This window comes from Corvus moneduloides, chromosome 15 (genome assembly GCF_009650955.1).
Source record: "Corvus moneduloides isolate bCorMon1 chromosome 15, bCorMon1.pri, whole genome shotgun sequence".
In the NCBI taxonomy this organism is placed as follows: domain Eukaryota; kingdom Metazoa; phylum Chordata; class Aves; order Passeriformes; family Corvidae; genus Corvus; species Corvus moneduloides.
The window spans coordinates 16,012,935-16,081,900 of NC_045490.1; the positions used below are offsets into that span (position 1 = coordinate 16,012,935).

Here is a 68,966-nt window from a genome sequence, read left to right on the forward strand (position 1 = left end):
CCGGAACCCTCCCACTGCTGCCTCAACCGCTTCGCAACCGGCAACACACCGAGTGGAAAACAAGGCTGGCCAGAGCCTGGGTGAAATCTGCTGCTAAGGAAGGACCTGCTGGAGGAGCCACGCTCTGGCTGGCTGTTAAGGCAGTACTGATGATGTGGGGTTTTGAGGCATTTGGGAAAAACCCCGGGAAAGGGAATTTTTAGGTGTCTAATGCTGTGGCATTGGGAACTTCAGAGCGTGGTTTTATAGAGCAGCGAGATACCACTCTCAGGCACATGGTGGGATTGCTGCAGTGTTCTGTACAGGGCCAGGAGCTGGACTCGTGGATATTCCATGATTCTATGAGTAGTTGGAAGGACCAGGGGAAGGAGAAGTGTTGGGAGCAGCAGGAAATGTGGAGGGCTGGGTGCTCCAGGATGGGTTAAGAGCTATGGAGTGTCTGTCCCCACCAGCACAGCCCTGGGCTGGCATCACTCATCTCATGGATGCCCTGTGCCACTCCTCAGGGCCAGCAGTGCCCCTCCAGTCCTGGGACAGGCTGCGGGGGCTGGCATACACTCACTGTCCATGCGGACCATGCCAGCACCCTGGCAGCGTCAGGGGTCCTATGGATGATATTTTGGGTAATGCTGTGTGTGACCAGTCTGCTCAGCGAGGAGGCGTTGGGTGACAGCCAGAGCAGGCAGTGAGTGGGAGGGTCCCAAGGGCGGGTGGAAACACCCCAGACATGCCACTATCACACACACTGGGGCTGGGCAAGGTGAAGCCAGGAGCTCAGGGTGGCTTCAGGAGGTGACTCAGTTTCCCCACACGCACACGGGCGGTGAGGCCGATGGCAGTGGTGGCAGTGGTGCCAATGGTGGTGTGGTGGCCGTTGGGCTGGCAGCGGGCGGTTGCAGAGGCTTCCTGTTTCTGCAGGATCTGGCTGGCATTGTGCCGCACAGCGAGGGGGGCAGAGCCTCTTCTTGCACCTGCCCAGAGCATCTGCTAGGGAGAAAATCTCCATGGCAACTCTGCCGGCTCCTCCATCCCTGTTCCACGGGGGACAGGGCGCTCTGCCTCTGCCTGCCCCCACACAGCTGGGGTGTCCCCATGGTGGGGACGGGCCACTGGTGCCCTGGGCGATGGGCTCTGGGAAAGGATGGCTTTGCTGCAGGTCAGTCCCTTGCCGAGGGAGCCTGCTGATCCCTCCCCGTGGGGCTCCAGGCCTCAGACCACCAGTGATGGGCAGTGAGATCTGGGACTCACCAAATTTAGGAGACGGTTTCCCACTTTGCTCCCAGTTTCAGAGAAGGAAGGTGATTTCCCATCTTCCCTGACACATCCCTTCAGGACACACTGAACCTCCCAGTGCCTCAGCGGGGGTTGAGACCTCTGCCCTTTCCAAAGTGGGGAGGGGGGAATTTTGGGGGAGGTGAAATGAGGTCCAGTGGGATGAGGGCTCCTGAGCCTGGAGCCAGCGGTGAGCCTGGGCATGGAGTGCAAACTCCACGCTGCTCATTTGGGCACCCTTCCCTGGACGGGGGCTGCTGACTGCCATCCTGAGCCCCAGCATCTCCCCTCGCCTCGTGCAGGTGCAGGCAAAGGGATGGAGCTGCTTTCTGAAGCACTGCCTGTCTGGTGTCCCTCGGGAAGCTGAGCAGTGGCAGTCCCTCAGCCCACGAACCCTGCTCACCCATCACCTTGCTCTGCCCTTGCTGCAGGGCTCTCGTGGAGACCCTGGCTCTGGACTCCTTGTGGGCTCTGGAAAGAGCCAAGAAGGAGGTGGAGAAGATTTTCAGTGAGACTGGAAAAGGGAGGGAAACGCAATGGGAAGCAGCACTTGTGAGGGCTATGGAGGCTCCTCACATCCTCTGGCCCTGCCATTTATACGGGCACTGAGGGAAATACTGTTGGGTTTCTTAAGGGCTGGAGTGACTCAGTCCCTGCAAACCTCTCCTGCTTCCAGGAGTGTCTGGGATGCTGGGAGACAACCCCACCTCTCCAAAGGCCACCAGTCCCACCAGTCCCTCCAGGCAGCTGCCACCCCTGCAGCCCCAGCCTGGCTGGTGGTGCCTTCTCTCCTCCTTCCCCCTGAGCTCCAGAGGGCACCTGCTCCATTCCTGGCCTCACTGAGCTCCTTCTGAAATCAGGGCATTCAGGCAACCCCTCAGCTGCTGGAAACCCACAGTCTGCACTTTTAAAAGGGGAAAGGAAACTGCTGTGCCAAGGAATTGAATGAGGGGAGCCCAGCCCTTGTTCTCTGTGAGCGTAGGAGCATCCCAACTGCAGACAGATCCCTCAGCTGCAGCGGGATACCCTAAAATTTCATTTCTGCAGCCAGGATGCAGCCAGTTCCCACACCAAGAGGCAGCCTCTGACCCAGAGGGTTTCCAGAGGGAGGATAAAGAGCAGGACAACCCAAGGAATGGCCTCTCTGCTATATAAAGGTGGGAAACTGAGGCACGGGATGATTTAGGGACTCAGTCAAGCCATGTGTGACAGGATGCAGATGGCCCGAATCCCAGGCTCTTCTCTGAATTGCTGCTGAATTCTCCCAGAGGCAAAAAATAGCAATTTTTGATTGCCTCTGAAGCACCCGTTGAGGATGCTGAGCCCTCAGGAAGGAGGGAGCCGTTGGTGGAAAGGATCCCAGGGCACCAACTGGAGCGTAGGGAGATGGTCCAGGCTGGGGGAGCAGGGGACAGAGGTGATGAAAGGACAAGGGGGAACAGTTTCTAACTAAAAGACGAGAGCTTTAGAACGAATATTAGGAAGAAGTTCCTCCCTGTGAGGGTGGGGAGGCCCTGGCACAGGGTGCCCAGAGAAGCTGTGGCTGCCCCATCCTGGAAGTGGCCAAAGCCAGGTTGGATGGGAGCAAAACGAACACAAACTGGTTCTAGTGGAAGGTGTCCTTGTCTGTGGAACTGGATGACCTTTAAAGTCTCTCCCTTCCCAAACCATTCTGTAGTTCCATAGTGTCCTCCTCAGGACCATGTTGGAGATGGATATTTGGGATGGTCCATGAGCTGGAGTGAGTGTCTCCAGTGAGATCTCTGTGAATCATCTGCCAGTCCCTGTGCCCCTCCCCAGACTGGCCCAGGAGCGTGCAGTGGCCAAAGCAGCACCAAAGTGCCGCTCCTGGGATGAGGACCTGGCTGCCCTGGGAGCCATAAATCAGACCCACAGCCAAGGCATTGCTTGAAGGAAGCTGGCTTCCACCTCTGGTCAGTGATTGTCCCTCCTTGCTGGTGGGCTCAAGCTGGTTCCTGGAGACCAGGTGTGACTTCTCCTGGGTGCCTGTGGGACACATGCACTCTCAGCATGGCTTTGTCCCTACCCCAGCTTATGTGCCAGGTGGTGAAAGAGTTTGGCCTTTGCTGCTTGTTGAGAACTGCCCATGTGTGAAGATAAAACAGAGGGAATGTCACGTCCTGGCACTGCCGTCTCCAGGAGCGGCCGAGGGGGCTGGGACATGCTGGAGGTCAGCACGAGGAGCTCTGATGGGCTGAGCTTATCAACTTCACCCCTCTCAGATATCATCTGTGTGGTTTGTGTAGAGCAAAAGGATCCCAGAGGTGTCTGAACCCCAAACTGCCTTTTGGAGGATTGTGTCCTCCTGTCCCGCTGTGCCTGGACACCAGTGGATGTCCCCAGTAGGCTGTGGAGGGTCTCCTCCTTGCCAGGTACTGGACTTTTCAGGTGGGTCTGAACTGGGGTAGAAGAGCTCTTGAAAGCGAGAGGTTCCATGAGCTGCCCCACGGCCGTGTGGCACTGGCACCTATGGGGTGCTCCCACTTGAGCTGTGCAGGGCTCTGGGCTGGGAGAAGCTTGGATGCTTGGGACCTGGGCAGAGGCTGGACAAAATGTGCTCATCACCCTGATTTGGACCGGAATCTGCTATTTCAGTCTCTGTGACCTAATGCTCTGTAGGTGCCTTTGAAAATAGCCGGAGGGCGGCTGCAGGGGCTGGGTTTCAGCAGCGATCCCGAACTTGAGCCGCGATGGAGCAGCACCACAGCCTCACAAAGCAGGGCAGTTCAGCAGAGACACCCCGAGGAACCGAATCTGCTGGATGTGGAGCGAGGCAAAACGTTTGATCTGGAGAATGCCAGAGCTCCAGGTCATTGCGGAACATGAGAACAGGAAAAGGTGGCAGAGTCCGAGGGGACGATGCTGAAGTCATCAGCGTTAAAAATGGCACCGAAATCAGCCTTTTCCTGTGAAATAATTTGGCTGGAATGAAATTGTTTTTCCTGATGGCAGCCAGCCCCTTTAGGGGTTAACTGCAGCCCTGCTGAGAGAACTGTAAAAGGTGTTTCCGAAATATTTCCACTGCCCCGTTGGTTTTATGGCCAGGAAAGGCAGGGCAGGCCTGCCTGGGCAGCGGGGCGCTGCCGAAACCCAGCTGCAGGATGGCCATGCAGATGGAAACCAGGCTTGGAAAAGCAAGCAGGGATTCCAGGCTGGACATCGGGAAAGTCACCCAAGGGTGAGGATGGATGCAGGAAGGGACCCCCCATTGATACACCCCAAAACCACGGGGATGATGAAAGTCCTCCCTGGCTTGGGGGACAGAGTTGATGGGGTCACTTCCACATTGGGTTATGGAGGGTCTGGAGAGCCTGTGGAAGGGATTGGGTTTTGGGGATTGGGCAGTCACATTCAGTCAGCCTAATCCCCCACTCTTGCCCAGTGCTGATGGCTGGGACCTTTGCAGGTCAGGACACAGGAGAGGATGGAGAGGCACCTCACCCTGCTGATGGTGGACCTCAGGGGCACAGCGGGTAGGGACACAGAGGTTTGCAGGTCTGAAGGCCACAGGAGACGCCATGATGCTGCCTGGCTCCATGTGCCCTGGGATATTTGACTTCATCCATGTGCCCTCAGATCAGGCTTGGACACAGGGAATCACGGAATCATTAAGGTTGGAAAAGCCCTCTAAGATCACTGAGTCCAACCATTAACCCAGCACTGCCAAGAGCACCACTAACCCGTGTCCCCAGCTGCCACATCCACTTGGCTTTTGAACATTTCCAGGGACAGTGATTCTACCACATCCCTAGGCAGCCTGTTCCAAGGCCTGACCACCCCTTCTGGGAAGAATTTTTCCCTAATATCCAATCTAAACCGCTCTGACGCAACTTGAGGTCATTTCCTCTTGTCCTATTGCCAGCTGCCAGGGAGCAGAGCCTGACCCCCACCTGGCTGCACCCTCCTGTCAGGGAGTTGTGGAGAGGGAGACAGTCCCCCCTGAGCCTCCTTTTCTCCAGGCTGAACCCCCAGTTCCCTCAGCTGCTCTTCATCTTGTGCTCCAGACCTTTCCCCAGCTCCGTTCCCTTCTCTGGACATGCCCCAGCCCCTCAATGTCTTTCTTGTCATGAGTGGCCCAGAACTGAACAAGAACCTGAGGGACACAGAGGGTGCTGGTCATTGGTGTGCTGGACACCCCAAAACTCATCTCAGAAAGCCCATTGCATGGAGTGTGGCCAGCAGCAAGCTTTGCTTTGGCCCATGGTGAGCATCTCAGAGGTTCCCTCCTGCCTGATCCCTCCTTTCAGACACTCCCAGCACCGGTGCTCACACCAGCTCCCTCTGGCTCGTCTGTGCAAGTCTTGGCTCCCCTCTTCCCTCTGCTTCCAGGCCAGGTTTCCAAGTACTTTATGCTTAAGCTCAGGCCCAGATATTTGTGTCCAGGCTGCAGTAAAATAGCAGCAGCCAAGTCTGATTTGGGCAAAAAGTAGATTGAATTTCCTGACCTGTGCAGACAGGACATGAAACAGGAAAGTGGCCACCAAGTCACCTCTCCAAAGCATCCCTGTATTGGTGGGGGGCTCCTGGGCAGCCCAGCTGGGTTGGTGGCTGAGTGGGTTCTGATCACCTCTGTACCTGGGAAGGGGCAGCCCATGGTTAAGGATAAGTGAAGGAAAGGTGGTTTTTGCTGGGGTTTCTGTGGCCGTGTGTCACAGCTGGGCCCGGCTCGCAGCTGTGTGCAAGGGCAGCTGGCAGGAACCAACACTCGGTGGCCAAGCTGGCCTGGCCAAATTGAGGGGAATTTCTATTTTCACTCTGTGCCTTTTCTCACTCTCAGAAGTAATGAAATGCAGGAGCCAGCATTAATGCACCATTAAAACTGCAAATTTCAGCACGCAGCCATCAGGAAATGCAAATACTCGGCTCTACTGTCAGCGCTACCTCTGCCGTGACAGCGGAGGAAGGGGCTGGCACGTGGCTGACCTTTGCTACCAGGAAAAATCTCCAGTGATGCTCAGCTTCTGGCTCTTGTCTCCCTCCCCAACCCTTCGTCCTCTCCCACCTACGTCTGGGCTCACGCCCCAGCCAGCACTGAGGGGCACAGGGGGGAAGGGGTGGCACAAGGAAGTATTTGAGCTCGGCTGTGCCTGTCCATAGAGGGTTTCATGCTCCTACCTGAGGTTTGGGGTGCTCCCAGGGAGCTTGGGTTGGGGAGTGCGATGGGGAGCAGGCAAACTGTGCTGGGGCTGCTTTGTCTGTGCAGGGATGTGCCTGTCCCCAGGCCACCGAGGGTGACAGCAGGAGGAAGAGGAAGAGAAAGGCTGCAAGAGCCCTTGCTGCAGCTGGCGAGCACTGCCTGTTCCACCTCGCAATTGTGCTGTGTGTCGCTGGCAGGGACCTGCTTTTCCATAAATTTGGGTGGAAGGGAGAGTTTGGCAGAGCCCTGGGCTGCAGGGAAGGATTTACAGCTGCTCTGGCTGCTCTGTGTTCTCCTTGCAGGGCTGGGGCTCCTGCAGAAATGCCCAGGAGGAGGAGGAGGAGATGGAGGAGGGAACCCGTGCTGGCATCCATCCAGGGAACAGGGTCCCAGCCAGCGCTGGATCAGGGGAGCTGGAGGAGGCGGGATGAACAGGGACATCCTTGGTTCACCCATGGATATACGGCAATCACGGGGCTGGGAAAGCTGGGGTAGGGGCAATGGGGGGACGCCCATGCTGGGCTGGAGGGGGGTGATTCTGTCCAGTATGGGCACAGCTAGGCACCGAGATTCCCAGCGGTGGGGAATTGGTGGGGAGACACCTTGTCCACCTCTGGAAAGGTGGTGGCATCTCCCAGTTCCAGCCTGGCCAAGTGCTGTGGGCCCCTGAGCATCTTGGGGCACATGGAGCATCTCAGCCTCTGGGGCACTTAGAGGCACTTGGAGCACCTCATCCTGTGGAGCATCTCAGGGCACCTGGAGCACCTTATCCCTTGGGGTTACCTAGGGCACCTCATCTCCTGGAGCATCTCAGGGCTCCTGGGGCACCTTCTTCCATGGAGTCCCTCAGGCAAGGCCACTGGCCACTGCCAGTCCCAGTGTTGAGCACCGTCCTCCTCGAGCAGGTTTGCTGACAAGTAACATCTTCCCACCACAGGTCATTGTCTCCTGCCTGGCTGGCAGCCTGGCAGGGGCCTCTGGGCAGTTCCTGCAGCTAGGGCAGTGCACATCCATGTATCCCTCCTGGAAGACATCAAGCCCAGGAAGCATCTGGGCTGGGTCACGAGGATGAAAACATGCTCTGATAGCTCCAGTTTGCTCTGGGTTATCTGAGGTCATGAGCTGTGCTGCCCCAGAGTGCTGGGAAAAGACCATTTTCCTTCTTTCCACTGAAGTTCGAGTTTTCCAGGCAGCCTTAAGCAGCGCTGGAGCTTTCCCAGAGATGCCTCGTGGCTCTTCATTCTTCCTGTCTCTCCTGCCTGCTCTCCTTAACTCAAAACAAGAGCCGCTTGAGGAGGGAGATGCATCCCAAGCGTCCCTCCTCTCTCCTTTGCGACGAGCACAAAATAGGTATCGGCCCCGTTTCCAGATGGAAACGTGAGGCCTGAGGATGGATAAAGAGTTTTCTAAGGCTTCGGAGCAAGGTGTGGACAGCGCTGAGAATAGCATCGCGAAATCTCAACTGCCAAGCCCTTAGCCTAACCAGAAGGTTATTCTTCTTCCCTTATGCTCATACATATCCATTAGGATGAGACCATATGTGTGAGATGTAGATGAATTTCTTTCCTCTTGACAAGTCCAGTTGGTCTTCCTAGGTAAGGAGATGGTGGTCTGTTCCCATCCAACTCCAGGCTGGCTCTTTGCCGCAATTTCTTGGGTTGTGTTTGCCCCGGAAGAAATGGAGCTACACGTCGGAGCTTCAGGCCTAGCTCTTCTCCACACGCCAGTTCTTTTGATGCCAGACGTCCCTGGGGGGCTGTGGAAGTATCCCCAGAGCGTGGGGAGTGTGGGGAAGCTTTCAGTGAAGGAGAGCAACCAGGTGGGATAGGGCAGGGGGAAGGGCTGCTGGCCCATCCCCAGCCAGGTCCCAGAGGGCTTCCTGGGGAGGAGGTGGCTTCTCTGATGGCAGGAGCAGCGGGTGAGTGCAGCCCTGTGCTCCTGCTCTTCAGCTGGCTGCACAGGGTGTCTCCCAGAAGACCTCGATGCGACCCTTGCACACCTCAGCTCACCCAAGAACTGGGTGCTGCCCTCGTAGCTGAACTCCGGCGTTGAACGGTCCCTTGAAGATAAAGTGAGGAGAGAGATCTTGGAGGTTTTAGGTGGTTACAGATGTGATGTGAGACACATCCAGTTGTTGCTCAGCCCCAAAGGTTCCTATCAGAACGAAGAGTGGCCTGGACATAACTGGTCCTTTTGACACATCACAAACCATTGGAGGCTGCAGATCAGGGCAGGGCTGACGCAGTGGATGGTGTTTAGGTGACCAAGGGGGGACAGCTCCTTACACCCACAGAGCCAGGTCTGTCAGCCCCTTCCATAGCATCGATCACGTGTTGCTGCTGACATCTGGTACAGGCAGAGGGGAAGGGGGTGGGCTCTGGGCGCCGCTCGAGCGTGTGAGAGCCAGGGGGTGACTTCTTCTCAGGATGGTGGAGCTGGGCAAAGGAGACCAGTCTGAACAGAGAAGGCAGCCTTTGAGAGTCACAGAATCACAGAATCAGAGGGCTGGAAAAGCCCTCTAGGAGCATCGAGTCCTGCCATTAACCCAACACCACTGTGTTCACCATGTCCCCAAGTGCCACATCCACATGTCTTGTGAGACGTCCAGGGATGGCGACTCCACCACTGCCCTGGGCAGCCTGTTCCAATGCCAAATTCCTTCCTGCAAGAAAGGATGGTTCACCTCCACAGTGTCTTGGTCAAGGCTCAGCTGCAGCGGCATTGATGGGAAGAGGGGATGTGGAATGAAGGGAAATATGTCCAGGTGGGATCTCACAGGGGAGGGACCAACCACGTGCTTGTTCTCAGAGGCCTCATGACCATGGGAGGTGACAGGACATCACCTCCTCCTCCTGTGCCCACAGGCACTGCTGGCTGCTGGCCCATGTACAGCCGTGAGCCAGATTTTTGCTACACATTCCAGGCTTCTCCGTGGCCCTCCACAAAACACAGACACGCTCAGGTGACACTCACCATCACCCTCAGGATCCCGAATCCCTGCTGCCTGCTGAGGCTGTGTGTGCAACACCTGGGTGCAGGACCATGGGGGTGGAGTGCTGGGCAGGAGGCAATGACCTGGCTGCCACAGTGGCCAGGAGGAGGCCAGCAGTTTTCACCACCATTTCTCCACGGCTTCTGACTCAAGTGTGCCCAAATTAGCTCTTGCCATAAGTAACTTTGATATTTCCAGTGGAAATCATGTAACTGGCACGTCTGTTTTTAAAATCAGGGTTGCTCTGACCTTTCTGTCTCCTTGTTTGTGTGGACAGGCAGGAGAGGTTTGGAAAGCCCCATCTGGCTCTGCTGTTCTGGTGGCGAGGGCTCACGAGGAGGGACCACATGGGGCAGGGTGTCCTCCCATCCCAGGTGCTGGGGCTGAGGGATCCTGTCCCACCAGGGGTTGGGGGTGGATTTGAGATGACACCACAGGGCTGGCCAGGGGATGAAATGTGGGAGGACATGGGTGGAGCAGGAATAAATCCCCTCTGGAGCCTGGCTTGCTCTGCATTTCAGCTCCCATCTGAAGGGCAACATTCTCTGGTCTGAGAATGGCTGTTTTCATGTCACTGGTGTCTTCCCAGAGCCGGCTGCTGAGCAGCAGCTTGGGGTGAGCCAAAAATCTGCAGGCACTGGGAAAACCCCGGTGTTAATGTGACCCAGGACCAGTGTCCCCCGCCTGGCCATGCACCACAGCACTTGCCTGTCCCTCTGTCCTCGCTGCGGCTTGGGCAACGCTTCGGTCACCCCCAGCACCAGCCGTAGGTAGCAGGAGCCACGAGAAGGGAAGGGATGGGATGGGAGTGTGCCGACGGGCCCCAGCCCCGCGGCTGCCCGCCCTGCCTGCGCAGGCAGATGGCTTTTGCAGGGCGCTCCGGATGTTGGAGCCAGGCTATTTTGGACCACGTGGGCGTCTGAATTCCAGGCGAATCCCCGGCTCAAAAAAAAAAAAAAAAAAAAAAAAAAAAATAAAATAAAAAAAATTCCCAACGCCTGCCAGGGTCCCCGGAGGTGGAAATGCTGCAGCTCGAGTGTCCTCGTGGTTCTCCTGCTGCCTGGCACGTAGGCGGGACTCGGGCTACAGCCCACCCGCCCCTGCGGCACAGACCCCCTGTGCCCGCTCTCCCTCCTCCTGGCCAAGGCTGGGACACCCGGATGGCCGTGGTGTCCCTTGGCACGATGTGAGCAGCTCCTCAGCCCCCAGAAGGGCCCGTTTGGGTGGGGGTCTGGCCGCGCTTCCTTCCTGCAGCCTGCGGGGTGCCTGCCAGTTCCCGGGGCTCTCCACAGCCCGCTCCCCCCTTGCTCCACTGTGCCTGGATGGGAGAGGGCAGAGCGAAACCGGCTTCCTGCCCTTCTCCCAGCCGCCGGCGCGGCGTCTGTTTGCTTTGAGGCCCGGGTCCCTCCTGCCAGGACATTCCCGGGCAGCGGCCGCTGCCGTTTGCACAGCAGCCAGGGGGACATCCCGGACCCCCCCGGCCACAAAGGCCGGTGCCTCACGCCTGCCCCGCACCCGCGTCCCCCTCCTCGGGCACCCCAGGAACCCACGCCGGGCTCCCACGAGGCACAGGAACCATGCGGTGACCCGTGGGCAGCGGGGGCTCGCGTCGTCCCCCCGCCCCAGCCCGCTCAGGAAGGGGTGGCCGGTCCCTGCGTGGCTGTGGCATGTCCCCGGCAAGCGAGGCCAGCGCGCCCAGCGTCCGCCATGTGGGAGACAGCTGGGGTTAAAAATTAACACAGCAGAGCTCAGCTCAGGGGCAGCGGGGGCCGGCCGAGGGGTACGTGCTGCCCGGGGGACCCCCGTGCTGGGACTCGGGGTTGTGTAACTGGGAAGGTGGGGACTCCCACGGCCCTCCAGCGGGGGGGGGGGGGGGGGGGCGAGGGGCTGCGGTGTCCCCTGGGCTTGGCTGGACACAGACAGAGCCCTGTGCCACTGCAGCAGCCAGCTGAGCATGATGGCAGGTCACTCCGATCCCCGCTCTAGGAGGTCGGCACCCAAAAAAACACCAGCTGCCCCAGCTCTGCTTTCCAGCACCAGCAGGGCCAAGGGTTTTGTACCAGTCTGACCCCAGCATGCCAGGATGGGGGGTGTCTCCCAGCACAGCACCTGGAGGAGCTGGGGTCCCCCATCCAGCCCCCTTCCCAAAATCAGGGCTGTCACCAAGGTCTGGGGCTCCTGACACAGCATCTGGCTGGATTTGGGTCCCCTCCACCAGGAGACACCCAGCACCCCGCACGGAGGAGGTGACAAGACAGTGCCAGCTCTGTAACCCACTTGGATGGCAAGGGCTGGCCTGGGGGAATTTGGGGTTGGGAATTTTGGAGGTGTGTTTGTGCTGTGGAGACTGTTGGGACACGTCTCCCACTCAGGCAGCCTTGGCAGCCCTCCAGCCACTCATGGAGTCCCACTGCCACCCGGGGGAGGGGGTCATGGACCTGCATGACCCCCCCTCACTGCTGCAGGGTCAGGCTGCTCTGTAATACCTCCATGTCCCACCCCCAGTTATTCCTGGCTCTTCTCCTGAAGCTGGACTGAGGTCCTGGATTCGTTCCCCAGCTGGGGAGAGGGCAGTGCAGACCCCACAGCCAGAGCCCAATGCCCAGCATTGGCAGGGGAGATTTTGGCCTTGGCTCCAGCAGGCAGCGAGCAGGGGCAGTGCTGCTGTTTGCTGACAGGTTTCTGCCCTGTCCCCTTGCCATCTGTCCCCATCCCCTGCCCCCTCTGTCCCTGTGCCCTGTGTCCTCCATCCCTGGCACCATCATTCTCCTGTCTCTCTGTCCCTTCATCCCTGTCCCATTTGCCCTTCATCCCTGTCCCTCTTCCGCTCACCCTTCAACCTTGTCCCACTCGCCTCCCAACCATGGCCCTGTCATTCTCCATCCCTGTCCTCTCACCCTTTCTTCCTGTCCCATTTGCTCTTCATCCTCATCCTCATCATCCTCCACCTCTGGCCCACTCACTCTCCCCCAGTGTCCCCCTTGCCCTCCATCTCTGTCCCCTCTGCTCTCCATCCTCATCCTCCTGTCCCTCACAGCCCCCAGCATGCCATGGGAAAAGGCTCCAGTAGCAGATTGGAGGCTCAGGGACTGCCCTTGTCACATCCCTGTGTTCTGGAGATCTGCCTGCCTGGGAGCACTGGGGGACCCAAATCCTCTGGATTTGGGGGACTCCCTGTGACTGGAGTGCTGGGCAGTGGGAATGCTGGGGAGCCTGGAGGTTTGCTGGGGGACACTGGGCTGAAGCCGCAGCTTTGCTGCTGTCACTGTCAGCAAGTCCCAACTTGGCTTTGGGCCTCAGTTTCCCTTCTCTTTGAGGATTCCAGACCTCAGAAAAGGTGACTTGCCCACACCTAAGTTTTCCAAACACACTGAGAAGTGAAATGTTGCTGCATTTGGGGACCTTCAGTGGGTGGCAAACTCCAGGTGCTACTGCCACAGGCCCTGCCTTGGCAAAGGGGACATCAACACCCCGTGGTTCGTGGTGGCAGCAGGGGGTTGTGTCAGGTCCTTAAAAATAGCCAAAAAGGGGCAAAGAAAACTCTCTTGGTGAAGCCCACGTGGGTGAGATGGTGCTGTATGCTGGGGAGTGTCACCTGGAGTGGTGCTGGTGGGATGCTGTCCCTTCTATGCCACTGGTGCCACCCGCATCCCGTGTGCCTGGCACGAGGCTCCTCTGCTCCTTTTTTGGGGGAGCTGAGAGGCTGAATTGTGGAAGGAGGCAGGTGGGGAACACATTAAGAGGGCCAGCAGAGGAGCTGAAAGGGTGCCCAGGAGGATGGGACCATGCTCCCCCATCACTGCCACCCGGGAGGGAGATTTTTTGGGAAGCCGGAGCATCATCGCAGCACCCGCGGTTGCAAATCCCAGTGGCTAAATCTGCGAGAGGCGCATAATTAACGAGACGTGGATCAAATACAAACAGCGCATCCGCGCCGCTCCCCCCCCCCCCGCCCCATCGCAGATTTTTTTGTTTCATTTCAAGGCGGGAGCGGGGTGGGAAGAGATTTCGCATTCCTGTGAAAAAAAAAAAAAAAATCAACGGCAACACAAACCCAGTTTCATTTTTGTCAGGGTTTCTGCTTTTGAGAGGGTTTGGGTATTTTGCTGGCAACCGAAAAGGCTGCGGGAATTGGGGGTGGTGGGTTTTTTTTGGGCTGTTTGTCCCTGGAAAGCTGCTCTCGGCTGAGGAGTGGGGATTTAAGGATTTTTTTTTTTTTTTAAACTTCCAATATTTCAGTGCCCACAACTCAGAGGGGAGAAAAAAAAAAAAAAAAACACCAAACCCAACAACAACTCTCCCCCTCAGCAGCAAAAAATTCTGGCAAAAAGTTAAGCAGGAAACTTCTGGGCCAAGCGTGTTATTCCCACCCCCCCACCCCCCCCCGCGGGGCCAAACCTCGGGATTTGTCCCCTCCCTCCGGCTGACTTATCGGACCATCGATTATTTGCTGTTTATTCAGGGGGATTTCAGCGATGTCCCGCTGTGGGACCGTGAGGTCCCTCCCGGTGGAGGCAGCAAGCGCGGGGCTCCGGGATTCTGGGATTGGGGCGATCCTTCCTGTGCGCCCGGGCGTGCTGCTGGGATAGGGGAACTCTGCACCCCTCAGTCCCCCCCGCTGCACCTCGGCTACCTGGGGGTGGCTCTTTCTTCTGGGACCTGCTGGCAGCTGCACCCCACGGGGGGGGGCAGAGAGATGGGAACACTCTGTGGACACCCCATGGAGGGGAGAACAGAGGGACTGGCACCCCACAGGGGGTGCAGAGGGATGGGGTACCTGCAGGGGGACACCCCACACTGGGGACAAGGGATGGAGCGCATGCAGGGGAGCATCCCATGGGGGGAATGGACAGAGGGATGTGCACCCCATAGAGGGACAGGCCGGTGAGGAACATTCCGGGGTATGAGGATGCATGTGAGGGTGTCGCCCCTCGGGGAGCAGGGGGGCGGGAGGAGGCACAGTTGGGTGACACCCCAGAGAGAGGATGGTGACGTCTCATTGGGGGTCGGTGGGGATTAGGGGGGGCACAGTAAGGTGGATGGGACATGGTGGGGGGACATCATGGTGACACCCATGGGTGCGGCTAGGACACGGGGTGCACAGTGAGGGGAAACCTGTGGGGGACAGGTGGGACGTGGAGGGGGTACAAACAGGCTGGCATCCGTGGAGGTGGATGGGACACGGGGGACACCAATCTCCTCCGTGTGGGACATGGAGGGTTGGGACACCACAGCGACACTCGGGGAGGGGCGGGGGGGGGCAGTTGGGACACGGAGGGCGACGCAGCACAGCAACACCCGTGTCGGGTGTACAGCCCACGGGCGGCACAGCACAGTGACACCCACGAAGGCATCTGGGACACGAGGGGACACAGCGCGGTGACAACCGTGGGGGTGGCTGGGACACCATGGAGAGGGGTGGGCACACCACGGCGACACCCGTGACGGGGGGGGGGTAGGTAAGACATGGGGGTCGCAGCGGGATAAATCCCGTGGGGGGTGGCTGGGACACGAGGGTCACACTCTGTCGCCACCCGCGGGGTCGGCTGGCCCGCGGCGCAGCGGGGTGACACCCGTGGGGGCGGCTGGGACACTGGCGATGGGTGTAGCCACACGGCGATGGGGGTCGGGCGAGCCGGGGCGGGGGAGGCTGGCTGTGCGGGCGGCGCGCGCGCGGGGCGGCGGGGGGCGCGCGCGGCGTGTCGTGTCGCGGCGTGTCGCGGTGTCCGGCGGCGCGGGGCGCTCGGCCCGGTCCGGTCCGGGTTTTGCCGGCAGCCGCGGGCAGCGGCGGCGGCGGCGGCAGCGCCGTGCAGCGCGGAGCGGGGGCTGCGCACTCCCAGAGCGAGCGGCGATGTGGAGGTGGGTGTGCGGCGGCGGCGAGGCACCGAGCCCGCCTCGGCTCCCCGGCCCCGGCCCCGGCCCCGGGCAGGTGCTGACCTTCCCCTCCCTACCCCGCTCGCTTCCCCTCCTGCCCCCTCGCCGGCGCCCGGGCAGCCCCCCGCCGCTCCCGGCAGCGCTGCCCGCAGCGCGGCGGCTCCCGGACCGCCGGTCGGTGCCGGCCCCCGGGGCGCTCCGGCGGCGGAGTTGGGGTGGGGGGTGTCGGGGGGCTGTCGGAGAAAGGGGAGGTGGCGGAGAAGAAAAAGTTTGGCGGGGGGGATCCGCGGCTCGCCCCGCTGCCCGGCGCCGTGCCCGGGCTGCCCGCGGCGGCGGCGGGGCCGGAGCTGGCCGCCTGCCCGCCTGCCCGCGTCGGGCCCGGCCAGTGCTGCCTGCGCGGCGCCCGAGCGGCCCCGCCGCTTCCCGGGGATGGGAGGGGACGGGGGGGGGGGGGGGGACGTCGGGGTAACGAGCAAAGTTTTTCTCGGTGCGACTGAACCCCGCTGCCGGTACCCGCAGCCCGGCTGGGATGCGCTGGGAGCCGTGGGGAGGGATGGAGTGAACCCCCCACGTCTCCCCCCGCCGCCCCGGACCGCCGCGGCAGCGCCCGGTGGTTTCCCGGGTGACAATGGTGGCGGCGGGGCCGGGGGGCGGCGGGGGCGGCGGCGCCGGGGGGAGGCGGTGGGCAGCGGGGCCGGCGCTGCCACCCGCGGTGGGGCTCGCGTGGGGGGCGCGGGGGGACCCCCACCCCGTGCTGGTGTCCGCGCGTGGGTCGCTCCCGCCTCCCCGGGGTGCGCCGGGCTCCCGCGGCAGTTTGGCTCCGCCACCGGTGCCCGGGCGCGGGGTGGCCGTGGGAGCGGCGCCGCTCGCCATCGCCCAGCCATGTGCGACAACTCACCCAACTTTATCATCTCCCCCGTTCCCAACGAACCCCCCCGCCCCGCTTTGCCGTCAGACAGGATTCCCAAACCCCCTGCTCCCCCCACCCGCGGCGGGGAGGGTACCCCACGTACCCCACGCACCCCGACACCCATCGAGCCACCGCGATCGCGCCGTGGAACATCCCTCGTTCGCACCGGCGTGGGTGCCACCAGCCCCAGAACCACCGTGGGGGCTGTGGATTGTACCCGAATTTGGGAATTACGGCCTCAAACTCCGCCGAACCGCGGCCCCATGCGCCCCACGGAGGTGTGGGGTATTGGTTTTTGGTTTGGTTTTTTTTCTCTTTTATCTTAATTTTATTATTCCTATTTTTTTTTTCCACCGCATCCCGCAGCCGGCAGCGTCCTTCCTGCGGGGCCGGGGCTGCTTCGGGTCGGGTTATTCTTTGCTGGGATGATTGATTGGGGAGAGGAGGATGGGGGGGTGGCATGGGGGGTTAGGGGGTGGGATGGGGATGGGGGTGTGGGCATCCCACGCACAAACAAAGCTGCGCACACATCCTGCGGTAACGGCCCCGCGTGTGCGCTGACCCGGCCGGGCAACCTTCACCCCCCGCCGCTCCGTGCCGGGGGGGCTGGGGGAGTGATGGGGGATGCCGTGCTGTGGGAGGGCGGGTGAGGCCGCGTTTGGGGGGGCGCGGGGGGATGCCCATCCCGGCTACCTGGGGCGCGGAGCCGGGGCCGGCGGAAGTTTTGTTTCTCTGGAAACGGGCCCTGCTGTGTCAGCGGCCCCTTTGTGCCGCTTTGTCCGCGCCCCCCGGCCCCCAGCCCGGCGGCGGGGCCGCACCTGGGGCTGCGGGGGGACGGGGACCCCTCCGGCCCCCCCCCCTCCTCCGCCCCCGCCCCCAGTGCTCCCCGGTCTCCGCTGCTGCCCGCGGGCTGCGCTGCATCCCCCGGCGGGGCCGAGGCGAGGGGGATCGGACGGGAAAGGGGGGGGTGACTCTCCCCGAGGTCCCGCTCAGCGGGAGCGCTGGTAGGCATGGAAACCCTGCTCCGTCCCTCTGTCTGTCCGTCCGTCCTTCGCATTCCCAACGGGAAAAGCTTTGGAGAAACGGCTCCTCCAGCGGCACCCGCGGGGCCGCCGCAGCGCATCCCCATCGGTGGCGGTGTCACCCCAAGTGTCCCCGCGCGGGGTACCCCCGGAGATGCCCCCGGCGCTGCGCCCCCCTCCCCGGTGCCGGTACCGGCGTCGCCCCGTCGCGCTGGCAGATGTCGCGCCCTGACCTCGGGGACGCCGCTTGGGGGGGGGGGGCTGTGGGAGGGACGGGGGGGGGACACGGTGACGGGACGATGGGGACGGGGACGCGCCGGCGTGTGACAACAAAAGCAAAGTAACAAAGGACCCGCCGGTGCCGCTCAGAAGTTGGTCCCGGCGCCGTTCGGGGCTCGGTGGCCCCGGGGGCAGGGTCGGGGGGGCTGTTTGCCTGGCGGGATGTGCAGGCAGGGGGTGAGGGGGTTGTGCCGGGCGTCACGAACGTCCCCGCGTCCTCCCCCCTGCTTCGGTGGGAAGAGGCAGGAGCCGGCCGGGGCGTCCTTGACATGGATTTTGTGGTGGGGATGCGGGCAGCCGGCGCCGCGCTGCCAGGCATCTGCCCGCACCTCCCCGCGCTCCTGCCCGTGCCTCCTGCCCGTGACACGAGGTGGGTGGGCAGAGGAGAGGAGCTCTGGGTGCTGCACCTCAAAATCCAGCCTGTCCCTCCTCTTTCTCCTCTGTGGCAGAGGTGGATGTCAGGGGAGACGCTGTGGAGGTGTGGGGAGTGTTTTGGGGATCCCCCACCCTGGCGGTCGCTCACCCACCGGCATCCCCTGGTGTCACCAGGGCCGTTCCAGGCAGGTGGCAGCAGTGCAGGTGCTGCTTGTCTGCGACCTGGGGATGCTGCAGGGTTTGGGGGTGACATCCTCTCCCCAAAACTGTCCCCTCTGACAAATCTCCTGTGTGGGGCACTGGAGGGAGGGCAGGGTGCTTGGCCCTCACAGCCAGCACCTGGCACCTCCTGGTGTGTCCATGCAAGGCTTGGCCGAGGCTGGATCCGGCCCCAGCTGGTCCTGGACCCTCCACCTCCCCCAGCAGGGACATTCCCCGGGGTGGCCACAGCGGGTGGCACCGTTCCCCTGCCTCCCTGTTTTGTTTTCCCAAATCCCGGCTGTAGGAACAACCTCTTGATTAAGTGTATTAATAGTTAAACTTTCAGCTCATAGCTTAAACTCACCAGACCACGAAAAGCTCCCTCCTTTACTCATGCTCTGGTGCTCAACTAAAATATTACACTCAAAAGGCTTGGTTTTTTTTTTTTCTCCTTTCCCCTTCCTTTTCCCCTGACTCGACTTTGACTCCTGGGAGCATGGGGGGTCTTGTGGGACTCCCAGTTGTCACTGCTGCCCGTTGCAGCCACCTCTCTGCACAGAGCCCAGGCATGGAGCCAAGGGGGGCCAGGTGTCCCCAAAGTGATTGGTGCTCTTGAAACTCATCCAGGCTGGGGAGGAGGATGGGAGCCACTATCCCAGGAAAAGGCTGGCCCTCCACCCAGCTGGGGACATGAGAATGGATGGGCTGTGGTGGCTCGGGAAAGGATGGAGATGCTGGCAGTAGCTGGTGTGTGGCAATAGCTGTTTTCCTGCCAGGCAGGTGATGGGGAAGGAGGAAGGTGGGAGGTTCAACCATGCCAAGTGCAAGGTCTTGCACCTGTGTGGGGACAGCCAGGGGGTGGATGGGCTGGGAGTAGCCCTGCGGAAAATGTCTGGGGGTGCTGGTGGGTGACAGATGGGACGTCAGCCGGCACTGTGTGCTCAGAGCCCAGAAAGCCGAGTGTATCCTGGGCTGCACCACGGGCAGCAGGGTGAGGAGGGGGTGCTCCCTCTGTTCTGCTTTGTGTGACACCCCCCTGGGGCACCACATCCAGCTCTGGGGTCTCCAGCACAGACAGATGTGGGGCCTGTTGGAGCAGGTCCAGAGGATGCCACGGAGATGGTCCAAGGGCTGGAACCCCTCTGCTCTGGACACAGGCTGGGGATGTTCAGCCTGGAGCAGAGAATGCTCCAGGGAGACTACAGCTCCTTCCAGTGCCTAAAGGGGTTTCAAGAGAGCTGGAGAGGGACTTTGGACAAGAGCCTGGAGTGACAGGACAAGGGGTGAGTGTTTTAAACCGTAACAGGTCAGGGTTAACTTGTACATAGGAAAGAAATGTTTTACACTGAGGGTGGGGAGGCCCTGGCACAGGGTGCCCAGAGAAGCTGTGACTGCCCCATCCCTGGAAGTGTCCGAGGGCAGGTTGGACAGGGCTTGGAGCAACCTGAGACAGTGGAAGATGTCCCTGCCCTTGGTAGGGGGTGGAATGAGGTGGGCTTTAAGGTCGCTTCCAACCCAAACCAGTCTGGGATTTGGTGCAGGGAGCAGGGGTGTAGGAGGGGCATGAGGGAAGAGGCAGGTGGGCAAAGGGGTGGCCGGAGGAGGAACCACCTCCAGATGTGGCCAGTGAGAAATGCCAGGCCAGAGTGGAGGAAATGTGAGTTTGCTGCTGCTCAGCAGTGGCTCTGCCGTGGGGATCAGCTCTGCAGCTGCCTTTGCCTTCAGCAGAGGGACATGTCCTGGTGGGGAGGCTGTGGCTCCCTGTCCTGGGGGGCCTGTTGGGGGAGCATCAGTGCATGTGGGTGAGGAGCAGCCTGCATCCCTATCCATGTCCTGTGGCCTTTGGGACACCCATGGGGCTGGAACCCCAGGAGAGCTCCAGGGACAGCAGGCAGCAGAACGGTGTGACCCCAGTGAGTGGCTGAGGGCGACCTGTGGGTCCCTTTGCCTTTGGGAAAGTCCAAAGGGCACGTTTACCCTGGCCACGGGCCCTTGGGTGCCTGATATATACAGTTGAAAAGCTTTGGGGTCTGTCAACAGCTCAATGCTGGTGGTGTGCCTGCCCTATAGTCTCTCCTTTTGGGGTGCTGAGGGGTGCATCCTTTATATCTTTAGAGTGATTTCATCCCTGCTTGTCTTTTCCCATGGCTTGCAAGCAGGTGGAGTGTGTTGATGGTCCGAGATGACAGCCTGTGCTGCACATGGGTGGCAGCCTGTGATTATGTGGATAAAAGGATTTTTGAGGTCAGGTTTTCCAGTGGCTGCCTTGGTGTCCCTGGTTTCCACCATCCATGGTTATGGCATGGAAACGAGACTGGAATAATGGCTCCCAGGCTGTGGGATCACCTTGGGATGTGTGGGTCTGGCTCGATGTCCTTGTCCTGGAACAGTGTCATTTGTATCAAAGCATTTTCCATCGCCTGAGCTGGGGCATCCTTTGTGCTGGGAGGATGAGGATGCATCACCTCCCCACAGTGATGCTGACAGTGTGGTGGCCTGGGCACGGGAGGACGCGTGACCCTGGAAGTGGTGGCAAAGAATGAAAAAAGAAAAGCTGTTCTCTGATTTTCCAAGCAGGATGTGCTTTTCCATCTCCACCCTCCCAGCTCAGAGAGGTGGGAGCTGGAAAAGGGCTCGGGTTACTGGCCCTGCCCTGTGACAGCCCTGGGATATATTCGGTGGGTGAAGGGTGGGACCTGCCCACGGGGTGAGATGTACCCTGTCATTTCTGGGTCACTTCTGAGATGGGCTTCATCCCCAGGGGCTGATTGTCACCTGGGTGGTGGCAGGGCTGGCAACAGGGCTGGCAGTCCTGGCCTTGTGAGTGACTCCAGTGGGTTCTGGTGGCTGCTGCCACCCGTGAAACCCGCAGCTGGCCCTGGCACGTGCTGAGCTCCCTGAGGATGGCCCCTGCTGGAATGAGGATTGGGTTTGTGCTCAGGTGTGATGAGATTGGGCACGTTCCCCTCTGGCCTCCTCTGGTGCTGCTGTCCCTGGTCATTCTTGGTTTGTGGGTGCCTGACTGTCGTTGATGGATGTTTCGGTTTTGCCTTTGCAAACCTACCTTGAGTCCATGCCTCTGAAGGGATATCTGGGCAATATCTGTCTCCCACAGTCTTCCTTGTGGAGTCATTGTCTATGCCCAACCAAACAATGCAGCTCCATCCACTCAGCCCCCGGGTTGTCTCTTGGTGTCCCCAAGGGTCTTGGTGTCATTGGTTCTCACTTCTTTTTGCCCCTGTGGGCTTTGTGCCTCTTTCTCTCCCTCAGAGATGGGATTTTGGGGTCCAGACCCAAGCTGAGTCTCTCATTTGAACATCCTGAAGGCTGAGACATTCTCACTTGAACATCTCAACCCTGAAGGGTCCCAAGTGTTTGCAGATCCAGGTGCTCTCACCCTGTAAGAGCTCTTACTCCTCTGCACCCACTTGCTGCTCAGAGGCAGCTTCCTGCTCCCCTGCCACTCCTGGATCTGGAGCAGGGCCAGCAAGGACCATTCATGCCCAAGGAGTGATGCCTTGGGAAGGGCAAGTGAGCTGTGCCCACAGATGATGCTTGGAGGCTCTGTGGGATCTTGCTCCGTCTATAGGCTCCTAGAACAGTTTGGGCAGGGCAGGAACCTTAAAGATCATCCAGTTACAACCCCTGCTATGGGCAGGGACACCTTCCACTATCCCAGGGTGCTCCAAGCCCTGTCCAACCTGGCCTTGGACACTACCAGGGATGGGGCAGCCACAGCTTCTCTGGGCACCCTGCACCAGGGCCTCACCACCCTCACAGGGAAGAATTTCTTCCTAATATCCAATCCCAAACTTTCCTCTTTCAGTTTAAAACCCTCACCCCTTGTCCTATCATGACAGACCCTGGTGAAAAGTCTCTCTCTGACTTTCCCGTAAGCCCCTGTAAAATGTTGGAATGTTTTTCAGCAGGGCCAGGCCTTGCCTGGGCCATGGGGATGTGGCAGTGACTGGTGGCCAGGCCATGGCAGCACGTTGGGTTATCCTTCCCCACCTTTCCCTTGTGCCTGTGCTGGGATCACAGCAGGGAGGCAGATCCCAGCACCCATCACTCCTGGGGTGCCCTGTGCCCCGCTGCCAGCCGGGGACTTTTCCCCCAGTTCCCGCAGCGGGCTGGAGCGGCGGCCGGCCGAGGATCGCTGCCTGGGAGCGCTCCTCTTGCCCTCTGCTTTACCTTCTGCATCTCACTAATCTGATGACCGGAGGTATGCGAAGCATTTCAAATATGGCCTCGTTAGCTGGCTCCGGACAGAGCACGCAAGAGCCGTTTCTTCACACTCTTATTCCAGCCGGCTGTTGCCGTTCCCTCCTCCCACGGGCATCCCGCTGCTGTTTGCCCCGTTCTGGCTGGGATCGGCACAGCCGGCTGAGCCCATCCTGCCTGTCTGGGGAATGAATGTGTCCCGCTGGCCACAGGGTGGGTGTTGGGTTCTTGAACAATTTGGGAGCATCACTGGTGCGTGGGCAAGCGTGTGCCAAGGATTGGGGTGTCCCCTCTGCCCACAGCCTTGGCAGGTGCCCAATGTTCTCACAGTGGACCCAGTGCCCTCCAGGACCTGGAGGGGATCCCATGGCACACGTGACAGTGGTCGTGGGGAGTCTCAGGGAATCTGAAAGGCATCAGGGTGGGAGATGTGGGATGGTGGGTGCTGGCTGGACACTGAACTGTGAGTGCCAGGCTGGGCTGTCCCTCCCCACCTTTCCCTCCTGCATCTGTGGGAAGTACCCGGTGTAGGGAGTGGACTTGGAGGGGTGCAGTGTGAGTATGGGCGCAGGGGAGGGGGGACCCTGGTATCCCCAGGGGATGGGTGCTGTCCAAGGGGACTGCAGCCCATCTCTGTCTGGCTCTCCAGGGTGGTCCTTGCAGGGGTGCCATGGCACCCATCTCGGGGTCCCATACCTTTGTCCCTGGGATGGCAAGCGGAGCACCCCATCCCTCTCTGTCCATCCGTGTCTGTCTGTGTGTCCCCATTCCCTCCGTGCTCTAGATTGCCACAACGTGCTGCCCGCTGGAAGGGGCTCCATTGCCGCCCGTGCTGCTGGGCTTCTGCCTGCTCCCAGTGCCAGCACTGCTGGGGACCCTCCACTCTTGATGTCCCTAGTGTCCCCTGCCTCACCACAGTGACAGCGTGAGCCTGGCACCCTCTCCCCGTTCCGCTATTTAAAGCTGGAGCTGGGGGGAGAAAAATAAACGCGGAGCATGAAGATGGTGATGGTGGCTCTGGCCGCCCTCGGGGACAGCTGGCCCCGTGTCGGCGTCCCCGGGGAGGGGATGCCATGGCCTGGCACAGCCGGGCACAGGGCTGCGAGCTGGGCGCCAGGCGTTTGCGCTTTAATGCATCAGGACAGCTTGCAAATTCCAGGCTGGCGCGGCGAGGTGCCGGCCGCGGCGGAGCGTGCGCGGTGTCGCGGCGAGGGCCGCGCTGCCATTCCCGGTTAGCCCGCTCGCCCAGCGCCGCCGGGGTGCGAGGCCCTCGGGGGCCCGGGCAGGGCAGGGCTGCGGGCAGCCCCCGCCTCCCACCGAGCCGGGGGGGTCTGCGCAGCCCCCGCCGCAGCAGAGCTGGGGGGCAGCCCCGGTGTGAGGGGGACACAGCGGGAGGTTGGCGTGGAAAGGGCGGATTTGTAGGGAGCTCTGTCTCCCTTATCTGCAGGGACCCTGTCTCGCCATCTGCAGGGATCTCTGTTGCTCCTGTGCCCTACTTCTGCAGGGACCTCTGTCCCCTCCGTCCCTCTGCCGTCTGCAAGACCCTTGTGCCCCCCTCCTTTCTGCAAGGATCTCTGACCTCTCCTCCTGCAGGGACCCCTCTCCTCTGTCCCCCTGAATCTGCCAGGGCCCCTGTCCCCTCCTTCTGTCACCCTTGCCCCCTGTCCCCTTCCACAGAGCCCCCTGTTACCTCATCAATAGGGACCCCTGTCCCCACTTCTTTAGGGACTCCTGTGCCCCCATCTTCGAAGCCCCATGCTCCCTCCCACTTTCAGGCTTCCCTGTCCCCCTGTTCTGCTGAGAACCCTGTCCCTTCATCTTCAAAGCTCTGTGTCCCCTCATCGTCAGGGACTCCTGTCCCCCCATATGCAGATCCCCTGTCGCCCTTCTCTGTAGAGCCTCCCACGCACAAAGCCCCCTGCTCCCCCTGCCCCCCTTCTGCAGAGCCCTGTGTCCCCCCGTCCACAGGGATGCCAGCACCCCCACATCCACGGGAACTCTTGTCCCCACATCTGCAGCCCCCTAATTCTCCCATCTGCAGGTCCGGGGTGATTCCCAGTCCTGCCCCACCAGGGATGACCTGGAGGTTGTTCAGGGGCAGCTGGTGCCATCTGAGTCCCCGGGAGAGGGGGTGACCTTTCATCTCTACACACGGGGAAACTGAGGCAGGGAATGGCACTGAATCCTCTCTATGAAGTGGTTTCTCATCCTTTCCCCGAATATTTTCCCCAAATCCGAGCCTGTCAATGGAGCCGAGATCCCCAGGCTTTCCCCCTATCTCCCCACTGCCTTGTGATCTCCCTCCCCCCACCAGATTCAGATTCCTTAAATAAAAAGAGCCTTTAAAAACATGCCTTGCCACCTCGTTGGGAAAAACTGCAGTCACCTGGAGTGCTAATCCCGAGGCACCCTGGGGCTATGGGTGCTCCCTGGACTCGCTCCCTCGAGGCTGGCAGAGGAGGGGGCCCTTTGCTTTGAGAAGGCGTTGGGGGATTAGTGGGAGGATTGGTAAATCTGACCCCAGGTAAAGATTAAGACCCCAAAAAAAAAAAAAAAGGAAAATCGTTGTGTTTTTTTCCGTGCCTGATGCACCATGAAGATTAAACTGGGATGAGTCTGTGTGGCAGCCAGTTCGATTAGGGGTGAGGGACAGCAGGGACGGATGTGAGGATGGAGCAGGGATGGGGGCTGTGTCTGGGGGTCTGGAGATGCCAAAGCTGGGGGGGAAATGCGAACCTGGAAGAATGGGGGAACTGGGGGGCCTGTGGCCATTCCCTGGGGGTCCCCAGGCTGCCTGTGGTTGGTGCTTTGGGGGACAACCGTATCCATAACTACTGCCAGCCTAATCCTGGGAATAGCTGGCACTGGGCTGTGTGGGGGCAGCTTCAGGAGCTCATCCCAAAGGCCGATAACTCGATGGATAGGGCTGGAAAGCACCCTGGCAGTGGGGAATAAGTCCCCCACAGTCAGCAGCTGCCTGCATTAGAGGTTGGATGTGCTCTCATCCGAGCCAATGTCCCTGGTCTGCATCCCACAAACCATCCCACCATACAGCCACCTCCAAGGATAACCAGGGACCTCGTGCCTAATATTCCTTACCTTTGTCCAGGCCCCTCACCCTCCATGGCTCAGGGGCCAGGGACACTCCCAGCAGAGCCCCGGGAATCTTGTCTATCCCGCTCCCATGGGAAATGATGGGAAAGGGGACAAGGAGCTCCCTGCAGGACGCAGAGTGGGGGACATGTCCCTTCCCACAGCCAGGGTGTTGAGAAGGGACTGGCTTCCCTGCCGTGGTGCTCCTGTGTCCTTTTGGTGATGGAGGGGTGGAAGGAATTGGGGAAACCCCCTCAGGGCTGTCTGGCCATTCTGAAGGACCATGTGACCAGTATGTGTACTGGGAGGAAACTGGAGTGGCTGTCCTTGGGGTGGACCATGGAATGGCTGACCCCTCCATTGGGGTAAGGCTTTTTGGGGGGCTGAGCACTGGCTTGGGCGTCAAGCACTGGTTTGAGGGTTTGCTGTTTTGGCGGGTTGAGCACCAGCATGAGAGTCAAACAGCATTTTAGGAGACTGAACCAGCTTGGGGCTCAACCACAGTTTTGGGGGCCTGAACCTCAATTTGGGGTCTGGGCAGCAGCTCAGTGGCTGAACACTGGTTCAGGGGGCTAAGCACTGTCTTGAGGGTCAGGCACTGTTTTGGGGGGCTGAGCATCCTCTCAGGGGTGAAGCAACTGTCTGGGGTGTTCAGCACCCACTCGGGTTCAGCGCTGGCTTGGGGGGATGAGCACTGTTTTGGGAAGCTGAGAGCCAGTTTGGCCACCAAGCACCAGTTTGGGTGGCCGAGCACTATTTCAGGGGGCTGAGTACCGGCTCAGAGTTTGAGCAGTGGTTTGGGGGTGGTTTAAGCACTGTTCTGGGGCTGAGCCCCAGTTTGAGGGGCTGGATCCTTCCTGGGAGGGCTGGGGGAGCACCTCACTGAGGGTGTGCTCCTGTCTCACGTCCCATACTGGGGTCTGGCAGTGCCAGGGCGGGGGGTTCTTCCTGCTCTGTCTTTGCTCCCTGTCCTCAGCACGGAGTGGCCTCTGGATGGGAAGTATCAGGAAAAGCTGGCTCTAGGTCCCCTTGCTGCACCAAGGGTGTGGGCCCATCCCAGCCCTTCCCTGCCTCAGTTTCCCTCCTGAAGTGGAAGCAGAGCATCCCCCTTCCTCTGCAGGGCTCTCCCTGCTGCCTCCTGCCCACAGCGTTCCAGCTGCTCTCCCACTGGGCTGCCATGGGCATCCCTGCCCAGACAGGTAGGGATGGGAAGGGTCATCTCATCCCCACGTCCAGGGGCTGGGTGCTGGTACCCTGGGCAATGCTGGGGTACCAGGAGCATCCCTGAGTGTTCCTCTGGGAACTCAGGTGTGGTGGGTCTCCTGGCAAACCCTCACCCAGCCAACTCTGTACTGGAGCCTCAGCCTGCTCTCCCAAAGGTCCTGGCAAACAGAAACTGAATCTTGCCTGGGGCAGGGTGGCCCTCAAACTGGTGCCAGTGTGTGTGAGGAAGGGTGTGGGTGGGTGCAGGGGTGCCATCCCCTGCCAGCTGAGCTGCTGCCATCGGAGTGGGGAGAAACACGGTCCCCTTTCCAAGGGTCTGCAGCTCTGGGGAGCTGAACAGGAGCCCAAGATATCTCCATCCATGGGGCAAGGAGGGCATATGCCCACTCTGTGCTTTGCAGGTCACCTTGAACCCTGCTGGCCCTGGCTGGCCTGGGGACCCATCTGACACCCTGCCCATGCCTGGGCCAGCAGCAGCTGCACCATCCCCTCTACTCCAGGTGAGGCCAGAGGATGGGACAGGGCTTTTTCCTGGATTCAGGGCCGTGCTGTGTTCCAGGGCTTGTTCCTTGTGCCAGCACTTCCTCTGGAAGCACCTTTGGGCTCCTTTCTTCCAGGGGTGTGCAGCCCTCCCCCTCCTTGGATGCTCCTCTCCTCCCGATGGGTGGGGGACAGATCCAGATCAGGAGGAAGATGTCTGTGGCTCCATGCCCAGGGTCTGCATCACCCCAATAGGGTCATGCCAGTGCCGTGGCCCCCCCAGCCTTCCCAGGATGTGTTGATACTGGGAGCTGGTCGGGGTGTGACAACGGCAGAAGGTCTCCTCATAGGAGAGGGACACCCCTGGGGACACTGGTCTCTCCCAGGTCCCATCCTGGGGGACAAAGTCATGCTCCTCCATCCCCTGGCTGGCTTTACCCTGGGATGCTATTCTTGGTTGCACCCCCAGCTGCTTCCCAAAGCTCTCCTGGGGGATGACCATGGGGTGAGGGGTGAAGGGTCTCCCTGTGTCCATCCCAGATCTGCCCAGGAACCCCATCCCAGAGCTGGAGTCAGTGCCCTGTAGTGGGGAGTAACTCCTGAGTCCCTCGGGAGCAGATGCACCACACCCAGCCTTACTGCCCCTGAGCACCCGCCATCATTTATTGGGTGGAAATGCGGAGGAACTTGGAAATTCAGGGCTGGAGAAAGGCCTGGGGGTGCTGGGGGCTGGGAAGGGACACAGTGCCCTAGGCCAGGATGACGTATCCTGGGTGATGCCAGGATGCTGAGAGCATCCCTCTGAGTATTTGCCCGGGAATGCGGCCATAGGTGTGCGGGGGGGGGGGGGGGGAGGCTGGGTGCTCCAAAACACACAAACCCCCTGTGCCCTCAAGGCTGAGACTGCCACAAACTCAACTCAAGGGTGAAAATAGCTGTGGGGCGAGAAGGGTGCTTGGCCACATCCCTGCGCAGCTTTGCTTCAGCCACATCCTGTCAGGGGCGGGGGGATGCCTCGCTCTGGAGGGACCCTCCGGTGGGCTTTGTGCCGGAGGGGGCCGCGTCGTGTCGGAAATCACGTGGCTCTGGGGCTTGGGGCTTTACGGGAAGCGAGGGTTGAGGCGAGGGGCAGCTCCCATCCCCCCGGGATGCCTTGGCCGGGGTTCAGCTCCGATCGGGCCCCCAAAGCAGCTGCCCCGTGGCGGCGGCTGCCGCTTCCCGGCAGGCGAGGGGTGACGGGGGGGGGGGGGACGAGGAGCCGCCATCGCTCCCCGGAGCAGATGGTCCCTCGGCAGCAAAGCTGCCCCTTCCGCATCGATTACCCGGGCCGGCCGTTTAACGATCGCTTTCCGGGGTTAATTAAACTCTCCTCGCCGAGGGCGGCTGTGCGGCGGGGCCCTACCTGCCTGCAGCCCTGATGCACCCCCGAATCGGGGGGGACGAGCCTGTGGCTGGAGCTGGGGTTTGCTTCCAAGCCAAACCTTGATATCCATCCTGGAGCGCAGCGGCTGTGCCAGGGGCACCGCCACCAGCGCGGCTGCGCCTCTCCCCGCGGCACCCGGAGCAAGGTCAGCTGCCGAGTGTGGTTCTATCGCACTTTCCAGGCAGCATGGGATGCTGGAGCAGAGGCTGCCCGGTGTTTTCCCCTGACCGCTGTTTTTTTTGGGAGCGATCCCCACTACCTCGCTCCGTGGGGCTTGGTCTGCGCCCACCCATGTCTCTATTCACAATGATTTTGGAGGAAGGCGTCGAGAGCTCGGGGCAGACGGTGGCTCCGGAGCAGCACGGGTTGCAGAGCGGGTCGCAGCCTTGGGATTGTCAGGAGTTGCTGCTTTTTGCATATCTAAATGTGCCCTGTCAGCCGGCGCTCTCGGTCGAAACTGCCATCTTTTGCCTCATTGTCAGCCTCGCCGAGGTTACGCATCGTTTGCTGACTCACAGCCTCCTGCTCTAATTACTCGTTCAACTCCCTCCCTGGAGCCACCCGGCCAGTCCCGGCACATCCCTTCCCGCTGCTGTACCGCCGGCCGGAGGGCTGGAGCCGGAGCATCCACGCAGACCGCCCCCCCGCACCCGTCCCTGCCCGCGGGCATCGCTCCGGGGGCAGCTGAAAGCTGCTGCACTCGTCCTTTGCTCCAGCATCCCACTGCTCGCACCCCTGGCATGGTTTTGGGGTGCAGTCGGGGACTGCAGCTGGGCCATCCATGCAACCCCCACTCCCTGCACCCATCCCTGCCCGTGGGCATCGCTGCGAGTCTCCAAGAGCTTTTCTCCTGGTTGCCTGCTCCAGCTTCCCATGCCCACCCCCCCAAAACCCCCCCCCATGATGGTTTTGGGGTGCAGCCGGAGGTTGGTGGGGGCTGTCAGGGCAAACACACGGCGCAGCCGGCCCATTATGCAGGAGCCATGCCTGGGGGGCTCCGGGCTGGCGGCCCCACCGGGCATCCCCCAGGCATCGCCCCGCTGAGGGATGCTCGCTCCCACGCACCCTCCGAGCTTCCCAGGAGCATCCCGGGTGCGCGGCCCCCCCTGGGTGGCAGCGCCGGCTGGGACGAGCGGCGCACTAAAGCCGTAAGCTGAGCCTCTTTGATCCCCGTCCGATATGATCAGCCGCCGGCAAGCTCTGAGCCGGGCCCAGCGTGAATTCCAGCGTCGCGGAGATTCGAACAGACGCCACAATTACCGACGGGATCGGGCTGATCCCGCTCTTGGCCTGCTGCTCCACACTGGCTCGGGTCCTGTCTGCCAGGAACAGGGAAAGCACCAGCTCTGACCTTTCTAACATAATTATTATTTTTGTTATCACCATCATCATCATCATCAACACCAAGCTATGCCCCATCCCAGGCTTGCCATCACTGTCATGCCAGTGCGAAGAGCCTGCTTTCCCCTCCAGCATCTCCCTTCTCAGATCCTTACACCTTCCAAGGAGAGGGGACCCAAACTCACCCATCCCATCAAGCCAGATGGATGCAGGGGCTCAATTTAGTTTTAATTAACTCCATTTTTTATCTCCCCCTGGTTTTGATCGGTAATATCGAGGCAGAAACAACATCCCTGCAAATCCATCTTGCTAAGGGAGGTGAAACCAAGCCGGGTAATCCGGTGGTAAGGACAGCGCTCCGACGGGTAATGCAGTCTCGCTTGCCTTGGAAGAGGAGATATTTTATATATTTATATATCAAGGAAAAAAAGAGCCGTGTGTGTGTTTGCACAGGCTTCTGCCTGTCACAGAATGGTCCAACCACGCATCTTATCTCGTAAAGCCATATTTTGGCCCTTTTTTCCCCCCCCAAGGAAGTGAATTTTAAGTGCCAGGAGACAGTGATGGTTTCTTTGGAGCTGTTAGGATCTGCCATGTACAATAAATCTGTCTTAGTTTGTGGATTATTGGCCCAATAGACCGTAACAGCTCTGTCAGCCTCTCCTGGCGCGCTGTGTCCGGCAAGCTCAGCCTTTGGTGGGTTTTCCTGGTTTTTTTATTATTTTTCAGCAGGAATTTGCTAAGGATTTTTCTGTGCCATGTGCGTGTACAGCAGCTGATAGGGAATTCACAGGAGCTCGGTAACGTTCTTAGGTTTTGGGTTTGGTTTTTTTTTTTTTTTGCTTTTTTAAAATACTTCCCCTCTGGAAAAACCCAAAGGCACAAAGTCCAAACCCCCAAAACAGGATGAAGAGCAGGGCAGAGCCTTCCCTGCCAGAGTGCATCCAGCCAGGGCTGCCTCCCCAAAACTTGTGCTGGTTGAGAATGGGGTTTTACTGAATAGGGTTTTACTGCTTTCCAGTAGGATTTTCCCTGGATGGCCCCGCTCCTGCTGGCCGTTGTTTCCAGTCCACTGTGCTTGATCCAAGCCCGGAAAAACAGGATTTCCCAGGGATGGCGTGGGATGGTGTGCTGGCCCCTCCAGCCTTACTGGGCTGAGTAGTACATGCTCCTCTCACCCTCAGCCTGAATTTGAGGGGGTCTGAACTCCCAGAGTGGGGGGGATCTGCAGCTGCTCCTGCCCCAGTGACAGGCCCCCCCTGCTCCTGCTGCTCAGCACGGCCCTGGGTGATGATGTGGGGTGAGATGTGGGGTGCGGGTGTAGGGTGAGATGTGGGGGTGCACAGTGATGATGGGGTGAGCACCGAAGGAGGGACCAGAGTGGGGTGCAGCTGTGGGGCACAGGTTGCAGGTGCAGGCAGGGAGGTGTGGGTGCCAGGCTGGTGGCATGGCCTGGGGGGATTGGATGTGCTGTAGGGTTGGGGGACACACACGTCCACCTTTGTCCTCGAGGCGAGCAGGAGGAGGCGTGTGGGATTTGGGGTGGGGAGAGAGCAGGCTGAGCACTTGGCGCCGTCTGGGACGGGGCTGGTGGGCGGCCCCCGCTGTGCCAGGGACGGCGGGCGGTGCCGCGGGGGGCTGCCAGCCGGGGATGCCTGTAAGTCCCCCCGGGCGCTGTGCTGGGGGAGCTGCTCTGGTCCCAGCAGCTCCATAAGCCCATTAAGAGCTCAGGGAGCCTTACACCTCGGGGGGCTGCAGCAGGGACTTGCACTGCTTCAGCTTAAACCCCTTGAGCTGAAGCGGGAGTGCTGCTGTGGGGACACGAGGATGCCCGTGGCCATCGTCTGGAGACACCCATCCTGAATCCCCAGCGTGGGTGCCGGCGGCTTCCCTTGGGATACGGAGGGCTGCAGCCCTGGCACCAGGATTTGGCTTTGTTGCATTGTTCAAATGCATCATCAGGGTGAAAAAGTACATTTTTTGTCTGAAAAATCCTCAGAGGAGGATGTTCCCCCTCTGGGTGCTGTCGTTCAGCATCATGGTGTGCAGGAGAAAAGTACAGGTAGGTCCATCTGGGATGAGGATGGGGAAGCCACACTGGTTGAGGGGAACCTGGTCAGGAATTGCTTGGGAATTTTTCTACCCTTAACCTAGATGTACCGTATGTCAAAAGTGCCAGGAGCTATGATAGTAGGAAACCCCCTTCCCCCCCTCAGAGAGGTCTTTGTGAAGCTCATGGGATGAAAACAGCTTTGTCAGAACACTGAGGGAGATGTTGTGGACAGTCCCTAAAATTCCAGCGGCTCATTCCAGACCCAAGGATGGGTTTCTTTTTGTTGAATCCACTACCTACAAGTCCATACCCACTGGTGCTCCAGCTTGTTGAGGGATGGATCCTGTGGGCACTCCCTGACCCAGCTCATCCCACAGCCCCTGCTCATCCCCCAGCCTTGCTCGGGCTTATCCTCCATGGATCACGCCACTGAGGGCAAGGTGTAGGACCCTCTGGCATGGGGAAGAGGGAGGAGGGATGGGACAGAGGAGGCTGGGGAAGCAGCAAGTGGAGGAGGATGTCTGTCATGGAAGCTGAGAGCAGGCAGTAGGAACCCATTGGGTTGGGAGCTCTGTGCTCTGGAACTTCCCTCCCCTGCCTGGAGCTTGCCAGGCCTGTGGGAAGACCCATCCAGAAATGGGGATATGGATATTGGCTTTCAGAAGAGATGAAAACCCTGATGGGGTCAAACCCTTCCCTGGTGAGGGAAGATGGTTCTCTTGCAAGGGGGTCACCAGTCTGGCAGGCAGGTCCTGAGGGCAGGCTGGGACTCCTGAACCCACCCCGGGCTTGCTGGAGAATGGATGGGCCACCACATGTCAGGCATCAACTACATCCAACTTGCTCCTTGTCATTCCAGCTTGCCACCTGGGAAGTGAGGGAAGGAAGCATTGACATCTAGCTCCAGTTTGAGTGTAGCCCCTCAGAGCTTGGGGCCAGGAAGGAGCAGTGAGCCCAGACAGATGCTCAAACCCTGCTATCAGTGCCCTCAGAGCACATCTCCAGTGCGATAAGTTCTTTCCAGCTCCCACCAAGCAGTGTTTCCTTCATGCTTCAGCTTCCCCAGGCTCAGTCTTGTGGCCCTTCCCTATCTTCCTCAGTGTTGTGACAGCTTGTACATGGGTTTTTCCGTGGTTGCTCTCCTTACAATCATAGAGTGAACCTCTCTGTTTCTTACTGTGAGTCCTGCAGCTCTTTCAGCTGAGGGTCCCTCCCATCCTGACCCATGCTGTGGCTGGTGGTGGTGATGGTGAGCCCTTCCTCCTTCCCAGGACTTCAGCTCTGCTTTCCAGCTGTCCTGGGGTTGGTTCTTTAAGATCTGCCAGCTTCCCCCACCTCACTTGTGCTTTTTAAAAATTGCCATAGAATCAGAAAATACTTTGAGTTGGAAAAGACTAATTAAAGACTATCTTGTTCCACCCCTTGCCATGGGTAGGGACACCTTCCACCAGACCAGGATGCTCCAAGCCCTGTCCAACCTGGCCTTGAGCACTTCCAAGGATGGGGCAGCCACAGCTTCTCTGGACACCCTGTGCCACCCTCACAGGGAATTTCCCCCTCATACCTTATCTACCCCTGCCCTCTGTCAGTTTAAAACCCTCGTGCCATGTCCTGTTACAGCAGACCATGGTGAGAAGTCTCTATCCACCGTTCTTCTACGCCCCCTTCATGTACGGAAAGTCCACAGTGGGGTCTCATGGCTGTGCAGGACCCCCAGGGACAATCTGAGTGTTCCACGGCAGTCCCAGTGCTTTCTGCAGCCAGACTGGTATCCAGTCATCAAAGAAGCTGGGCCGTGGTACAACACCTCCCTGCCCTGCCACCCCATCACAGGCCCGACAGGTTTCTGGGAACAGTTTTCCAGGAACAGTTTTCCTAATAACTCCTGCCATCAGGTTGCCCAGGAGCGCTGTTTTTCTATCCTCTACTGCCATGAAAGGGAAGGAAGATGCCTTCCATTTCAGGCTGATTCTTGAAGAAGCGTTAAGAACCAAGAAAGATACCCAAGAGGAATCTCTGAAGGAGAGCTTGGCTTGGGTCAGTCCCTATGTGCCCTCCGGCCTCACCCGAGAGCACGCTGTGTGTTGGGTGCAGGACACCCCAGCCGTGGTCCTTGTTGAAGGCAGACCTTGTGTCTGAGGACATTTGGTCACTGCTGATGCCAGTGTTGCAGTGTCCCCACCATCAGCCAGGACGGGGCACCCCTGGGGTTCCCTGGTCCCCAGGATGTGGTACAAACCCTCCCTGTGGCTCTGCTCTCCTGGAGGATGAGATGCTGGTTGCTCCCTGGGATCCAGCAGGTGCAGAAGGGAGGAGTATCATCTTCTTCTTGATGCCAGGATGCTCCAATTTGCCCGCTTGTTTGGGTGTTGGATTAATGTGGTTTCCTTGACTGCCCTTGCCCTTGAGTGTGCGGATGGCTTGGGAGATCTGGGTCTAGTGATATGACCATCCAACGTGGAAAAGCCCAAGGAGGGGGAAAAGACAGTGAGGGGTGCAGGTGACCCGAGGACCAGTGAAACCAGCGCCTGAGGTGTCCCCTAGGGCGAACCAAAATGGTGGAGGCACCTGCCAAGCATCCCGGTCCTGGAGGTGTTGGCAGCAAGTGTCCCCATCCTCTGGCTCCCAATGGCCTGGGCAGCACCCTCCCCTCTGCCAGGGCTCCAGCACTGTCCTCTTGCTCAGCACCTTCTGGCCTGCTCGCCTGTGCTGCCTGGAGTTGTCCTGGGCTCTCTGGTTCCGTCCCCAGTGCCTCCAGCAGGACCTGGCTTGCAGCAGGGCTCAGCCACCGGTGATGTCTCAGGGAGTGGGAAGCTTGCAGGGTGCACAGGAGCGAGCTCAGGCAAGTGTTTGTGTCTGAGCTAGAGAGCACCAGGGTTTGCTCTGTGTTATTCTGGATCTAAAAGGAAAAAAAAAAGGGATTGCTCTTTCCCAGTTCCTGCATTTCCTGAGAGCAGCCTAGCTCCTAGCTTATCTTCAGACAGCCTCAGGGGTATTCCCTTGGAGTTTGGGAGTTTAATCAGGCATTGCTGGGGCATGTGAACTCTGCGGCGAGTCGCCGTTCCCAGGGAGGGGAGCGCCTCTCGCAGATATTTGGGTTGGCGTGCCTGGGCTGGGGGCTGGGCTGGCTGGGAACGAGCTGCTGCTTTTCCTGGGGGTGCAACCGGGAATGGCTGGGGGTGATGACCTCCCTCCCTGCCTGGGAGGATTGCGGGCAGGATGCTGTGGGCAGGGTGGGTTCCCCTGGACATCCCCGCAGCGGGGCTGCCTGGGCTTCGCTGTGCTCCTTTGGACCTTTCATCCCCTCCAGCCCTGCCTCTGCCACCTGCCTCTTCCCCTTCCAAACCCATGGATTTTCCTTGTAGCATCCTAGGTGAGAACTTCTGGTCCCCACCAGCCATCCTGATTATGACCTGGTGCCCTTCTTCTGGCCCCTCTGGCCATAACCCGACCCTGCTGCTCGTTTTATTTTGGGTGATTTTGAATTGGGCAGAGAATCAGGATTCCAGTGGAAATGCCCAATGCCGGGCTCTGCTTCACCGGTGGAATCGAGGGCTTTGTTGCTGGCTCTTTTGCAGGCAGTATTTCTTTTTTTGGGGGCTGGATATATTTCTGGCAAGTAAAATGACGGATGCTCTGTTTCGTTTCCAGTGGCAGCATTTCAGATTCCTTGCTCCAGGGCAGGAGCCGAGCGAACTCCAATTCCAGAGCAGCTCTGGTACCTTGGCAGCTTAAAGGCCACGGGGTTTGCTTGAATGACAAGCGGTGCTGAGCGTGGGGAAAACTAGGGAGAGGCAGTTTTGTGCTCATGCCTTCCATCTCTTGTAGGAGCAAGATCCCACGGAGCGGGGAGGCATCTTTGTACCGTCTTCCTGCTCTGCAGGCAACTGGGAGATGGTGGAAAGACATGGAGAAGGATGGCAAGCCCTGCCTTGGGGGGATACTCCCTGCATCACTGCTGGGGAGATGGGGAGAAGCAAAGTCTTGGGGCATTTCTGTGTGTCTTCTCCCTAGGAACATCCTCTTGGGTGCTCTTAGCCAGCTCTGCCCGTGCCTCCCCTTGTACCTGGCTCAGAAGGATAGAATCAAAGAACCAGGGGATGGTTGGGTTGGAAGGGACCTTAAAGATCAGCCAGTCCAACCCCCTGCCATGGGCAGGGGCACCTTCCACTACCCCAGGTTGCTCCAAGCCCCGTCCAACCTGGCCTTGGACACTTCCAGGGATGGGGCAGCCACAGCTTCTCTGGGCACCCTGTGCCAGGGCCTCTGTAGTGATCCAGGTGCGGATCCCAGGGGCTGGCTGAGCTGCACCCTGTGGTGCTGGTGGGCCCAAGCCACGAGGGGGGACAGGATCTGCCAGCAGGGCTGGCCGGCTGTTGGGATGCTGCAGTGCTGGGGATGAGGTGTGAGGGATGGGTGTCCATAGCCTGGGGGATCCGGGCAGGTTGGGGATCTATCTTCCTGAAGCTCCCTAGCTTTTTTGGGCTCATCTGCATGGACCTGAGACACATGTGGGTCTGCAGGCAGGGTTTGCCCATCCCTCACAGAGCTCCCCTGCACTTGGTTTTGGTGTCAGAGAGAACCCTGACTGCTTCCTGCCCCCCAAAACCTGTACCCCAAAACCTCTCAAGCCTCTCTGGCCCACTGGGATTACTGGAAGCAACTCCCCTGGGCACCAGTGGGGATGGGATGGTGCCAGCCCCATCACTGTGGTGAGTTTTGGCTGTGCTCAGCAAGGCTGTGAGGCTGGGAGGAGACCAACTCGGACTCCCTGAGGGCTGTGGGGTGCCTCACTGTCCCCTCCCAAAGCTGAGCTGGTCTTCCCCCCCACCGAGCCCTGGCCAAGCAGCCTTCCTCCCCGTTCTCCTCTTCCTCCTATTTCCCTCCTGCCAGCGAGGCCAAGCAAAACGCGGTGCTGACCAAAAATAACAACCGCCGGCAGATCCAGACAATGGATAAACCCCCGGTGAGGGCGAGGGCGACCCGAATCCTCCCAGAGGAAGACGGGATTATTCGCCGTCCTCTTAGACATCTGTCAATAGCTGCCGTCTGCGGACCCGCTTTCCGACAAGGCCGGCGGCTTTCCGACAGGGCCGTCCCCTTCCTGCTGGGAAAAGTGGTTCTTCCAAAGTGGTTGCCTTCAGGAGCAGGGATTGTGGGCACTTGGGATCTCATCACTGAGCACCATAAGGTCCCCACCACCCATTAATGGCCAAACTCAAATGCACTGAGCTGGCCCTGGCGCTCTCAAGTGGTGACAGTGACACGGGGCTGGCATGGGTGCACCGGCCCGTCCCAGTGCCAGCTTTCCTGGGATCTGGAGCAGCCTCTCGGTTTGTGCTCTGCCACCATGGAGCTGCCTGGTGGGATGTGGAGGGATGAGGTTTTGAGAGAGCTGGGAGCACAAGGGGGCCTCTCCAGTCTGGAGCTGGTTTTGGAGATGCCACTGATGGATTTGGGCACTGCTGGAGGTGGCACTTGGTGGTGGCACTAATGGATTTAGGCACAATTGGAGGTGACACTTGGAGGTGGCACGTATAGATTGGAACACCACTGGAGGTGGCACTGATGGCTTTGGGGCTCTCTGCCATCCAGTATTCCCATGCGACTGTGCCCACAACTTTTCCTCTTATTTTTAATTAACTTCCCTTCACTCAGCCCATGCTGATGGGTGTCTCCATGACCTGGTTGTCAGTCAGACCCCGAGTAACTGATGCTGTAATCGCCCCATCTGTTAACGGAGCGATTCACATGTCTTAGCTTGGCCTGTGTGGGTCTCCCCAGGGCAAAGCCATCCTCAACCCCCCAGCTCTTTGGGGGTCCTGCCGGGATGCCCGTTGTTGTTGGCATCTGCCACCGGGCAGCGCCTGCCCCTGCCCACCTGTCCCCGATGCCCTGGGGTCATTCTGCCTGGCCCCTTGAACCTCACAGCCCTGAATCACCTTGGGGACCTCACTTGGTGGACAAGAACACGGGGAGCCAGCTGGACCAAAGAGCTGGAGTCCCTCCAGGAAGGTCTGGGGGAGTTTTGCAGAGGACAGGAGGGGTTCTGCTGGGCTGGGATTGATGGCGCATCTCCGGGGCGATGCCAAGCCGGTGGGAGTGGGCGAGCGGCAGAGCCGTGCCACGGCGCGTGAATGTCAGATGCTGCTTGGCTGCGAGCTGGGCTCGTGCGAGAGCAGATCTGTTCAATCCCATTTGGAGAGGGGGGAGAGGCGGGGGGGGCTCTTCCCCAGGCTCAATCTGGTAGGTTTTAGTTACAGTCGTTTTAGGATTTGGGCAGCGAATTGGTGCAGCTTTGGCACAGGGGGGGATGTATGAGCACCCAGGCTGCCAAGCCTCCCTCATCCCCCGGAATTGGGGAAGGGGGGGACCATGCAGGTGGGTGCAGCCCCCGGGCTGAGCAGCGTGGTAGTCACCCGGCTCTCTGGGCAGCAGCTGGACGAGCGGAGGAGGGGAGGAGGTGCCTGGCGTTGTCCGCAGGGCACCCGCAGCCCTGCAATGCTCGGGTGGACGCTTCAAATCGCGTTATCTCCATAACCGCCCGGCTCTGGCCGCTCCGAGTGGCAGCGGAGATAAGTGGATTTCCAGGGAGCGCCTGGTCGTCTGACATTTAAGACTCCTTAATCCGTAACCACCACCCCGCGGAGGCAGGACGCAGCCACATTTCCCAGCTGGGGCAGCCCCGGGCGCAGGTCGGTCCCTGCGGTGGTGGCTCCAGCTGTGCCAGGGCCACAGGGTGAGGTTCAAGGATGTGCACGGAGGCAGTGGTATCCCTGGGCACTTCCTTGTCCTCTCCACCATGATAACCTCCTTGGAAGTCCAGGGCACATTGGCAGCAGGCTCTGGGGTGTCGCCTGAGTCAGGCATCAGGGTGTGGCTGTGCCGGCAGATCGGGAAGCCTGCAGCAGCCATGGGGTTACATGGAAAAACCCACCACCAGTGGGGAAAAAATACACCCTCGCTGGATCCCTGGCATAGGGACCCCACCTGGGGAGGTGGCGTCACCCCCTGCCTGCTCAGCAGGATGTGGCATGGCCTCACCACGCTGTCCCTGAGGATGTGCCTGGCAGGACACATCCTGGCCCGCCCTCTGTGTGTGTCCAGAGTTGCTCCTGGGGGGCATCACCGGGGCCGAGTGGCTGTCTGCAAAGAGGAGACGGGTGAAAGGCACTCTGTGCACCATGATGATTCGCCATCTGCTTCCAGGGCAAACTCCAGATGCTGGATTTAATCTTCCATAGCCTTTTTAATTCAGGAGTTGGCTTCTTAACATCCCCCAGTGCCACCTCGGCAGCAGAGACAAGCAGAGTGGCTGCCACGACTGGCCCTTCAAAGGATGTTCTGGAGCACGAGAGATGAACTATGTCCGTGTGAGTTGCCCATCTGGCAACCTGTCATACCTCAACCCATCATATCTCTGGCTCTTTAACCTGCCCAGGGTGAGCCTGAGCATTCACAGCACTGTCCAAACCTCCCCCCAGGCCTGGGTGTCCTCTCTTGATATCTGGAGAAAAGGTGGTGGGTGATGGTAACTTCCATGGTACATCCAGGAGTGGATCTTCTGGCTGGACCAGTTTTTGGGAGGATGAATGCAGAGAGCAGAGCTTGGGGGCTGTTGGGTTGACAGAGGTGATGGCTTGCAAATAACAGGCTTGTCTTTGCCTTAGGCACCTGGTTATCAGGCACCATGGATGGGTGTCCTGTAGGGATAATCAGCCTTGGGAGATCATGGATTGATTTCTCTCTTGGTTCACCTGCTGCTGGACATCTGGCTGGTGAGGCTGTGATGAGACATCACCGCCTGTTTCAGCTGACCTGTGTCACCTGGTGGAGGGAACAGCAGGTTCGACTGTGCTGTGGAAATGGGCACCTGGTACTGAGTCAGCTGTTGTGGTGCTGGGGTCAGAGCTGCTGTGAACTTTGTTCTGGTGGGGCTTGTTCTCCTGAGCCTTTGACCTGGGTTGCTGCTGGACCCTCTGGCTTGTGACAGTGCTGCAGGGCCGTGGTCCTGTTCTACCCACTGGGTGTCTCATCCCAGGATGTGTTGTTTCGGACACCAGGATGCCTCCAAGGTGTCTTGTCTCCCCACGCATCACTCCAACCACCCATGGTTCTGTGCTCCTGGCCATCTCAAGGTCCTGTCCACCATTGGCCAGGGCAGCTGAGGAGCACAGGGATCGCCTCCAGCGCCTCTTTGGAGCTGCAAGGGGAAGGTGCCTCCGGTTGCAGCCTCCCTTGACCTACATCTTTCCTGGGATGCCTTTGAGAGGGGCACATGCTGGTGGTGTCCATGGCACGGCCGAGTCCGTCCATCCGTCTGTCTGTCCATCCAATACCAGGGAGTGCTGGTGGTGGGGAGGAGGTGGGGGCCATGCTGGGCGGGCGGCCACGCGGCGAGGGGGAGGAAGTGGGGACAAAAACGCGGCGGAGGGGACAATTGCAGCCTTTCTCCAGGCTGAAAAGACGCCGGGGTCCCTTCCGGCCTCGTCCTCCGTCTGCTGCGAGAGGACAAAGCCACCGCCCCCAGTGCCCACCCAGCGCCCAGGGATTAGAAAAAAGGCGAATTTTGATTTTCTCCTTTTGTTTCCGGAGCCCGGGAGCAGCTCGGCTTCAGCTTTGCTGCTTTCTTCTCCCTTTACGCTGTGTCTGTGCACGGCTGACCAACCGGCGGCTTTTCTGGGACAAGGGTGATTTATTTAAAATTAAAGGAAAGCAGAAGTTCTTTCTTGAAGAGGAGACTTTTTAGGTCGGCGGGAGCTGATGGCTTTCCAGCCATGCAGCGAAAACACAGGGGAGCCAGCTTGTCATTTTTTTTAGGAGAAGCGAGGCTCCTCTCCTGCTCCCCTCTGACAGTGAATGGTGCCTGCAACTGGGGGGACTCTCAGTCCATCGGCTGGCAGGGGTTTTCTGGACCACCAGAGATGATCCTTTTGCAACCTTTATTTATTTTGGCATTGTCAGGACTATTGCAGAGCAGTCCCCTGTGTGCTGGGGTGCAGGGAGCCCTGGGGCAGAGTGAAGGGTGTGAGGGGTGGTGTGGTGCTGAGAGCTGGGGGAAGACCCAGGCAGAGGAGTATCCCATTTTTTCCCCCAGGACCATGGGAGAGCACAGTTGCCTTGACCCATCTGAGCATTCCAGGCTGCTGGCAGGCAGGTCTTTGGGGTGACCTATGGAAATCATAGAATCACAGGACAGTTTGGGTTCGAAGGGTCCTTAAAGATCATCTCATTCCACCCCCAGCCATGGGCAGGGACATGTTCCACTAGACCAGGTTACTCCAAAGCCCGGAGTAACTGGGTAACCCTCCAACCTGGCCTTGAACATTTCCAGGGATGGGGCAGCCACAGTTTCTCTGAGCAACATGTTCCACGGGTGCCATCCCTCACCCTGGGACCCCCTGGCTTTCGTACCCTGGACCTGGCAGGGGGTTGGTTGCAGGGGAGGAACAGCAAAGAGTTGGGAACCCCTGGGTGTGGGTCGGGGCCTCCCGACCTTGGTGGTGTCCCCTTGAACCCTGGCATCCCTCCAGGCTGTTAAGCTGCCCCGTGCAAAGACCCGGGCGAGGGAGCCCATCACGTGCCCCTTAATGCCGTGGCTGGGACTAAGCACCTTCTGACAGGGACCCAGATGACGCTGCCCGGCGCCTTCCCCAAGAGATGGGGGCCGGAAAAGGGGCAGAAACGGGACGGGGGGGAGCCTCGCTGTCTTTACGCGGGTCAATCATAAAGAAGGGATTAAGATCATTAATTCCTCCCCCCGCTGCAATTAACGACGGGGCCGGGCAGCGGCTGGCGAGGAGCAGCGGTATCTGCTGTGCTGGGTGGTCCCACGGTGTCAGGGCGGGGATCCCCCCCTTAGTGCGAACTAGCCAGGCACCCCCAGCAGCCCGGTCTGGGGTCCCTGGCGAGGACAGCGTGGGGACAGACCCGTCCCAGCTGGCACGGCCGCGGTGTCCGGCGCCTGCTGGCGCGGTGGCCCCGGGGGCTGGAGGGCAGCGCCGGGTGGCTGCAGATGGTGGGAGCTGGCGGAGGCAAAGCGGCGGCCGGGACAATGGCGGGATTGTGCGGGGACGCCGCTGGCACGGCTCGGCACGGCTCGGCACGGCTCGGCGCCGCACCCCGTGCCAACAGCGGGCACTGCCTTGCGCCGCTGGGGCTGAGCGCGGCCACGGCACCGTGCCCGGCGTCTCTGTGGGTGCGGGGAGCTGCCTCGGGTGGGCTGGGGTGGCCCTGTCCCGCAGCCGCGGGTGCTCGGGGGGGCTGTGCCAGGCTGTGCAGCCATCGCCCCGGTGGGAGGGGGCTGTGAGCGGGGGCTCCGAGCTGCTGGCACCCGATCCGCGTGGCGTGGTGGGACCAGCCAGGGAGGCCGGCCGGTATGTCTGGCTGCAGAACAAGATGGGAACTGGTGGAAATGGTGACCACAGCGCGGCTTCAGCTGGTGTCCTCCCCACTTTGGCACACGGACCCCACTGTGGGGGCTGTGGGGAGACCCATGCGGGCAGGACCCAGGTCTTTGCCAGGGCGATGCAGAGCATCTCCAGCAGTCGTGGCTGGAGACCACCCGTACCTCCCCGGCAGCCCCGCGGCACGGTGGCGCCGATGGCACAGGGCGAGCGGGCAGGGTGGCAAATCCCGGGCCGGTCTGGCCGGGCGCTTGGCTCCCCGCATGGCGCGGGGCGGGCGGAAGAGGCGCAGGGCCGCAGGAAAGGCGGCCGCGGGCAGGCGTGAGATAACACCACCGGGCGCTTTATCTCACATCCTCCCGTCCGGTGCTTTTCCTGCCGCGCTCCCCGCTCCGGCCCCAGCGCCCGTTGCTGTCGGCACTAAGGTGTGACCCGTCCTAAGGTCTCCAGGGACAGGTCCCCCACTTCCCTGGCAGAGGGGACGGGTGATTCAGCTGCATGGCAGCAGCTCGCCCATCCTCCCAGCACCCCGTCACTCCGTTGGGGTGCACCCCACCCCACCTCACCGCCGCCCAGCATCCCCCCGACTGGCGTGGAGCGGGATGCTGGGGAAGGGCAGCCCGTCCTGCCGCCGCAGCCCTCCCTCCCCACGTGGCCTGGCGAGCTCCCGGCTGGAGCCCAAGCCCTGCATCGATCTGCGCTGCATCTTAAATCCCGCAGCAGCTGAAGCAAGCGGTTTTCAGCGCCAGGGCGGGGGGGTTTCTCCGTGGGCGAGCCGGCTCTGGCACCGGAGTGAGACACCGGGGCTGCTTCCGCAGCCGGTACCACGGTAGTTGGCACAAGGACCTTGTCCCCATCAGCATTTTAACGGCGATGCCCAGGCTCTGTCCGTGGGAAAGGGTCCTCCTGGGCTGTTGTTGTGGGGTTCCTGGGGTTGCGCTGCAGAAGGGGATCCGAAGGGTGATGGATGAGCAGGAGTCAGTATGGGGGTGCAGGGATGCCCCTTGCTTTGCTGCATCACCCCTGCACAGGAGGGAGGGTCTCAGCAGAGCTCTCCACACATGGCCACATCCCTGTCTGGGCTCTGGAGAGGAGTGTGCTGGGATAGCCAGGATGGAGGGATGGGGTGGGCAAGGGGCCTCCTCCCAGTGCCACCTTCCCCCAGCTGCCGCCGGGGTGGGGACGTAGGTTCCTGCTCCACTAAGCCCTGCAGCTTTTCTCCTCTAAAGCCTGATTACTTGGCGGTGCCTGTGTGCGTGCGTGCTCGTGCTCGGGAGGGAGGAGGAGGAGGAATTTCACAACAACAAGTGTTTGCAGCCACACTGGGCCCAGCTGCCCCAGAGTTGCCCCAGGGACAGCAGCATAGCATCCACTCCAGGAAGGCTCTTGCTGTCACTGCTGAGCCCATGGCTCTGCTGGAGCAGCTGGGCGTGTGTGCTGGGCATGCTGGGCATGGCAGGAGGTCAGCACTGGGGCTTGGAGGTGGATGCTGTGGCTCCCTGTGGGGTTGAAGGTGGGCACTGCAAGCTCGTGATGAGGCTTGGAAGTGGATGCTGCAGCTCCCTGTTTGGTTTGGAGATGGACACTGCAGCCCTTGGTGGGGTTAGGAGGTGGATACCATGGCTGCCCATGGGATTTGGAAATGGATGTTGCCGCTCTTACAGGGATTTGGAGGTGAACACCATGGCTGCCCATGGGATTTGGAAGTGGATGCTGGAAGTGGCTCAGACTTGGATGCTGCAGCTCCCTATGGGATTTGGGGTGAACACTGCAGCTGTTGGTAGGGTTTGGAGAAGGATGCTGTGGATCCCTGTGGGACTTGAAGGTGGACACTGCCACTCTCCATGTGGCTTCCTTCCCCTGCCCACTGCTGGCTCAGGGACAATGGTCCAAGAGGAGAAAGAGGAGGAGGAGGAGGAGGAGGAGGAGGAAGGGCACAGCCTAGCCTGAGCTGGGTGAGCAGCATCCTTGGGACTGTGGGAGTTGGGGTGTTGCCTCCATGGCACTTGGCCTGGGCGACAAGGGTGGGAACCAGGCACCCCTTGCATGAGCCCGGGAGCATCCCGCTGGTGCCTGCCGTCCCATCCGGCATGGGGCCATACGCCGCTGGAGCGGAGTGGGAGATGAGCCCCGTGACTTCCCTGGGGCTGCAGTCCCTGAGGGAGGAGAGTTGGGCACAGAGAGTCTTTAAGCATCAGAGTGCCATTGCTACCAGGCCAGGACTTCCCCTGTGACCCCCCACTTCTGTCTGGATGGCGACCCTTTTAGAGAGCAGCGGAACGGATCTCCACTGAGGTCCGTTCCCTGGAGTTCCTTTGTTTGCGGCGCTGAGATTTTCATGGCAGGGGGAGGAAGAGCCGCTTTGAAAAGCCCGTTGGCTCTTGCCAGCACTAACTCTCTTTTCTTTTCTCCTTCCAGAGCCGCGTGGTGTGTCCCAGAGCCGCAGAGTATGTCTGTGCACTGAGAGCACCCTGAGTCCTCCGCAGCCGGCGCGGGAGGAGACGCCCCGTTGATGCGCGGTCCCGTCTGAGCGTCCCCGGTGGCTGGCGGGCCGGTGCTACCAGAACGGCTTTGGGGGGTCTTTTGCTTTGGCATTGGGGGTGGGTTTTTGGGGTTGGTCTTTTTTTGGTTTTTCGTCTTTTTTTTTTTTTTTTTCTTAAATTTTGGGGCTGGTTTTGTTGTTGTGCTCGGGGCACCATGTCAAATTCAGGCTCCCATCAAGACACTGGGAACAAGCCAGAGACGGAAAAAAATAACCAAGATGACTCTCAACCCCCCGTCAACTCCGAGAGGAGGAACAAAAGTGGAATAATAAGTGAACCTTTGAACAAAAGTCTTAAGAAGTCCCGTCCACTCTCCCACTATTCCACCTTTGGTAGCAGCAGCTCGGTAAGCGAACATTCAGAGAAAGGCAACCCCTTAGCTAATGGCAACGATGCGACTGTGGATAAAAGTCATTCTACCTCAAAGCACAAAAACATCTCTAGTATGCTGAGCAAATTAGACCGGATGTCGGAGCTCTCCTCAGAAGGACAGACCGCCCTCCAACAGTTTGCTCAGTCGACAGAAATGCTCAAAAGAGTGGTACAGGAGCATCTTCCTCTAACGAGCGAGCACGGGACTGGTATCTCTGACATGGAGGCAGTCTCAGCTGCAGAGACAATGAACGGCCCCTCTGATTTTCCTTACCTGGGGGCTTTTCCCATCAACCCAGGCCTTTTCATTATGACCCCTGCCGGCGTGTTTCTGGCAGAGAGCGCGCTCCATATGGCTGGCTTGGCAGAGTATCCCATGCAGAATGAGTTGGCATCTGCCATCAATTCGGGGAAAAAGAAACGGAAAAGATGCGGCATGTGCCCGCCCTGCCGAAGACGGATAAACTGCGAGCAGTGCAGCAGTTGTAGGAATCGCAAAACTGGCCACCAGATTTGCAAATTCCGAAAATGTGAAGAACTCAAAAAGAAGCCTTCTGCAGCACTGGAGGTAACCGGCCCCTCTCAGGCACCCTAACCCCTCCTCGGGCTGCGCTCCTGGGTTTGGATCTTGCCCTAGATAATAAAACACCTGGTACTTCTTACTTTTTTTTATTTTTCCCTTTTCCTTTTTCCCTTTTCCATGAACAGCTCTCACCCTGAGATGTGTGCTCTGCCCAGTGCCCCCAGTCCCCACCCCCCGCTATGTATTGGGGTTGATTGGTGTGGGGAGAAGGTCTGGGGTCTCACCCTGGGGTCCCTGGGCATGCTGGACTTCACTGTCCCCTTTGCAAACACAAGCAGCAGTGGGGCTCTGCTGGGGTTTTGGTGACAGCATCCCCTGTCCTCAGCGGGTGGCAGCTCCCTGAGCTGGGGAGCAGCATCTAACCCCAGAGGAGGGGGACGACTTTTTGCGGCAGAGCTTGGGGTAATTGGTGATGATGAAACCCGTGACCACAGTGCAGCCAAAGCCCAGCCCCTCAGCTCACGCTGCTCTGAGCAGGAGCACAGCGGTCCCTGGTTTTGGGAGCAAACTGCTGCAGTGGATTGCAGCATCCCCAGTGGAGTGGCTGTGCCGGGTGTCCCTGGGCCAGCATCGCTCTGGGGTGGTCAGGATGAGTCCATAAGGCAGCAGCCGGACTTCCCATGGCAGCAGTGCTGCAGTCCCCACTGGCAGTGCTCCTGTGTCAGTACCCAACAGAGCCAGGAGCACCCCTGCTCCTGCTAGGGATGCCCAGGTGCCCTGGTGTGAGCCTCTGGATGGTGCTCAGGCTGTCACTGCCCTCCATGGCCTGCTTGTGAATGTCCTTGGCTTTGGAGGAGAGCCACTGGGTTGGGCTGCCACCTTATCAAATCCACTGGGGAGGTGTGACATTCATGTGGGGACTACAGGGAAAGTCTGGTGACTTGGGTTGTGTGGGCCTGAAACTCATTAGGGGCCGTGGGCAGCTGCTGGTGGCATGGTGTGGGTGGGGCTGGGTGCCAGCAGGGCAGGGGTGTCCCATGGACACTCTGGTCTGGCAGAGCCTCCCTCTTCTGCACGCCCACGTGTTGTGCTGAAGCCAGGTGTGATTTTTCCGTGAGCTGATCCCACTGTCAGCCATGACAGTGTGCTTCCTCCTTCTGGTGAGCACATCCCCATGGAGAGACAGCGGAGGCTAAAAAGCCACCTGGACATCAGCTGGATGGTGCATCCTGCCACGAGAGCTTTGCCCATCCTCTGGTGGTCCCAGTGCAACCAAAGCCTGCCGCTCCCTTAGCTACATTCTACGTTTTTCAATTAGCATCATCTCTGAATGAATACTGAAGGGGAAAAAAAATCTATTTGGGCGGTGGGGATGAGGAGAGGGGGACTGTGTCTTTCAAAAACCGCTGTATTGCTAAATTATATTCTTGTTCTAATTTGCTGAGTCAGTGATCTGGAAAAAGGGAGAAAGGGAAAAAAAAAGTTCATTTCTTCCAAAGAGTCCTAAAGCGGGTCAATAGACTCAGAGCTCGCAGCAGCCGGAGGAGTTGCTCCCTTCTCCCAGCGCTGGGTCTGGGGGTGATAAATAGCACGAGGAGCCCATGGAATGGTCACTCCTGTGATGGGTTTCTCCATCTCATGACTGGCTGGGAAACTGGGGCCTCTGAAATAGGGTTCTGCATCTGGTAAAGTTGGGCCCCACCAGAGATGAGTTCCCATCCCCCCTGGGCATGACCATAGGTGTGCTGAGGCCCAAGAGAGAGGCCATGTGCTGGTGGGATGGACGCCTGGGCAGGTGTGGGTCACTCCAGGGCATCGCCATCCCCTTTTCATGACAGACCCTTCCCTCTCTCAGACCATCCTCTTGCCCCCTGTATTGACCTTGGTAGGGTTTTACAAGATCGTGGCTGGGACAGGGACACCGTGACCCCGACTGATGTCCCAGGTCACCTGGGTCAAAGCTGGGTTGTTAAACCTAACCCTGTGTCAACCAGCCTTGGCCAGACATTGGGCCGTCTGTAGGGCAAGCACCAGCACCTATGCTGTGCTGGAGACCTGTCTGCAGAGGGCCAGGATGCAGAGTTCCATGGACTGCTGGTCCTGCTGGGGTGCCATCACACCGCTGTACTTGATACTGGCACAGAAGCGGCCATGCAGTGGCCCTTCATATGGGGCTGAAACATTCACAGGGCTTTGTGAAGCATCGTCCCTGCCTGTGGGGGGCAGTGCCATTGCCTGGGAGAAGGACAGTGACTGTCCTGCCACCCCTGTGCATCCAGAGGAACGTCCTCGGAGAGCCCTGACAGGGGCCGCAGCTGTGATTAAATGTTGATCTAAAATCAAGCAGTAAAAAAAAAATAGAATTAAACCTTTACGGCAGCATAAAAAACGGGCTAAATCCCTGAGCTGCCGTTAAGCTTTATCTGCACATCTACAGAGCCTGAAGAACCGGTCGCTGCTGGTGTCCCGCTGTGGTGGGGCTGCCTGGGGCTCCAAGACTGGTGAGGTTGGGTGTTGGGAGCAGGCAGCAGCACGTCCCTGCACTGACCAGGCTCCTCTGGGCTCTGCCAGCCTCAGCAACCCCGGCTGATGCCGTGGGGGCTGCTGGCCAGCCCTGCACAGGTCACCCTGGGCTTGTCTGCAGAGCTGTGGGTCACATGAAGGCCATGACTAGTTGGGGTTTGATTCATCAGAGCTGTTCTTTATCCAGAGAAGCTGTACTGAAGAGCCTTGGTGCCCCAGATAGTGCCAGTGAGGGTCACTGTCACCCTCACATCAGCCTCACAGAGAGACTCTCGCCATGGAGAACAAGGGGTGAGAGATTTAAACTGAAAGAGGATAGATTTAGGTTGGACATAAGGTAGAAGTGTTTATGATGAGGGTGGTGAGTCCCTGTTCAGGGTGCCCAGAGAAGCTGTGGCTGCCCCATCCCTGGAAGTGTCCAAGGCCAGGTTGGATGGGGCTTGGAGCAACTTGGGATAGTGGAAGATGTCCCTGCCCGTGGCAGTGGGTGGAACAGGATGATCTTTAAGGTCTTCTCTAAACCATTCTGTGAGTCTGTGATTGTGGGGATGAGGGGGATCTCTCCTGGGCATCCACGTTAGAGCTGGCTGTCCATCTTCCTTGAATAATAAAGGAGCAGAAGTATTTGTCAGACATCTCCTTCCAAACCCATGAGGAGCCTGCTCTCCCCTCGTTCTCCCTTGGGATGATGGATCTGGGTAGGTGGCCCTTGCTGGAGAGTCCACCTTGCTCTGCCCTACTTGTTCTGCATTCAGTGCCTTGAGTGGGATCCAGTGGTCAGTGTGGTGTGCCCCAGGCCTGTGCATTGCTGGGCACAGGCACTTGTGCCTTCCCAGATGCCTGGTTACATGTCATAGATGCCTTGGGGAAGGGGTGATGCCTGCAGCTTGTGATGGCCCCAGCTCAATTTGCTCCCCGCCATGGGCTGCGAGCAGGAGCAGGTGAGATCTGCCAGCAGCCTGGTGGGCACCACCAGCTCTTGCTCATTCTGGCCTTTCGCCCCCCTCCCCTTGCCCAAGCCCCGTGTTTGGGTTCTGCCTGTGGCAGGGAACATCCTCCTGTGGGGATGGGGGTGATGCTGCCCTGGTTTTTCATTGAGGCTTGGTAGGTGTCTTGATCCAAGAGAAGGACCCAATGAGATGTGGCTGAGTCCCGCATGGAGTGAGGGACTGGAATGTGTCTGGTTTGACTCTGAGGATGCTCCATGAGGTGTCCCAGGCCTGCACAAGGGCTCAGTACTGTGCTCCCCCTTGCCCCATGGCAGCCAGTCTGCTGGCCCACGCCTGTCACTGCAGCCTGTGGCCTCTTTCCCATTGGTGTCCCCTGCTTGTTTGGAGATGTGGGACCTGAAGGGTCCTCTGAGGTGATTGTGTGGTGATCCTGTGGTGATCGTGTGTCTGGCTGGCACAACTCAGCCTTGCTTGGGGGCTGTTGGCACTGACAGATGTTGTGGTTCTTGCATGCTCCACCCGTGTTCTCATGAATATTGCACAGGCTTTCCACCTCACCCAGCTGGGAAATGCCCCTGGTTCTCCTTCCGGAGGACCACAGTGCTACTGGGGGGCATGGCCCCACACCATCTTTCCTGGAGGTGGCTTCAAAGAGATCTTGTCCATTGTTGGGCCTGTTGTTGGCCATGGGGTTGAGCCTCTTCCCTGTGAAGCGCTGAGAGGTACCTGGTGGTGCCCAGGGTTGCTCTGTTGGGGTCAAGATTGTTCCTTGAGGCTGGGGGTGATGTTTCCCATGTCCTGAGCAGCTCCTGCTCTGGTGTCCCCAAGCCTGTCCAGCTCATTCCCTGCCCCAGTCTCCATTCAAATGCGCTCCTAAACCCATGTGGTGGCTGGGCTCCTGTCCTCTGGGTGTCCATCTGTCCGTCCATGGCAGGGGCTGTGGGAACTGGCAGTGAGGGGGCTGTGCCAGGCTGTGCCAGGCCATGCCCACTGCCCACTGCCCAGCCATTGTGCTCACCGCTGGACAGAGGGGAAGTTGGGGGCTGTGCCATTGTGCCAGCTGCAGCACGGGGACATGGGGACATGGGGACATGGGGACACAGGGATGTGGGAACAATGGCCGAGCACTGCTGTGCTGGTGCCCGACCAGGGAGGGGGCCTGGCAGCAGGGGGACCCCGGTCTTCCTCCTGCTGGCATTGTGGAAGTCTTGGGATGTACAGCTGCATCCAAGGGTGCTGAGCCTGGGCTGAATCCATCCCAAGGCTGGGGAGCGGGGTGCCAGGGTGGGGGCGAGGGGTGGGTGCCCAGCCCTGGTGCTGCACGCCTGTGCTGGACCCGACCTAACGCCTTGTCCCTTCTTCTTCTGTCCCCCTCCCTGTCTCTCTTCCTTTCCAGAAGGTGATGCTTCCTACAGGAGCCGCGTTCAGATGGTTCCAGTAGGAACGGGAATCCCAAAGCTCTGTCATCCAAGTGCAATGTCACTGCTTGCTTGTGTTGTCTCAGGCAAGGGATTTTTGGCTGAAATGAATGGATGCACCTGTGTCTCTTTAGAACCAAAAATATTTTCTCGCAAATCTCATTCCTGTTTTTATAATTTTTTTCTTCTTTTTTTTTTTTTTTGCGTTCGTTTTAACATCTTCGAGTCCTAGTCAGACATTTAACTGCTTTTCAAATAAAAAACAAAAAATAATTAAAAGAAAAAAACAATGGATCTGTAAAGTACCAAGACTTAATAGACAGAGTATGGACAATCAGTTTCTTTCTGTGTTTTGGTGTTGATGTTGTTTATGTGTGAAAGATGCAGTACTTGTGTAGGGAATGTAAATTTACAGTAACCTTTTAAAATCTAGTTACTAATAAGCACTACTGTAATTTAGCACAGTTGTTTAATTGCACCCTCATTTATACTTTTTATTTGATTCTTTCCCATCATACAATAGAGTGGATAGTTTCTAGAATGCCTCAACTTCATGTTTATAAATGAGAATATGTTTAAAGCGATGTAGTATCCCTTCTCCTCGCCATTCACCTCTGGAAGTTTAACCCACAAGAGGGTCGGTATAAAAGGTGGAAGAAAATAATTGCTACACAACTGGCGGAATTCAAAAAAAGGAAAAAAAAGAGTAAAAAAAAGGCAAAAAAAAAGTCGTTGTTAGTTTATTAATATAGAACAAGAAACGCTGCGTACAGAAAATCCTCCTAATTGCAACGGTTTACTCCTAGAAGTAACTTTTGTAAACTTACAGAAGTTAAAATCAAAATAAAACAAATATTGCAGGACCTGTGCTGAAGCAGTTACGCAAAGTGATATTTCTCTTCTGTTCACCCCCCGTCTCTCCAGCTCTCTCTCCATCATTAAATTGAAATGCTGTTTGTAATGTTTTAGCGATCCAGGCTGTTTTTGTGAATAAAATGAATGCATGTTTTGTGTCATGATTTCCAGCTTGGTTATTTCTCTCCCACCCCTCTGTCCAGCCCTCTAGGCCCCCCGGCAGCAGTGGTGGCCCACGTGCCGTGGTCCTGCCGGCTGTGGGGGATCTCGCCAGTGACGATGCCGGAGCGTGGTGGGACCGTGTGATGAGCTGAGCTGGAGTCGCCCTGGCTGCTAAATCCCCATGGTTAATCCTGGCATTGACTGGGCTGAGCCAGCCTCGGCTCCTCCCGGGGATATTTCCTGGCTTGACCTGCCTGGAGTTTTACCCAGCAGTGCCAACACCATTTGTTTTGGTGACATAATATTAACGTGCCACGGAGAACTGCGGTGAGGCTCGTGTTGTTGGGACAAGTCTAAAATGAGCTCCCAAAGGTGAGTGGCTTCTGGATAGCTTTCCAGCCTGGCCTCATGTTGGTACTGGATCAGCAGGATGGGATGGAGGGGATGTTGGATGGGCTCAGCCATGGACAAGCCATCAGGTTGCTGCCAGTGCTTGGGGTGCTGTGCTGGGAATCATGCCAGGCACATGGGCTGGGAACATCCTACCAGTCCCCTGGAGGTTCTCCAGGTCATCCCAGCCTGGCAAGAGGTGGATCTAGCTGGACCTGGCAGTGCTGGCTCTGCCTTGCTGGGAGGAGGTAGCAAGAGCCTTTGTCCCCAGCTCCAGCCAGCATTTGGGCCAGCATCTGTTGGCCAGATGTGCACCCGGAGGAGGGGGTGACGGCGGTGCGTGGGCTCTCCGTGCCCGGCAGTGACCTGCTGGGATGGAGCAGAGCGTCCTTGGGGAAAGCTGCCCCAAATGCCCTCTCCAGCAGCTTTCCCCCGGGCGCCCCTGCAGCTCCGGGTGGTTTGGAGTCCAGACCCAGGCACCCCAGTCACACCAGTGCCTGAACCCAGGGCTCTGTGTGGGAACGGCTGCAGCACATGGTGACAGTGGTGGAGCTGGGCCAGTGTGGCGAGGGACACAGCTCAAGGCCTGCAGGGACAGACAGACCCTGGTTGTGCCCCAGCAGGGCTCTGGTCCGTGGCATGCCTGGCTCTGCTCCGACTAGGCACTGGCAAGGGGCTGCTGGGAGCCGGTTCCCAATCCATGTTGCTCAAACAGCCGAAATCACTTAGCAGGAATGTGGTGGGGGTGTGCTGGGAAAAAGGAGCCTGGCTGGTTTCTTTACAGCTGTGGCTAAGGGTTGGGGCTGTGTGAAGGCACAGTCCTGGCACCCAGAGGGAGCCAACCCCTACCCCATGCTGGGAGAGTATCCTGGGGAGCAGCACACAGAGCCCCCTCCCCAGCCCTGATCCCCTGGGGAGCTGCAAGGGGGGTGCTGCTTCATCCCACCCACAGCTGGGGCTGGGGACTGCTAGGAATGTCACCCTGGTCTGGCTGTGTCACCCACAACAGGGCTGGCACGGGAAATGCCACCATGGCACAGCAAAGCCCGCTGTGCCACGCACTGGCAGGGACCATGGGCGTTAGCAGGGGAGACAGAGGAGGAGAGTGACAGCAGGCGTGTGGAGCTGCCAGGGAGGACACAGACATTAGCACGGAACAAAGAGAGCAGGGGCTTCCCCATGCGGGAAAACAGGTTTGGGAGAAAAGAATCAGATGTGGGATTCAAACCCTGCCTGTGAGTGGGATGGGGTGGTGGGGAGGCGGGATATGGGGTGCTGGGTGCCCTCCACTCCACTTCCAGCTCACCTCCGCGCGGGGCTGCATCCCTGCCTCCCAGGTGTGTGTGTGGGAGGATGGCCTGTGCTGGCCCGGAGCCTTGCCTAACGAGCAGGACCTCAGGCATCCCCCGAGGGTGAACCCATCCGCTCCTCCACGCTCACCCTCCGTCAGGCACAGCCCCTGTGCTGGGCTGTCCCCACAGCTGCTGCTGGGGAAGTGGCACCCAGGGCTGCTGTCCCCAGGGTGCCCGCTGGCAGCCAGGTGACACAGGGCGCATGGGATGATGATAACGAGCTCGGCACGGCACTGAGGGACAACCCTGGGCGCTACCACGAGGGCTGGCCTCGAGTCTCTCTTAATTAACATCCTCATTAAACAGAGTTAGCAGAAGGGCAATCAAACCTGCCTGTGGCGCTAGGGCGTGCTGTCACAGGGGCCACAGCCGTGTCCCCATCCCTGCTTGCCCTTGGTGGCGTGGGAAGGTGCCGGCAAGCGATGTCAGGTGAGGCCAGACCCCGGTGTGGGGCTGGTCCAGCGGCGATGCCGGTGGTGTTTTCCATGTGAAGCGGCCTGGCTTGGAGAGGATGGATTCTGGGGTGAGCTGCAGTAGGAGATGGAGCATCCACAGTGGTCCCAGAGACACATCCTGTCCTGTCGCAGGGCCACCCCAGCACATCGCGGGGTGCCGGCCTCGGCCGCAGGGTGCCACCATTCCGCGTCCCCTGTGCTGGCTCTCAGCCTGGCGCGGTGGGCTGGTGGCCGCTCCGTCCCGCCGTCCCCCGGGCTGCAATTAGCAGGCTGACCCCGGGCTGACCTGCCCCCCCGGCGTGGGGATGGGGCAGGATGCAGGAAGCGCCGAACAAAATGTGCTTCAGCTGAGCCGGATGGCGGGTTCGCCGCGAGTGCCGCCGGCCAGGCGTGACCTGCCGGCCGCCAGCCTGCTCCCACTGCCAGGCTGGCCAGGACAGCGAGGGGATGGGGGCTTGGCAGGGGCGGCTGTAAGGACCTTGGTGGTGGGGTGGGAACCTCCATGAGCACCGAATCCTGGTTGCTGGGAGGGGACCCAGTTCACACTCACCGCTCCAAGGGGAGGTTGGGATGGTGGGATCTGCTTGGGTTTCCTTGGTAGGGACACATCACAGCCCAGGGGGCTGTGGGGACAAGCCAGCCCCGGTGCCAGGTGTTAGAGCCATCCAGCGTCTCCGGCATGGCTGGGCCATCGGTGGGTGCTCCCTAGCGTGTCCTGGGCTGAGCTGGGGTTTTGGCAGCCCCACAGCAGCCGGATGGGATCGATGCAGGTCTCCCAGGGGTCCCCAGGCATGGGCAGCTGTGGGGGATGCTCACTGTCACACACCTGCCTTGGCTCCGGCTGGAGCCTAGGGCTGCTGGGACAGCTCGGTTGGGACCATTAATCTAAATAAGCCTCCCAAGTTCTGCTCCCTGCAGCTGGCCAGGTGACCTTCCCTGTGTCCCATATCATGGCAGCTATCCAGGCCGATTTCCAGCCTTGGCTGAAGTTCTTCCAAAAGGCTGTGGAGTTTTCGAATTCAAGCGAAGGATGCCTCGTCTCTTTGCGCATTCTCCACTGGGAATGAGCTCTCTGTTGGCTTCTTCCCCATGAACTTCCCATGCCGAAGTGTGGGACGGGGAGGAGGGTCCCACAAGGTCTGTGGGAGGCTGTGTTGCCTCTGCACCAGAGCAAGAATGAAAGAGGCTTTTCTCAGGGAAGAGGAGCCATGGGAGATCCTTTATCCATGATAAAGGCTTGACATCCACATCACTTCACCTCTGGGAATTCCAGAATTCCTGACCTACCACCACATGCTGAGATCTCCCCATGCCTGAGCTGGATGATGTTTACCCAGCAGCATCCTTGGAAGGGACTCCATAGGTGGAAGCTGACACCCATTCCTGCATCCCGCCAGCCCACCCTGGGATGAGCTGTGTCCCCAGCAAGGCAAACCTGCGGCTCCAGCTGGCTGAGGGCCCTGGCTGGCCGCCCTGCTGCAGCTCTGCAGGAGGCTGGGGATGGCGCTGCAGCCGTCACAGGGTGGCTTCTGCACAGAAACTGCCTGAGGTCCTCCTGCCCTGGGGACCGGAGCACCACCAGACCTGGCAACCTGCCTGCTGCCTCCATAGAGAAGCTGTCTTGGTTTGTGGTCTCAGGTGCCCCCCTGCACCCCGCAGGGTGGATGACTGCTTGGGGTGTGCCAGCTGTGCTCGCATGAAGGAGGAGATCTCTTCCATGCCCAGCTCCTTCAGCCCCAGCAGAGAACGCAACACCCAGCACCCCATGGCTGCAGGCAGCAAGGGCCATTTAGCCTGGAGGAACCCTGGTATTCCTCTTTTTGATCAGGATCAATGCCTGATTATTTCTGATGAGCACGTCGGTGCTCCCTGAGCCGTGCTGCTCTCCCAGCCAGCGTCTGCTCGCTGCAAAGCCCACGCCAAGCCACGGCAACTCGCGCTTATTCGGGGGCTGGCTGCTGTGCCAAGGCCGGTTTCAGCACTGCGTCAAGATGTTTTAAGGCCAGAGCAGTCAGGATTTGTGAGAAATAGGTCGGCCTGTGACAGCAGAAGGAGGCTACTCAGTGCAAGACGCGGTGTTATCGGGCAGGGGAGGCAGCGGCTGGCGCGGCGCGAGCCTTCAGCCCTTGGGTGACGATGGGTGGATGACAGCGGCCGAGCAGGGGCTTAGCAGAGGTGACAGGTACCACCAGCCCGAGCTGGGGGTTTGCAGCCTGCAGCCTGCCTCGCTTTTGGCCAGCCATTGGTGCTGACAGCCCTGGTGAAGCATCGGACTGGGGAGCTGTGTCTCTCCCCACCAAGGTGCTGTGAGTGGATGTAGTGCTGGTGGGGGTGTCCAGATGGTACCACGGGTAGTGGGGACACAGGACCAGGCTGCCCTGTCCTTGTCCCCCCAGCCAGTCCTGCAGCCCCCCTTGCACCTCTGATCCAGGGCTGGAGGATGAGATGCCCATGGGGAAGGAAGGATGCCTTGCCTTCTCCTGCCTTGCCTCTGAGCCCCCTGGGCTGGCTTCTCCTGCAGCTGGCTTCTCCTGCAGCTGGCTTCTCCTGCAGCTGGCTTCTCCTGCAGCCCCCTCCATGAGCCCAAGCAAGCCTGGGGCAGCCCTATCAGGGGTGGAGGAGCTGCTGGTATGTGTCTTGTTGGCAAACCCCTGAGCCAACAATGATTAGAGCAGGTTATACTAAACCCAGGAAGGGGACAGGAACAGGGCAAGCATGGATGAGACCTCCCAAGCCGTTAAGATGGTCCTTCTGGTCCCACCTGCTTTCTGGCTTTGCCTGTTCTCCTCCTTCTGGTTGAAGAGGAGCAGTGACCAGGGTGTTCCACAAGGCCACCTCTTGCCATGAGGATTCCCTGTGGACAAGAAGACGACAGCAGGACAACCTCCCCCTCTCATCCCTGCACGTGACAGATCACAGCAACATGTTCCCCTGGCAGAGCCCTGGGTGACCCTGGGTTTCTCCATCTCCTCACCCACCCCTGCCACTGAGGTGTGACCTTCTTGTCTTGGGGGGTTTGGGAGTGGGCAGAGCGGTGATGCCAGTGCCCACCTGCCTTCTGTCCTTGCAGGCTGGAGCTGCAGCAGAGTCAGCCAAGCCCACCCCCGGGAGCCAAGGGCTGACGCCTCCATCAGTACATCCCGCTTGACCTTTACAGTCATTAATTTCTGCATTTCACCTCACATGCTGGCCCTGCGCTTCCTAAAGCTCCATCTGCTGTGGGCAGCGATACCTCCAGCAGCGGCACGGCCGTGACCCTCCCCACCTCCAGCAGAGTTCATTTTCCAGCTCTAGGAGTGCTCTAGGCAGGAGACTGATGCCTGTGAAGACCTTGCAGGTCCTGCACCTCTCTCTGGCAGAGCTGGACCCCAGCAGTGAGCAGGAGTGCTTGGCACAGCTCAGCACCTCTCAGCTGTGCCCTGTCACCCTCTGGGTGCTCATGCGCTGGTGGCATCACTGCCACTGGCATCCTTCCACCTTGCCATCGTGCACACAGGTCTCCCACTGCCAGGTGACCTGGGCACCAGCCAGGTGGGAGAGGCTCCCCCAGCAAGACTCTGAGTCCCCGAGCAAGACACCCTTCTCCTCGCTCCAGGGTTTTTCTGGTGCTTTTAACCTGAATCAGGTGGGGTGAAACCAGCCTGGGGCAGATCCCAGTTGTGATCCCACAGATCCTGCAGTGAGGGACGGGGTGCAGGCCCCGGGCTCGCACTGAGCCCCAGCTCTTTCATCTCTGCTGGGCCGAGGAGGCTCCCACCAGCAGCACGGTTCGCTGCCTTGCCGCGAGTCCTGACATTTCTCCGTCGAGACAGCCGCAGGGGGAGGTATAAACTGGCTTTGCTGCAAGGGTGTGTGTGATGGGGGCTCCCTGCCCCCCCAGCTCCAGCCCATGGCCCCAACACCTCTGCTGGGGCAGGCTTTGGCCACGGTGCCTTCCAGAAGAAGCAGGAGTGTGGCAGGGGGTGATGCTGCGGGGCAGCCGAGGTAGGCAGAGCCACTCCTGGGAGCTTAGGGCCGATCTGGGGGAAGGGGCCAGGGCAGGGCAAGACATGAGGGGATGGGGAGTGCACAGGGAAAGAGAGAACACTCTTCCTTTAGGCGGAGGAACAAGAGAAAAGGGCAGGAGGAGAGACAGGAAGTGGGGGTGGGAAGGGGACACGGCAAACATGGGAATCCTTGGAGGAAACACAATCTGTTGGGTGGGGGGAATGGTGGAGGTCTCGGTGCTCCCACATCCTACCAGTCCCCCCGTGAGCTGGGCCATCAGGGACCCACATTCAAGCCCCAAGAGGCAAGACGGGCAGCAGGTCAGAGCTGGGCCTCCAGAGTGAGCAGTGCCAAGGGCTGCGGGACGCCCACAGGTATCCCAGGGGCGGGTGCCGGCCTGCTCGCACCCTGGGGACACTCTGAGCCCCGGGCCACCTCCCCAGCACAGTGCAGAGCTGCCGCTTTCATCCCCACACCTCCATTTTCTCACGTCTCCAGACAAAGTGACCGCTTATCCGCTTGGATTTCAAGCTGTGTGCACAGCCCCGCGCTCACCCCTTCGGCTGGACACGGGCAGGAAGAGGAATGCGACCAGGCAGGTTTGTGCAAACACAGGCACTGCGTGGTCCCCCTCGGTCTTTAGTCTGGTAAGCAAAATCAGCATCTAATCCAGATCAAACAGGACTTTAGCTCCTGTCAAAGGACTGATCCCCTCTTCTGCCCAGGCTGTGGTATTTAAAGGGACACAGCCAGGTTAAGTACAGCTGGAAACAAAGGGTTTGTGAAAATCATCATAATAAAAATAACAACAACAAAAGCTGGGAAAGATTAGCGGGAAGAGAGACTATAATGAAATATAACTGCCAAAGAAAACTGTGGTTAATGGAGACATCTCCCTAGAGCATTTGAAACCTCAGGTAGTGGAGGAGGAAAGAGATAAGTGAAACCACTCAGAAATCAGCAGTAAAACAAACCAGGCTGTTCCTGGACCAGGGCAAGGTCCTCTCCTCTCCTCTCCTCTCCTCTCCTCTCCTCTCCTCTCCTCTCCTCTCCTCTCCTCTCCTCTCCTCTCCTCTCCTCTCCTCTCCTCTCCTCTCCTCTCCTCTCCTCTCCTCTCCTCTCCTCTCCTCTCCTCTCCTCTCCTCTCCTCTCCTCTCCTCTCCTCTCCTCTCCTCTCCTCTCCTCTCCTCTCCTCTCCTCTCCTCTCCTCTCCTCTCCTCTCCTCTCCTCTCCTCTCCTCTCCTCTCCTCTCCTCTCCTCTCCTCTCCTCTCCTCTCCTCTCCTCTCCTCTCCTCTCCTCTCCTCTCCTCTCCTCTCCTCTCCTCTCCTCTCCTCTCCTCTCCTCTCCTCTCCTCTCCTCTCCTCTCCTCTCCTCTCCTCTCCTCTCCTCTCCTCTCCTCCCCTCTCCTCGGAGCTGGATGCAATAATGGATAATTCATTTATTTGACTTCCAGGCTGCGACGGGAGCACTCCCAGGCTGCTCTGAGTTTTGGGGAGTGGTGCCAGGGGGCACAGCCCCCCGGAGCACCAGGATGCCTCCGCAGACCGGCACAGCCCTGTGCCGCAGCCCCAGATAGGATTTAGCCACCCGACTTCTCCTGACCTTAATAACTGGCACTGACTTAACTGGAGTCTGGTGGCTAAATCCCGCGTGAATCTGGAAGTGTAGGAGTCAGTGTCACAAGTAATTTATTCCACGCATCCCTCAGCCTCCTAAACTTGGGGAAGCTGGTTCTTAACACAGATCCCAGTGCTGCCACAGCCCTGGTCAGGCAGATCTGCAGCAGCATTTCTTTCTGCTCTTCCCTTTTTCCCTCACAGCTGCTGGCTTGCCCAGGCTGGAGAGCAAAGCCCTGCTCAGGCCCTTCTCTCAACCCAGGAATAGACACCTAGACCCAGGCAAAGCCTCTGCTGCCCACAGAACCTTGGAGCATCCTGCCAGCCATGGACACATCCCAGGTCAGCCATCGCCAAAGTGGGGCAAGATGCCCCCCAAAATGTGACTGGAATAGGTACAGTCCCTACAAGCAAGGTCTGGCTCACACATGGGCACTGCCCATGGATGCTGCACCCTGGGGACCCCAGTCTTGCTCCGTGGATGCTGACAGTCCAATGTGGCCCTTCTGCCTCATCCCAAACCTCTGCTCTGGTGTGCTGAGGCTGGAAAACCAGAGGCAACATTTCAGCTGGGCTCTGTGAGGCGGGAGCTGGGTGAGTGTGGGGGTAATGCCCATGGAAAGGGAGGGCCAGGCAGTTCTGCTCCACTGCATATGGAGTAGCCTTTTCTGAGGTTTCTGGCCCTTTTCAGAGCCAGAGTGCTGGAGGCAGGTGCAGCCCCACTGAACACAGCCCTCAGGCAGGGGTTTCCAGGCCTGGCACCCCCTCACTGCCTGGGGGTGCAGCCCCTGTGCTCAGAGCTGGTGGATTTCTCACATCCCTGACTCTGCTCTTCATCGTGACCAAACCCAGTGGCCTGGATCTTTCCCAGGCACAACCACATGTGAGTTACTCCCTCTCCTCAGCATCTGCTCTGACACTGCCATGGGGATGCCAAGGACTGCAGGCTGCGGCACAGGCAGGCAGGAGAGCTCCGTGGGCACGCAAAGGGGTGCGGGCAGGCACCAGCAGGAGAGCTGGGGCTGGAGAGAGGGTTTTTCAGCTGGGCTGGCCTCGTCCCTGCTGCCTGCAGCTCGGGATGGACTTCTGTGGCTGGGGAGTTCAAGCTGGGTTACAGCCACTGCCACAGCCTGAACATCACATTCATATTCCAGTCACAGTTTTTGGGCATCTTTTCTTTTCCTGACGGTGTCAGAGCTCCAGGACAGCAGGGAAAAGAGGGAAATGGACCTCACTTGCCATGTCTCTGCTGCTCCAGCTGTCTCAGAGGAGTTTGCTGGTTGTCTTGAGTCATGTCTGAGCTGAGCAGAGCTGAGCTGACACCCAGCACAACCTGGGCTGGTGCATTTGCTGCCTGGGAGCCTTTCTGTTCCTCCCACAATCAGGTCACAGCCTGTCCCGTCTTGGCGAGGCAAGTGCTGTGGGCACAGGCAGGGGTGGACGTGCCTCTGCTGCCCAGCACAGATGTTTGTCAGCCCAGCAGCAGCTGCAGGAAGCTGGGGACCTGTCCTGGGGCTTTCTCTCTGCAGCCCTCCTGAAGGGCAGGCACAGGGCTGGCACCTCGCCCAGTGCCCAGGTGCTCCTGGGCGGGTGCTGCCCAAGGCATGTGGGACATTTTGGGAATATGGCTCAGAAAACGCGGCCAGGTTGAGACATGAGCACTCTCGAGCTTGTCAGCCTTGTCCTGCTCCTCCTTCAGGGTCCTGTGGATTCATTTGCTCTCAGTGAGCCATTGCTTGCTTTCACTGGGTGTCCCCTGCCTCCTTCTGCAGCTGCCTCTGGAGCTCTGCTGGGAAATGAAACCCTTCTGATGGTGTGAGGTCCTGGAGGAAGCCATTCCCTCCTCACCATCCGTGGCATCATCACCTCTCTTTGCCCCCAGGTGGGATCCAGGAGGCTGTACCCTCACGGGCGAGGCGTGAAGCAGGTGAGTTCATACCAGAGTTGGAACTGTCCTGCAGGTGCAGCTTTCAAACCTGGCAGAGAGAGATTAGGGCAAAAAAAAAAAAAAACCAGAAAGAAGAGAAAACACAAACATGCCACCTCCACCTTGCAAAGTCCTTGAGTCTCATCACGAGGGCTGGGAGCATCTCATCCCTACGGACCCTGGCTGTGCCCTTTCCCTGGGAATCAGCTTCTGGGCACAGTGATGCTCCACCATGTCCCTCCTCCTGGCTGCCCTCCTCTCCCTGGGAGATCCCAGTTTTCCAGAGGCTGAGCAAATTCTGTGGCATTGCCAGTCTAAAAGCTACTCTGCAAACAACCATTCCCAGAGGCTGATAATTCCCCCGAATGCATGTGCAGCTCCTTGGGAAATGGAGCAAGGCCCAGCACAGCCATCTCATTCCTGATTCCAGGCAAGGCAGTGGGAAAGCTTCATGGTCCTGCTTGGTGGGCAAAGCTCTCTTCTCAGAAATGAGTTTTTGCTTAAATTTTGGAGAGAAAAATGTAGTCTGACTCAGCCACAAAGCATGGAAAATTTCAAGCAGGCAGTTCATGTGTGGCAAAAAGTATCCTTGGGCTGGGAGAATGAGTGGGGTTGTATTGTTTGGGCTGTTAAATCAAAAACCCAGGGGAAAGAAATAACTTTGGGTCAACCCAAAATGAACTGTTCTAGATATTCTTTCTGAAACAAAAAAGTGTTGCTTTGAACAGCAGGAAGCCCTTGGTTTTATCCATTAGTGATATAAATGACTTTTCTAGGTGGCAAGTGAAAAGTTGCAAAGTTCCTCTAATACCAGAGAAATGAAAAATAAGCACTTTGCTTATCCCAAGGTAACAGATGCTCCTTGTCCATTCAGATGGAGCCCAAATTCACAGATCATAGAATCATAGAATCATGGAATATCCTGACCTGGAAGGGATCCATAAGAATCATAGTCTCCAACTCCCAGCCCTGCACAGGACACCCCAACAATCCCAAACAAACTCTGGCAGCCTTGGGGCCATGACCACTTCCTTGGGGAGCCTGTTCAGTGTCCAACCACCCTCTGGATGAAGAACCTTTTCCAAAATTCCAACCTGACCCTCCCCTGACACAGCTTCCGCCATTCTCCAGGTCCTACTGCTGGTCACCAGAGAGAAATAATTAGAGCCCCTCTGAAATGAGAGATTTTGGTGATGAACTATCAGTGTGAACAATTCCAGCCTGCTTGGGAAGTTGTGGATGGATCCGTGTCAGGATCTGCCCTTCCTGCATCATCACCCAGGGGATGCAGCGTGCTGAGCAACCTTTGTTGGGTGTGCTGCTCCCGTCCTGCTGGGCTGTGCAGCATGGCCACCAGGATGGGGCTCAACCTGCTTACATCAGGTAGCTCTCTCTCCTGGCTTTGCCCACGGATCCAGCTCTGCAGCTGGGAAGTGGAGGCAGGGTGGGTGGGAAGTGCAGCACTGGCTGTGCCTCTGGGTGAGGCGGGGAAGGACACAAGACCCTCACTGGGAAAATGTCAGGGTATTCACTTTGTGATTTTCCTGCTTGTGCTATCTGGAATGTGTCTCTCCACCATGACAAAGGTCACAGCAGAGACACCTTGTGCCTCTGCATGCCCTGTGCTTCTGCTCCTTGCTGAGGCAACCTGCAAGAAGGCAAGGAATTGGAGCAAGTCACCCCCTCAGGAGACCACAAACACCCCCACTCCTCCTGGAGCAGGCTTTCCAGCCCAAAATCTGTGCCTGTTTTGAGAGGGTGTGGTTCTGGGCTCCCATGGAGCTCTCATCCAGGCAGGATCTGGCTCACTGGGGAGAAAATCCTGCCCTCCACCTCCCTGTCCTCCTGGCTCAGCTTCACAGTGGGGTTGGCCAGGGAGACACATTAGTCCTTTTAGATGCCTCCTCTCACCCTTCCTTAGGCAGGACTGAAGCACCAGAGCCTCGTGGGGTGTCCTCTGGGTTGGGACAGCCTCTCACCCCATCCCCTGCTCGGGGGAGCTCCTGTAGCTGCCCTGCTTTGTGCTCTGCTTCCTCAGCACCGGTTACGCAAGAGGCTTTGGAAGCAAGACAAAATAGCAGCGGGAAGAAATCATCGCACGGCTCTGGTGGGAAAAGATATTATCCTGCGTTGCCGGCGAGACTGGCCGTCGGCAGGTAGGGCCCGGAGGAGCGCTGCGTGGCAGGATGATCGCTGATAAGATGCCGGGTCCTGCTCCGATGGCCTCGGGAGAGGGAAGCGCTGTGCTGTGAAGCTATGGAAACGGCCAGGCTGGGTGCGGAGCGGTAATTGGGCCACTCGCATCACCGCAGGTACGCCGGCTCTTTGTGTGCACCACGCCGGAAAGAGCGCGGCTGCGGGGACGGCCATGGAAAAGTTGCTCCATTGGAAGCGCCGGCTCTGCCGGCAGCTGCCCCCGGCCGATCCCCCCCTCCCCGGCCCCCCGCTCTGCCTTTGAGTCACCTCGGCGGCGTGACGGCTGCATCCGCCCCGCGCGAAGGTCACGCTTAAAAGCATTGGACATGGCTGGGCGCGGAGGTGGGAGAGGCGCTGCACAAGTCGCATCGCGTTTGAAGGAGTTGCGGCCAGGGCAAACCTCCCCAACGTGCCCTTCGAGGAAGGGGGCTCCCACCGCCTTTCATTATTTGCCAAGAAACGTAAGCCCAGAGGTCCGTGAAATTGTCAGGATGTGTGAAATCAGGCACCGCCGGGCAGCTCTCCTGCACGACCATTTTAAATATTTAACACGTTGATTATACAACATTTGTATTGAAACGCTGGTGTGGGCCCAGACCCGGGGTTTGGGGAGGGGCGGGGGGGGTGTGGGGGGGAGATTTGGGATTTGGCCACCCTGCCCTGGGCTCCTGGCAGCCGCCGCAGCGCCGGCGGGAGGGGGCGGCGGGGGGGGGCAGCGGGGAGGCTGTGCGGGAGGCACTCAGGCGGCGAGGCGCTCCTGCTCGGGAGCCTCCGAGTGACAAACGCGCTCAGGAGCAGGAATTCATTCCTGTAAATATGTTTGCATTATTTATTTTAAGCATTTTTATAAATCATAATAGGAGAGACATCTGCTGTTAAAACTGCAAACTGCATTCATGCCTAGGGCAAGGCGGGAAGAGGCTTTTCCCCGGGAAAGCTTGGGAAAGTTTGGGGAGCACCGCTGATTTTGGGGGTGGGAACAGGGAGAAAATGTGCGGGGGCATTTTCTCGGTGGGAGTTAAATATACCCATCCCTCCCGGGGGCTTTGTTTCAGTCCTTCCCTCCTCCTCCACCCCTCTGGCTTTTGACACCTTTTTTATATGGGCTTTATCATGAGGACGGCATCTCCCTCTCGCCTTCCTGATGGCCAGAGAAGCTGGGAATAAAGCACCCCACTCCTCTGCAGAGACAGGCGGGCACATGTGGGTATCAGTGGGTCTTGTTTGCCTTGGGCGCAGCGGAGAGGTCCGGAGGGGGATCCGGCACCTCTCAGTGATGGCACAGCACGAAAAAAATTCCCTCTCCCCAACCAGGTGGCATCTGCAGGTCCCTGGAGCCGAGAGCTTCTGGAGACGGCGGTGGCTGGCTCTGGGTGAGGGGAGGAAGCTCCGGGTGACTCTGACTCACCGCTCCGCAAGATTAATTGCCGGGCGTTGCAGGAGGTTTATCACTGCCACCCGCGCTCGCCGCGTCGCGCCGCGGCTGCGGCTCCTTCTGCCCGGGGAACCGGGGAGAGGAGAGGCCTGCTGGCAGCCGGGCTGTGTCGGTGGAGCCGGCGTGTCCGTGCGAGGGGGAGGCGATGGTGGATATCTCCCCTCAGCAGCTCCAAGCGTCAGCTCAAGCGCCCCAGGGCGCAGGGGGTCCTGGGTCTGCTTCCTGAACGGGTCGCGCTGTCCTCTGCCTCAGTTCCCTGCCCCTCAGGGCAGCTGGGTTTGAGTTGGGATCTCGCTGCCGCGCTTGACTCCTGTTTTGGAGCTGTTCTACCTCGCGGAGAGGCCCCACCATGGGAAACGGGTGGCAAATCCACTCATTCTCCAGGGCCCACCCAGACTTCCTCTCCATCCTGATGTCCTCAGCCATCCTGTCCCACAGCACTGACAAGCTCAGCAACTGTGATGAACAAAATCTTTTGCATAATCAATAATTAATGTCTGGGGTTTCCAAGCAGCTAATTAATCTCCTGGCGAATCGTGAAAAAAATATTTAGGATAAATGTAGGTGTTTTCAAGCCAGGTGAGCAGAGGTTCACACTCGGCCCAGGCTCTTCTGTTAACCCACATCCATCCCTGGAGAGCTTCTTGCTCCAAGTGATGCTGTTCATTGCCAGAGAGTGGACAATATTGATCATAAATATTTGCCTAATGAGATCATATCTGCTTTCCAGCATATGCAGTGACTGACCTCAAAAGGCCTGGTGTCCTTTGGGTGAGCTCCCAACGAGCGTAATTGTCTATCTGAGTCTTGCAGCTCTGGAGGTGACCTGCACTGGGGTGTGTGGAGGGGTCAGGTCAGTCCCAGTGACACTGGGATTGCTGGAGGCAGGGAACAGACCTTTGCTGGGGCACATCAGAGCCTCCCACCCCAGTGGTCCCACCCAAAAGCTGGGAAATACAGCACATAAACAATCCAGGTTCTAGCCTTAGGCAAAGATTTGAGAGGATTACTCTGGTCACTGGTTGCAGATTCGGGGGATATGACGGGCTCCATCCAGCCCATCCCCAATAAATTCCAACTTGGGAAATCTCTGCTAGGTTCTCTAGAAGATTCAGCAGCAGTTGTAGGCTGGCATGGCTGCCCTGGGCAAAGGCTTTGACCCAATTTCAGGCAACTTGAAGGGTCGAAAAGCCCTCGAGGCAGCGATTTCTCTCTGTGACTTTCGGGGAGCCTGTGTGGCTCACCCCTGCTGGTCTGGTGGATCAATCCCAAGGCAGAGCTGCAGCCGTGGCTCCTCGCTGGTGACCAGGGATGGAGCTTTGCACTCTCCCATCAGGTCCCTGATGAACGTGCCTGGGCGTTGCTCAGGTCCAGGCTTGCGGCAGTCCATTTCTCTGTGAGCAGGCTATGAATTCGTTCTCCCCAGCTCTGGCTCTTCAGCTCGTCCCAGAATAGCCAAGTCAGTGACTCGTGGCTCGTTTTGAACAATTGCCAAGCAGCTGCAGCTGTCCTTGACTTTATCTCTGCTCCAGTGTGGCTTTGCCCAGCTCCACAAGTTCACACTAGGAGACTCCACTCCCCCTTCCCAGAATAGAAGACATCCAGGGCCCAGTGTCAGCAAGTTTAGCAGCTGTGGGAAGTGTTATCCTTTGAGCAATCAGTAATTAGTCTGGTTGAAAGGCCAGAGTCCTTGTGGCTAATGAGTAGCTTGAGATGAAACCTACAATCTCCTGACCCTCTTTAAGTCTTGCTGGTGGCTTCCAAAGGCTTCCTGGATTGCTCTCACCTTCATGCCAGCTCCCAATGGCCTCCTGTCATGGGATTTGGTCCTCTCCAGCAGACCCAAAACTCATGGTCACTCCTGCCTTGTCACCTCTGGTTATGTCCTGTTCCTCCTCACACCCCCTGGCCTCCCCACTGCTCTCAGCCACCTGTTTCCATCACACCTTCTACATCCCTGCTCGCTTCCAGTCTCCAGCCTACCTGTCCACAGCTGCCACGTCTGGAGCTGCTGGCTCCGTGACCAGGGCTGGCCTCGCTCAGTGCTGGTTGAGGAGACATTGTAGGGACACTGTTGGAGGCAGGGGGAAGATGGTTGATGATGGTTGATGCTGGTGATAGCCACATCTGCTTCTGATGGATGGAGCTAACTCCTGTGCCTCCAGCGCCTCTTAATCTTGTCATCAACCTGGAAAAAGATATAGCTCGCCTTCTGGAGAGCTCACCTTGGTGATTGTGAGCACTGATTTTTGGGTTTGGCTCACGCTGAGGGACTGTGAAATCAGCACAGGGCAGAAGACTCAGCCAGGACAAGAGGATCAGGCAGCAATTGCTTCTCTGTGCAGATACTTTGTGCATTCAGCCACTGGTTCCTCAGGAAAAGCAGGGAAAATGAAGTCATGGTGGGATTAACGGATTTACCTGAGACCTCTGGAGCCTCCTTTCCCCTTGTTTTACCTATTAAGTATCTCTGCTTCCCTGCCTTGCCGACAGTAGCTTCTTTTCCTTCAGAGGTGTTCCAGGCTGGGAATATTCACAGCCCTGTGTTATCTGGTGTCAGCAAAGACTTGGGAACATCTTGGACTGAAGTCAGTTGATTTATTGTTCCTGATTCTTAGAGCAGCCCAGAGTATGATGTGATGGGATCTTCTCATTGGCCTTCACTTTTAGTGGGGTTGGAGTAAAGAGGGTCACAAGAGTTTGGAGTAGTTCTCTTTCCTTTTTTTAATCTTATTTTTTTTTCCCTTTGGTTTTTTCTTTTGTTTTTGTTTTTTTCTTTTGTATTTTTTTTCTTTTCTTCCTGAAGGTAGTTCCTCCCCTTTCCAGGATGATGAGAACAGCAGTGGGAGATTTATCCTTGAGAAAGGAAGGATTCAGAGGGATCTAAAGCAGCCGTGCAGTACCTATGAAGAGGTGTTTGAGAAGACAGCCAGACTCTTCAGAGCAGTTCATGGTGAGAGGAAGAAAGACAACAGGTGTAAGGTAAGAGAAGCTCAGACTGGTGATAAAGACACACTTTTTTCCATGAAGGCAGCCAAGCATCATCAGCTTGCCCAGGAAAGCTGGACTGTCTCCATCCTGTGAGGTTTTCAAGCCCCACTGGGCAATGAGGTCTTGCAGTTGACCTTGCTTTGAGCAGAAGGTTGAACTAGAGACCTCCTCAGGTCCCCTCTGAGCTGGAAAAGTCTGCCACTCTATGCTGAGGTCAACATGGATGGGCTCGTAGGAAGGATGACATTCCAGGACTGCTCCACCTCCTCACACAATGAACTCCAGAGCAGTTTTTGGGGTCCTGAAGGCTGGAAGTATGTGGCTGAACCATATCTAAGGCCATGGATCACCATGCACTGGCTTCATAGAACCATAGAATAAAATCTGAGAGTGGTTTGGGTTGGAAGGGACCTTAAAGCTCTTCTCATTCCAACCCCTTGCCATGGGCAGGGCCATCCTCCCTCCACCAGAGCGGGTTGCTCAGAGCTGCCCCTCTTCTGCACTAGGACATCGGACTTGATAGAGGCCATACCCCATCCATGGCATCTCCTGGGCACGTGTCCCATCCCAGGACCGTCCCAGGTACCAGAGTGAAGCAGAAGGAGAATCACAAGGTCTGGCAGCCGCCCAGCTGTGCCTGAGCCAAAGGGACCCAGCGGGATGCCCAGAGATGCACTCCTGCCATCCCCTGCTGTGCTGCAGGCCAGTCTGGGGCACTCGGGGCCTCGGGGGACCAGAGGGAGGCTGCAGTGGTTGAGTCAGTGTCTCTGAGCTCAGACTCATAAAAACCTGCGGACCACAGTGGCTGGGAAGGCTGTGCTGATGTGCAGCACTGCCACGGTTCCTCCCTCCGTGTTTTCTGTGACCTCTTTGCAAGGCAGCTTTTGGCGCTGAGGTTCGCATCCTCTCCAGATCTGCTGGCTATGGCAAAACGAAATTGGCTCTG

The 68,966-nt window shown here is 58.8% G+C and overlaps 1 protein-coding gene and 1 long non-coding RNA gene across 3 annotated transcripts in view; both read left to right on the top strand.

Moving 5' to 3' along the window:
- The first annotated feature begins 15,206 nt into the window (after positions 1 to 15,206).
- On the top strand, positions 15,207 to 51,672 carry CXXC5 (CXXC finger protein 5). 2 transcript variants are annotated; one of them, XM_032125045.1, is made up of 3 exons: positions 15,207 to 15,281; positions 44,743 to 45,807; positions 50,632 to 51,672. In XM_032125045.1, the coding sequence occupies exons 2-3, from the start codon at positions 45,022 to 45,024 to the stop codon at positions 50,674 to 50,676; spliced, it is 831 nt and encodes a 276-aa protein (XP_031980936.1). In that variant the 5' UTR covers positions 15,207 to 15,281; positions 44,743 to 45,021; the 3' UTR covers positions 50,677 to 51,672. The 2 variants fall into 2 exon arrangements, with proteins under 2 accessions (XP_031980936.1, XP_031980938.1); XM_032125047.1 differs by having other exon boundaries at positions 50,635 to 51,672.
- An 11,261-nt stretch (positions 51,673 to 62,933) lies between these two features.
- LOC116451650 overlaps positions 62,934 to 68,966 on the top strand; it is a 14,687-nt gene continuing 8,654 nt past the window's right edge. Inside the window, exons 1-2 of the long non-coding RNA XR_004243266.1 lie at positions 62,934 to 63,710; positions 67,836 to 68,011. This is a non-coding gene — a long non-coding RNA (uncharacterized LOC116451650). The remainder of the gene's footprint in view (positions 63,711 to 67,835; positions 68,012 to 68,966) is intronic.

Bases quoted from the DNA above. Each gene is read 5' to 3' on its own strand.
- CXXC5 (XM_032125045.1), top strand. From the start codon at position 45,022: ATGTCAAATTCAGGCTCCCATCAAGACACTGGGAACAAGCCAGAGACG. The intron at 45,808-50,631 runs GTAACCGGCCCC...CTTCCTTTCCAG, and splicing joins AGCCTTCTGCAGCACTGGAG to AAGGTGATGCTTCCTACAGG.